We start from the raw sequence: 72,089 nt of genomic DNA, 5'->3' as shown, positions 1-72,089 counted from the left end.
CAATCTGGGTCAAGGCCAGCCCGCAGTCGGCCTGGCGCGATCACCTCGACGGCGTGAACACGCGAGGCGCATCTGTGGCCCACGTGCATTGAGTCAGCGTCGCACGTGACAGCGAGCCGGCGTCCTCATGTCTGGTGGCCTGACGCATCGCGCGGCGAACCCCATTGGAGGAGCCTGCTCTGAAGACCAGCGGCGCTTCTGATTGGACATTTTGCTTGGACCCGGTGTAAATAAAAGAAGCCCTGCGGCGCGTCGCGATCGGCAGTCCTAGAGAGAGGAGTCCCCGTGTCGGAGTGCCGACATGTGTGTGAGTCAGCGGTCTTAGGCGAAAGGCTGACCTATGTGTTAGAGAGAAGAGCTCGGCTCTTCGAGTCTCTGTCGGCCCCAGTGCCGAAATTGTAACGCCTCTGTAAATATGCTGTACATAAACCTTGTTTAACTCACCGTCGTCTCGTCCGCTCGTCTTATCAGCTCTGCGCAGAAGCAGTCGCGAGCTGATAAACATACGCTACCAAACGGCTGGTGACCTTCCCGGCGGAGTTGAAAGCAGTGGCGCCTCCGGGGCCGTGTTGGCGTCGCCGTCTTTCGCAACAGTGGTGGCTTCGGCGGGATCGGTCCGCCGTTTCTCAACAGTGGAGGTCAGCGGCGGGATAGGCCCGGTACGCTACGCAACACTGTATAGGTTTTATATTTGGTCCTCCATGTCCCGCTCGGATTCCTCAGAGGCAGGGAGGGGCACGGAGGCCGGATTGTCCGACGGCGGGGTGGTGGTAGCCACCTTACGACGACGCCGTGGAGCAGTACCCTCACTGCTCACCGAGCAGGAGCGGCAACGCGATGCCTTGGGTTGAAACTGGGTGATTGCCCAGGCTTGAATAGCCTGGGTAACCTCTACTACTATGCGTTGGACCGAGAAGCTGGTGAGGAGGTGATTAATCGAAGCTTCGACGCGCGTGAGGCGTTCCTCTACGCGCGGGGTGCGCTCTTCGCTAGGGAGAGTTTGGTTAGCGGGCAAGATGACCTGAGGTGCCCCAGGAGCCTCAAGAGCTTCTGGAGTAGATGTGGCACCGGTTCCGAGTGCTGGAGTACAAATGGTTGCTTGAACCGGCGGTTTAATGGGAGTGGACTTAGCGCGAGGACTAAGCTTAGACGTAGCTGGCGTAGCCGCCTGGACAGAGGAGGCAATACCGGATGGCCTTGCAGTACACTGTTGTTGGGGTTGAAGTCGCTTATTTAAGAGTTCGAGTTGTTTAGTTAAAAGAGAATTTTGCTTTTGAAGTGCCGCAACTTGCTGGCGAAGGGCCGCAAGTTCGGGAGAAGGAGGATCGACAGAAGGGGGTGAGAGAGGCTTAGAAGCAGCTTTCCCTGCCCAACTGCTCACCTGAGGTACCGCCGCTGGTGCTTCGAGCGGTGGGAATGCTTGAGTATCGGCGTGGAGTGGTGGAGCCGGATGATGCAGGTTGGTGCTGCTGTCTGGCTGTGACGAACATGAGGTGGTCCCTCGAGGAGATGTTGAGGGCTGCTTGCGTTTCCGATATTTTCGATATTTTGCCGTGCAGCCACTGGTTCCAGTCTCATGGGCGCCGTGGCAGAGGAGGCACTTGGGGTGGCAGTCGTGGGCACTGAGACCTGCAGGTGCGGGGGTTCCACAATTGGCACACTGGGTTGGAGCGGCGTGAGGACACTGAGGTGGTCGATGACCGGTGGTACCGCACTTGGTGCATACAGGGACCGTTTTCTTGTAGGCGCGGATGTACGTCGCCACGCAGTGGTAGAAGAGGAAGCGGGGTAACTTCGTGCCCTCGAAAGTCACCACCACCGCCGCGGAATCTCCGAGTTTGCGGACCACAAGGATAGTACCTCGAGGCCAATACAGTTCAGACTTTATCTTCTCCGGGCTTTCAGCAGGGTTTACGTTGATGACGCCCTTGCATGTATCCCCTGGTGCCTTGGCGTGGCCTCGAAAGGGCAGCTGCTGATCCCCCACTTGCAGCTGGAAGTCCCCGAGGAGTCGCTGTGCCATAGGCAAAATGGTGGTGCTACAGACCAAGATGTTCTGTTCCCAGATTAGCCACACTTGAATTTGCGTGGTAGTCCGGTCGCCGAGGTAGCTGCGGATGGCGTCGCCCGCGCGATCGGCCGGGACAAATGTGCGTAGCTCGCAGGGAACGCGAGGTTTCACTACCACGTTGTAGTCGTCGCGAGAGAGGCGAGGAGTTTGACGCGGACGCCACTTGCGTTGCTTCGCTGGCTGCGAGGACGGAGCAGAGGTAGGCACACCACCGGAGGGATGGCGCGCCGGCGTTCCTTGCAAGGCTGGGGAAAGGTGGTCCGCTGTGGCGTCTCGTTGTTGTTGAGACGCAGGCTTCGATTTCGCTTGCTTGCGTTGCCACAGTCTCACCATGTCGGCGAGGTATTCATCTTCTGATGGCGTAGTGTTTTCGGAGGATGAAATCTCCATGAACAGCGTTTGGCTTGAGGCAGGATCATAGCCCGTAACCACGTTAGCGGCCGCCATCGCCGGGCTGAGAGCCCTTAGCGAGGCGGTGCTGTAGCCGGGAGTGAAGGACGTCCCTCAAGTTGTCAAAACTGGACCCACCTGGACGAAAGTGTTGTCTAGGCGAAGCGGAGAACTTGGCGGTGACGATAAATCCAAGTTTCAGGGGTAACAAGGTGGATGTCCGCAGAAATAGCATAAAATCTACGGAGGCGATGCGGAGTGCGTCCGTCACCATCGAGCGCTCGCAGTGCCCCCCCCCCTCCTGACAAAGAAGACGCGAAAGAAAATCACGGATTGTAGCCACAAAGAACAATACCTACTTCCAAAATACCGACTCGTGCCTGACTAAGCAAACATATCAAGACAAGGACAGACCAGCGAGGCGATGGTCACTGTGCCTCCTAGAACAGCCGCTTTCGTTCAGGAAGCCGTAGACTTTACTCACACCACCATGTTCACATGCGGAAGCCTGGTTCAGATAATACGACTGGTTATACCTCGGCGAGTTCTGGCACTACAACGGGAAGCTTCACTGCGTCTGTTTTGCGCTTTATTATGCCGTCACGACGTCTTTATGAGCACAGAGGCCATTCCGACTAGTTGAGATCAATTTTCGCACAGCACCACTAGCTTAGTTCGTATAGATCACAGAAAGCTTCTTGAGAGGTGTGGACAACTCTAGAAGTGGACGTTAGGGACGTTCACGAATGAAATGGCCCACGCTGAGCCAGCTATACTTTGGGAAAATTTGATTCCACACTTATGATTACACTGCAGCACCCACGTGTTCAGGAACTTGCGCCGCGCCTTACCAAGATTGTCAATAAACTTGGTTCAGTGATCGCGGCAATAAATATCTCACCGGTAATTACAATGCTGCCTAATACAAATTCTGAACGCCATCTCTTGTTGAGGCAGCATCATCTGTGTAGAAAATGTCGGCTTTCCACAAAATATCGACTACACCATTATTCATTGTGTGTCATTACTGTCCAAGTGTGTCATTACTGGTCTCTCTCGGAAAAAGCGATGTATCGGATAACATCCGGAAGGTATCATGATTTGTTGAAAGTGGGTGAAACTTGAGACAACGAAGTACTTCAGCTCATCCATCTACCTGCAGTTTGTTGGTATTATTAAGACACAATTTTGCGCGGTGAGGAAGGTGTGCTGACTGTTTTTTAGTTTACTCTTCCTTTAAAGAATAACACACAGCTCAATGGGATTACTTGGTGGACGTGTCACCAGTATAGGGCTCATGCTGACCACGCTATACTTGAGGAAAGATCATTCCACACTTATGCATACACTGAAGCACCACAGTGGCCATGAACTTGCGCAGCCTTCAACAAAAAAAGTTTCAAACACTAGCGTAACTGCGTCGCTCAGTACTCTGTAGTAGGACTGAAAGGTGGAGGAGTGAAAACTTATTCATCATTGGGTAGAAAAAAAAGTCACTGTGAACTTTACATCTTCTTCGGCAACTGCAGGAGCGACACAGCGAGTGTTGTCATAGGAGATGAGCTGCGTAGGCTGCTTTTTGAATAGCAACAAGTGCAAGCTGACATAGATATTGTCCGCGTGGTAGTTCGCGATACTGCCCCGCCGCGGTGATCTAGTGGCTAAGGTACTCGGCTGCTGACCCGCAGGTCGCGGTATCGAATCCCGGCGGCGGCGGCTGCATTTTCGATGGAGGCGGAAATGTTGTAGGCCCATGTGCTCAGATTTCGGTGCACGTTAAAGAACCCCAAGTGGTAGAATTTTCTGGAGCCCTTCACTACGGCGTCTCTCATAATCTTATGGTGATTTTGGGATGTTAAACCACACATATCAATTGATCAATTCGCGATACTCATGACTTGGCTGAACCACGCCATCATTAGCTCGAAACAACGACCTACACCAGTGCATTCTCTTTTATATGCGAATAACAGAACGTTTCTGCGTTAGCGCGGTGGCTAGCGTTCACTTTAGTATAAGGTCGACAACTTGTGTCTTGTGCGGAATCTGGCCAGAATAGTCTAATACAATCAAGCTTGCAACTTTAAACTTCCAGACGGTCCCCATGCAATGCGGCGCGGGACGCGTCATACATCGAGCGCAGGTTACGTAGGTTGGCGTAACGGCGGCAAAACGGCGCATAGCATGACAACCTGCGCCCTACTGAGTCCGGAGAACTCTTTATCGTCTTGTTCTTCGAGCGCCTTAATAATAATATTGTCACAAATGGGTGACAGCAGCCAAAAGACACAAGACTGGGAAGCTAGTAATAATAGACGGGAACACGTTTATTTGGCAAACTTGAGCCACTAGGAGAAACTGTACACCTCGGCGTCGGGAGCGGCCAACAAGTGCTGGGCGGCCGTCGGAGGTAGGAGAAAAAAAAGACATCGTCGGCCATTCGAGATCCGCCCCCCCCCCCGATGCGTTTGCGTACGCTGGACAGTGGTCATGCCGGATAAATCGCTCCACGTCCCGTATCACAAAGAAATGAAGCTGTGGGCTGACATGCCCTGAAAAGACATGTAATTGCTTGTTGCTGATATTAGGTGCGGATATGCGCTCTCGTATTTTGTCATCTCATGGCTTAGTGCTCGCAATACCTTGTATCAAAACAAAAAAACGAAAGAAAGGGAGCAATAGAGACCTGACAAAAAGAAAAAAAAAACAGGAACTAAGAAGGTTGCCCAGCTCCGCACTCCTTCAAATTCGGGATAATTAGTTCAAGTGGCTTTTTTGTGAGCTAAGTTGGATCATTCGAAAATAAAGAAACAAGCATACGTGATAACAAATCATATTTTCTATATCGGGCTCCGTTGATACGCTTACGGTAGATCGGATACCCAGATTATGCCTATTCTTCTAAGCTCCATGGCATTTTTCTTTGCTTTGCGCGTGTAAGCAATACATCCAGATGGTTTGTTGGCGAGGTAAGGAAGCTCTGTATTTGAAAACCATTTTATAAAAGGGGCTTTTATTGAAAGGAGTTTCCCCCAGCTGTGTGGTTCTGTGGCGGAGTACTAGACGTTCAAAGCCTATTTTCAAATGCTGATCAAACCTCCTTGTGGGCAATGAATCACTTTATTTTCTAATGATGTAGAGGGCTTCTCTTACATTCAGAAGGAAGTCATAAGTATGATGTGTGCGTAACATCAATTATAAGGCACTGAAAATTCTCAAAACATACTACGCACGAGAAACGCCGCAGACACGAAGTTTCAAACGTGGTAAAAAACCACGATAAAAAAACAGTTCATGTCGTGAAATGCCATATCACAAGTACGTATGCGTACAGCCATGATGCAAAAAGAAGCTAAAAATTGTGCCAATGTCACGATGCTGTGAAGAACTTTGATGTAAGCGAATATTTACGTATTCATATCAGTCACTGTGGTGGTTTCGTAAGGGCTTTCACTGAAAAAGTAATAAATAAAATAAATACTATAAGGTGAAATGACAACATTGTATCTAAAAACTGGAGCTATTACCAAGGCCTAGTGAAAAGTAAACTTCATTCCTCTGCCTCAATGTGACGCGTATACTATTATATGAGCTTCTCAGACGATAAGGCGCTCTGACCACTACAGATATTTTTTCTGTTGATATTTATTTATTTCGACATACTGCCAATCCCATCAGGGATTTTAGCAGGAAGGGCGTGAACATAAAAATTCGAATAGGTACACAATAAAGACATACATCGCGATAAAGTACAGAATGAAACTAACAGAATCGGATCATTTAACAATTTCAGATCAAAGAAGGCATAAAACATTAGTGTAAAGAGAAGTTGTCAGAAGAAAATAAATGCAGCGACTTGGTTGACACATTGGTTGACATATTGGCATATGCATCAAGAAACACAACAAGAAATCACAGCAATAAGAAACTACCCTACAATATGGCAAAGTATTTCAAGGAAGGGCAAATTTATACACACTGAAAAACAGAAACATGTTCAAGAATCAACAGGGCGATTTCTCTTCACCTGGATTCAGTACTAAAAATTGCTTAAAGAAAAAAAAATGATGACATGATACTTCGCTCGTACATTGTTCACACGAACATCCATATTAAAATCAACCAGGTGATTCCGTTTGCATAATACAAAGTTCATTTTCGACAAGGGTTAGAAATTTTGCTAATTCGGTAGTGCTGGAGATACTCGGATCCAGTTTATTCCATTCATTAGTGGCTAACGGAAAGAATGAGTACCTAAAGCAGTTTGTGTTGAAGGAGTATTCGTTAAGTCTCATTGGGTGTTTCTGGCGTGTTTTTCTAGTTTGATCAAACGTAAGATAGGCGGATACATCAATGTTTAAATGACCATGTATTAATTCATGTATGAATTTTGCACGTGCTAACCTTGTTCTATTCATTAGAGTAAGTAATCCAGCTTTTTTCATTAGTTCAGTCGGAGAATCTGTATGTCTGTACTTGTTGTAGATGAACCTCAAAGCTTTCCTTTGTATTCCTTCCAGTTTCGTGATTTGCTGTTTTGTGAATGGTGACCAAATAATATTACCGTATTCCAGTAATGATCGCACAAGGGAAGTGTATGCAATCAGTTTAGAGAAGGCGGGGCCTGGCGAAGCCGGTATCTGAGTGTAAACAAGCGGCGTAGTGCAGCCACTACAGTGTCACTACAACCACAAGAACACGAAAATTGTGTATGTTTAACTCGCCGTCAGCTTACGAAAAACATCACACCAAGCCACGTATATTGGACACCAAGTTCGATTGGTTGTAAATTTAAATATGGTGAGTTTATGGTGACGTTTTGACCAAGCCTTACCTTTAAATTACATCTATTATTTTTCCCCGTGTCATCCTGTGTAATCATTCCTAAACTAGCACCCAGACACCAAACAATATATTTATAATGTTTAATACTTCGAAAAGAAGTTTTTTCGCTCGTTATACACAGCTACTCGTGTCACTTGAATGGCCAACGCTAACTATTCAAAACTTTTGACATCTAAATAATAAAAGATTGCCTAACTTCGTTTCGCAGCGCCAAAATTAGTTCCACAGATGTCTGCAAGAACAAGTCCAATAACCTCACTTCATTGTCGTCGACTTCAAGCTCCCTCATGCAGCATTGATATAGTGAAAAAACGTATACAAATGCATTGCGTGCTATTTCGCTATTGGAGAGAACATGCATATTAAGTAACAGCATTATGTGATAATTCCGTAACTGCACTGGGAGCTCTGACAAACGCTGGGCCTTGCTGTTTTGTATTTAGTACAAAAAGATTGTCTATTTCTCTGGGCGGGGTGTTATCGTTAGCGAAAACTCACTTTTCAAGTAATAAGTTAAATATGTTCGAAACATAAGACATAAAAATATGACAGCTGCTGCTATAACAGGTAATGCATAAGACAAAACCAAATATGCGATCGCGGCTGGTGTCGTCTTTTTCAGCTTTCAACGTCTTGCTTTCTTTCCGCTTTGCGGAGAACTGGGGAGAATGTTGACAAATAGCTATTTCCTGTGTTTCAGCCTATGTATTATTCAGATAGCGTAGAGAGCTCGTTTCGGTGAAATTTTGGCTTCAGCGTTGGCGTCCGTCGTCGTGAATGAAAAATTATCAATTTATGCAACGTGAAAAGTTGAGAACAGTGGAAAGAGAATAAACAATCAATCATCAAGCAGTTGTTTTAGCACACGGGTGCGCATCTGGTTGAGAATACAGTGAAAAGAACTTCCACTGCCTAGAAATATTGTGAAGGCAGCTATCACGATTTACAAATGCACGCGTTCTGTATACATACTTCGCAATGCAACATAAAATACTGCAGTAATAATGCCTGGTACGAGCACTCATTGCTAGTGTGCGGGAAAACACATGATTACCCAAATGTTATCGTGATTTTAAAAGTGGTTACCCACTACAAAAAAGACGCACACGGTACTGCGCCTATTCAGTTAAGACCACTGAGTGGTGTAAATGCTTAGCGCATAGCATAGCTTAGTGCATAGCAAGTCCGAAAAGGCTTTTTACGCTAGGTATTTTATGTGCCTGCTAGGATCAGGTTATCGTTGTCGCGTTCAACTCCTAAAGGCGAAGCTTCTTGGTCCCAAAGCTTTATAAAACACCTGAGACACCTCATTCCATTTCTTAGTCAATTATGTGAGAATTGGCCGCAAAATTTTTCGTGTCCTTCTACGACACCAGGATCGAAGAGCCTACCATGTGAACAGTTACAAAAACAAATCGGTACATGTCGGAGATATTAAAAACTATCATCTTCATAAATGGGTATAAGCCAAAACAATTGCTTGAACTATGCCACTCACCCCTGTTCCACTATAAATGAAGGCAACGGTGAGCCCGACACGAAAGGTTGCGACGAGACGGCGGAGAGCAGGAGATACTGAGTACGTACAATGAAAGAATGGGCAGTAAAGAGAACGGCGACGGCCGCTGCAATAGTACGCCGTAGTGATGGAATACCCACCTGAACGACTACGTGGCCCAAGATCTGGGAGTTTTTAAGCGCTTTTTTTTTTTCAGAGCGAGTTTGTGTCTCTGGAGCATAGACGAGCTTGTTGTGTCTATGAATGTGTTTAAACCAACACCACTTTGCGCTGAGAATCAATGCTGAAACAAGCCAACAACCACTAGAAGCAACCTGGAAACAACCTATATCAACCAGAACAGGCCAAGAAGATATCTATAGAGGCTACCAGAATAGTCTTCAGAATCAGCCAGTTTCGCTGTCTTACACTCTGAAAAGTGTTGTGGAGTCACTGCGCAGTCACCCTCGAAAATGGCTCTTTGTTCGTCCTGAAGACGGAATGCGGGCACTCTCCTCCTTGTGGAGTAACCGCAGGATTGTTTGCCCCGTGTGCAAACGACCCATCGGTGCCTACACAACTGTGTTGCCTTTCAGACGGTGTCGTAGCGTGGTGTGGTGTAGTGGTTAGTGTACACGCGTGCTGTCTGTTTGGTCATGAGTTTGAATCCCGTGTGCTCTCCTCAAGCTTTTGAACTTTTTACCTGAATGTGACGCGTGCGCATCCATTGTGCATCTAATAAAATGCCAGCACGCACTTCGAAAGGCTGGTTAAGCCAACCAAATCCTGAATTTTCTTTTGCTATAGCTGCTGCTTTTTTGAGCAATCGCAAGAGCGGGGTTGCTCTATCTCAGTTTCTCCCAGAATGGTGCAATGGTGTGGCAAATTAGTAACTCCTCTAACGAAGCACCCTCAATGCCTATTTTCTTCCTTTACTTCTTAAAATGTAAGGCTAGCGTGAATTGTTGCAACCTTCCCAATTTCGCGTGCGTGTGTCCTTCGCATAAATTGGAAAATCTTTCGGAGCTCGCTCAGGCTCACTCATGAATTATATTTTGAAAACTGAAGTCATTCGGACTGACACGCACCAAAAATTCATTTGGCTGAACTCACTCAGACTCGCACTCTCGAAAAATGTTGCCATCCAGAGTTACTCAAAATGATTTCAAAATATTACTCACCGGCGCTTCCTTAGAATCACACGCACAGCTCGTTCTGAGTTTGAGCGAGTCAGAGTGAGTCGACTCAAGAGCGAGTTCACCAACCTATGACTAGAACGCTCGATCACAAAGGTATGAGAAAGCCACCCCTTCGCCGGTGAACAGAGTATCGGTGGCCGATAGCTGCTTCCGCCAATTTTCGTGCACACGTATATGTAGCTAGAGCTGAGAATTTCCATGCGTAAGCTATACCCATAAATATTGTCTTCTTTAGTATTGTAACTCTAGCTTTTTTTTCCGTCACTATCATATCACATCTGGTGCCCCACCGCGGTGGTCTAGTGGCTAACGTACTCGGCTGCAGACTCGCAGGTCTAGCGATCGAATCCCGGAAGCAATGACTGCATTTTCGATGAAGGCGAAAATGGTGTAGGCCCGTGTGCGGATATTTGGGTACAAGTGAAAGAAGCCCGGGTGGTCGCAATTTCGGGAGTCATCCACTACGGCGTTTTTCATAACAATATGGGCGTTCTGGGACGTTAAACTCCACATATCAATTTCAAGAAAAAGAAGTGAAGGAAAAGAACAAATCGACGAATTTAGAGTGATAACATGTGGTCAAAAATGTATTAACTTGCAATGTTTTCCGAGAACAACTCGTTCGACCAGCTAATTAAGATGTATAACCGAAAATGTCGCCTTTATAAATCGGTAAATCATGGTGCGAAGAAGAAAAAAACAATACCTCAACTGCTTGGTTAGAGATATTTCTGCAAATAATAACGTATTAAGCACTCTGCCTGTTGTATGATATGAATTTTTGACCAGGATGATCTTATACTGCGATGCCTTTCAGCTTCAACTTTTTATAGCATGTTTCGAAGGACTTTGGCATGCACATATTCAAGTTATAATTTCGAGAGGCGACATGAAAGTCCGGTGACAAACCACTCGATTAACCCTTTATGAATATTAAAACCATGTTTAAGGGTGCTTTCAACAGTCAGTTCGCGATTTCTTAGATAGTGTGTTTATGAAAACGGCCACTCTTCTCATCATTGTTATTGCATCGTTATAAAAAGGAAACATGAATATTGAAGGTGAAAAAAACAAATGAAAGGCATTGAACGGAACTGATATCGCTCACGCATGGTGTACACGTTTTTCACCATCCTGTGATGAGTTCAGTAGAAGTGAGATGTTCAGTAGAAGAAGTGAGATGTTCAGTAGAAGCACAAGACAGATTACGAGACTATACCTCTCACTCTTGCAGATTTTGTGCCAGGCACTGCTTTCCGGGCAGCCCCTGCCATTCCCTCTAAAATAATGAGCGCCTGAGCCATTTATTATAGCACACTGAAACGAAACTTCAGAGCATAAATATGTAACCACGTCGAACGTAAAATAGTGCCACCGATATAGAGACTATACTGATGTTATCTATTGGAAGATTTTTAAAAAAACGAAAGCTGCGATTCTGTAATCGGTGAGCTTATGACTGCCAACTAAAAGAGAAATACTTCAAAGATTCGCTAAGACACGTTGCCGGGCTAGTTGGTTGCAGTTCATCATTTATATGGGTATAGCGCACCTTTGACTTGGGATTGCGTGTACATTGGCCAATCTGGAAGTTGTGTGAATGAAAGACTTAAGGAACACAAATACCACGTAGAAAACGCTTTGTCTGATCATTTGGCCCTTCACTGGCAGATGTGCGGTGTTTTCTTTTTGTTTCAAAACACCCGCATTCTCTTTAGGGCCCGTGATAGAACTACCCATGAAATTATTGAAGCCTTTGAAAATCACAAAATGAAAAAGAAATGTGTGAGTGTGGCTTCGATAGCTTTGACAGCTAAAGAAAAGAAGCATCTGGAATATTCACTTTGACGTTGGCGAGTTCAGATTGTCACGATCGATGATGACGCATGCATGAGGCGTGCTGTATTTTAACATGATATGTTCCAGGTTTTATCGATCCACTGTTGCTGTATATATAACATGTGTGATCGCAAATAAATTAATAGTTGCAAGTTAGCGCTGTGTGTGTGTGCATCTCTATTTTTGTGTCCTTGTCGTTGTGTGCTATAGCCTTATGAAAGATGAACTTCAAAGATGCGGGGAATGATTGTGATTGTAGTTGCAAGTCAGTTGCGAAATTTATTAGGCGACAAACAAGTCATACTGCTTACAATTAGCATGACACGTAGTACCGTGTAGATATCGCCTTAAATATAAAGTGTAAAGTAAACGCTGTTGGACACTTAAAAATACTGTGATTTCTCTTCGGCACCCTATCGCGAAAGACAGTGGCACTGGCCCAGCGCCATACCTGTTTATTGGACCACTGTCCAGTGTGGCGCTGACGCTGAGACAGTGCCACGCTGCACGATGCACGCTGGCGCTACACACTGGGACACCTGTTATTGGCTAAAATCTGGCTTTTAAATTGTGTTTACAACTTGTGGTGATGCGCACATAGTGATTAGGGCTAAAATACGCGCGCAGTGAAAAAGAACGAAAAAATTGGAAAAAAACTTGAGTGAGCAGGAATCGAACCTATTACCTTAAGACATCACATATTTTTAGCCAGACACGTTGACCACTGCGGCGCACCTAAATTTTTAGCACGGTATCTAATAAAGTATTGGCGCAATAAAGACAAAATCAAGCGAACAAAAGTACAATCAAATCGCGAAAATAAGCGCTCAAGCGTTACTCATAAACACTCAATGACTAACTCAGCGTGAGTTCCTCACATGGAGAGTTCTTCACATCGTGTTATGCAAACAAAAAAGGGGTGAGGTCAAACAATTCTCTAAGAAGGACTACGAGTCCGGTCTAAAGTCCAGCTCGTCGTAAATGTTTTTGAGGTGGATAGCCATTTAAACGATGTGTGTGCTTGAAGAGGTGGTGGGCTCTGCATTGCGGTCTTGCATTCGTGTCTTGCACAAGCTGTGACACGAGAATGAGCTTATTTTTTTTTTGCATCTTAAAAGTAATTTAGTTCTCCAATATTTTGAATATGTTGTATGCATACACAGTGTTTTGTCTCATCGTGCTCGCGCCAAACTTGCAATTGTTACCTCATTTTTTCTGAATTGCCTTGGATCACATCCATCTGGCAAGTTTTGCCGCAAAGCTTGTTAGCGTAGCAGCAGATGTGTTACGGCAATCGTAGTGACTCGCTATGTGGTTAGTCATACCTACGTACAAAACAGCGTTCACCTGAACTGCTCAGTGAGCACTGTATTTTCGCCCCTCGATAGTTTGGAAGTATTTTCTGTCCTCCTTGTTTACATTCCGTAAACGACAGCCGCAGCAGTTCACTCTAGCCGAAATGACCACTCAGCATAGGGTCGTACTTCTTGTTCCACGGTTGCTGTGAAGATCGTAGACATTCAGTTAGGAAGAGTCTAATAATTGTTACAATGCAGTTTTGATGTTAACTGACCTATGAATGGTCATATTTTCACATTCGATTACACAAATTGGGAGTTAAAAACACCAATATTGGGCATTGCAGTGGATAACTGCTGCTGGGGACTTGCGGCTTTCTACGGTACGAGCCGCAACGACTCACTGCTAGAGTAGGTTGGCCTTGATTATCAGACTGATACGATTGACATTTTGTGTTGCGAATCATCAGTTCTATCGATGCCGTTTATGAAATACATTGACCAAACACAATCAAAGTTGAAGGAAAGCGCACCCACGCAAAGAGGGGCAGCTATGGGTGCGCTAGAACCTTTTTTCCCGAAATTCTTGCATGCTCCCTTTCCCCCCACCCCCACCCCAAAGAGCAAGCATAGGTAAAACACGACGCATAAGTCCTGTGCTCCCTGCCCTCCAGCAGGAACAAAGTTCTCGTTTGTCCCCCTCAGCAAAATACTGGCAGCTCCCCTGCCCCGCGCGATCAACATATGAATGATTTTACAGCGCACTTGCATTCATTGCCTAAGTAAACTTAAGCAATATATGTATTACATAGATGAGAATACCAACATATTCGGTAAATTTTACGCTCGACATGTCGCGAGTCAATGTGAAGTCTAACAGAAAGTGTACCGATCGCGCCTAGTTTCTGCCAACGTACAGCTAATATTATCAGTGTGCTGTAGAGAGTGTACAGCGTCACCAGTGCATACCAGCGCGCTTTAAGATGCTGGGCTACGCTGCACAGTGTGGCCCAGTGCGTTTCAGCGCACTGGACGACACTGGCCACGCCCTACAGTGTGTACCAGTGCCTCGCAGCGCCCTGTAGTACACTGGGACACACTGTACAGTGTTTTCAGCGTCACCCAGTGTGCTGAAACACACTGGTAGCTACTAGAAACGCTGTTTTTTTTTCGACAGGGCTTTCTCTTATTGGAACAGCAGTTAGTAAAGCAGCTATAAACTTGCAGTGCACACCTCAAGCAGAAAACACACAAGAAATAAGCACCGACACGATGAGCTCGGAGTCACAGCTGTCACAGCTTGGCACTTAAAACGTGCTGTTCAAAGAGAAAGAAAGACTCACGAAACGAGCGCACACGTGTACAAAATACAAGCGCGAACAACTCTCACATTTTCTACTTCGATGGATGGATGGATGGATGGATGGATGGATGGATGGATGGATGGATGGATGGATGGATGGATGGATGGATGGATGGATGGATGGATGGATGGATGGATGGATGGATGGATGGATGGATGGACGGATGGATGGATGGATGGATGGATGGATGGATGGATGGATGGATGGATGGATGGATGGATGGATGGATGGATGGATGGATGGATGGATGGATGGATGGATGGATGGATGGATATGGCTGTACTTTTTAGATCTGACGGTGGCTAGCGCCACCAAGCCGTAATACCTAATGAACGAAAAACTAGATTTATTTTTTCCCTTTATTAGTGAGGTTGAGGATTCGTAGTTTGCAGCGAAGGGTTCCATTTTCACTCTTGCCTTGATTATAGCCACCAATCAGATAATCTCCTTCCAGTTAATTCTACCCGCTTAAAGTCTATTTTGCCCTCTGTGGATCACAGAGTGCTAGTGCAATGACCATCTGTTCTGCTTTTTAAGAAGAAGGGGTTCGAACCAACGCCGAGGATAAAATCTGGCCCTTAGTATCTACGGACACTATCGCAAAACGAGCGGAAACGCCATGCTGGGCGGCATCAACAAAGCATGAAACAGACGAGTGTTTGTGAGCTTGAGCTAAAAGGGAGGAGGCTCGAGCGACACACCTGCCCGCGTTGTACTGTGGATGCGTATTTCGTGGAAGGGGGCATACTTTGATGCGAGAGCGTATATGATCATCGAGTGGCATATTTTGCACTTCGAGCGTCAGGGGGTTGACTCCAGTGTCAACCAGAATCTTTCTCCCTGCTGGTGTGATCGAAAGCCTGGCAACCTGTGCCGTTTGTTGAGCCTCGATAACTTCTTCAAGCGTGTTGTGGACTCCAAGCTTCATAAGGTTCTCAGTGCTTGTGCGCATAGGAATGTCAAGAACATTCTTGATGCTTTTTCTTATGAGGATATTCAATTTATTTCTTTCATGAAGCTGCCACCTGTGCATAGATGCGACATAGCTTATGTGGCTCATCAAGAATGCACGGAATAGTCTGAGGAGGTTGTGCTCTCGAAGACCACCCCGACTGTTGGAAATGCGTGAGATTAGTCGGATGACCACTTCCACCTTAGAAGTCAGACAGTCAATCGTGCGGCCGTTCTGTCCAGTAGCCTCGATAATCATGCCCAGAACGCGTATGAAGTCCACCCTAGGAATACACTGCCCCGATGCCGTGTGCAGCCTAATGTCGATTTCAGCCAGTGGTTGCCAGTTTTTGGGTTTGGGTCCCCGTCTCGTGGGTCGATATAAGAGAAGTTCGGACTTTGCTGGCGAGAGCTTGAGGCCCATTTCATTTATGTAGACTTCACTACAGTCTACGGCCTCTTGAAGAGAGCTCTCCACAGAGCCCTCCGAGCCACCGACACTCTATATGGTGATGTCGTCCGCGTAGATGGCGAACTTGATACCCTCTTGGTTTGAGAGCTTTGCAGCAAGGCCGCACATTGATTGTTAAAAAGCAGTGGGGAGACGACTGAGCCCTGCGGGGTGCCGAAGGAACCGAGATTTTAGGGCTCAGACTTGAGATCCCCAAGCTGTATAGTGGAGTTTCTATTCTTGAGGAACGAGCTGGTGAACTTGTGAATGTTGGCTCCTAGGTTGAGAGAAGAGATGGAGGCAAGTATGTGGGAGTGCAGGACATTGTCAAAGGCATTTTCAAGATCCAGACCGAGAATAGCTCCAACGTCTTTTGTCTCCTGATCTATGATGTGATGCTTCAGCATTTTCATGACGTCCTGAGTAGATAGGTGTGGTCTAAAACCTACCATGTCGTACGGAAACAGGCTAGTCTTCTTTATGTGCTTTGATATTCGATCGTTGATGACATGCTCGGCAACCTTGCCTATACATGACGCCAGTGAAATGGGTCGTAAGTTGCTAAAACTGGGACTCCGGCCAGGTTTAGGTATGAGAATAACCGACGCCCTTTTCCATTGCTCAGGAAAAGGCCCCGTCTCCCAAATGCGATTGATTTCTTTGGTGAGGTAGGTGACAGAGTCATTGTCTAAATTGCGTAGTTTCTTGTTTTTAATGTCATTCGGGCCTGGCCTGGAGTTCCCATTAAGATTGTTTAAAATGGTGCGGACCTCTGCTTCCTGGAAGGGCTTGTCCAAGTCGAAGGCTGGTGATCCCGCGTAATGCGCGTAGCCAGAAAGAGGCCGGGTTGTCCAAAGGGAGGTATCTCTGTGCCAGACACTTCATTATTTCCGTGTCGGATTTAACCTTCCTTTCTGAATGCAGTATTCGGTCTACCAAGCGCGTCTGGTTGGATTTAAATTTGGTCTACTGCAGCAGGTGTTTGAGGAGGTTTCATTTTCCCCCAACTTTCATCTGACCATCCACCTTGTTGCAAATCTCGTCCAAATGCTGTTTTTCCATTGTCTGACAGTCTGCCAGTAAGTTGTTATTTCTTGGTTAAGACTTGTGATGCGTTTTCGCAGTCTTCGATTCATACGGTGTGCTTTCCACCTGGCTAGGAGGGCGCTTTTAGCCTCAAGAAGATGAGCAAGCCTACTATCCAATATATTGACCGGTAGATCATTCTCTATCGTTTCGGTGGCCGACTTGACGTCTTCGACCAGCTGAGACAGCCACTTGTTGAAATTCGGTGAGTCATTAATCTCTTCTGCGCTCTTCGCTCGAATCTTACGAAAGAGGTCCCAATCTGCAAATTTGAAAGCGTTAAGGGGCTTTGCTTGAATTTGTAATGTCGTACTCAAAATATAATGGTCACTCCCCAAGTTTTCTCCTAAGTTTAACTATGATACCACCCCCGTGGTTGTAACAAAGGTGAAGTCTGGGGTAGTATACCTAGAGCGAGAATTCCCAGTGCGGGTAGGAAACGTGGGGTCAGTGACCAAAGTAAGATTCAGATCCGATACAGCTTGCCAGAGCTCGGCTCCCTTGGCAGTGGTGCGAGGGTAGCCCCAAGCTTGATGGGGTGCGTTGAAATCTCCCGCTATAACTATGGGTGCGTCCACTTTCCTAGTGATCGTAATGGCTTTTGATAACAATGAGGTGAAGCTGCCTTTTGGAGAGCTATATATGTGGAGTATGAAAATGCTATTTTTAAGGTTGCTGCCAGGTATAATTTCTAAAAGAGAGTGTTAAATCTCTCTATTTGCCATGTGCACATTGTGCTCAATGTAAGTGTACTTCTTGGACACAAACGTGCAGATACCGCGGCCATCTGGAGTTTTCGTGATGTGATGGGTGTAGCCTGGCAGGCTCATTGTTTCCGTAAACGTCTCCTGTAGCATAATAACATGTGGTCGAATCGGCTGGGATTTAATATACTGCTGAAGAGCTGCCTTCTTTGATTGGAAGCCCCAGCAGTTCCACTGCCAAATTATGAAACTTTTAAGGTGTCCCGCTATTGTTGGGACCCTCAAAAGCTCTCTCCTGAGAGACGCTACGGGTTGCCACCTTCTGCACGATCCTGACCTTAGGTATTACTTGGGCCGGAGTAGCCTCGGCTGATTGTAAAGCTTTACCTTGGTCAGCCTCGATCTTTCTGACTCTGCTGTCCAATACCGCAATCGACTCGACCACCGCCCTGAGAGCATTTTTGATATCATTCAAGGTTTCCTTGACCTCTGTTTTGAAATCTTTGTCCTCGTTATTGGCAGGTTGTGCTAGCGCTCTCCTTTGTGTTGGTTTGCCCCTGGATGGACCTCCATGGGTACCTCATCGTGACTCGCATCCGATGTGACCTCTGTACAGGGAACTCTGTTTGAAAGAGACGGAGTCTAAACCTGCTGTGATTTCCTTAAGTCGAATATTTCAGCCCTGAGTTGCTCGACAATGGCCGCTGATGTTAGCATTTTCCCTTTGCATCTGCGCATATATATCTGAGTGTTGCTCTGGATTGGTACCCCTCTTTACCCGTGGTTGGGAGCCCTTGATCTTGGATGCCACGGTCTGGTGCTGATTTCCTTGCTGCACACCATTGCGGACGGTAGGCACCCGTGAGTTAGAACGGCCCTTGGATCTAGATTGTCCTCTGGATCTCGAACGGCCCCTTACTCTGCCTCTGGAACGGGATCGCCCTCGCGGTGGTTGTAGCTGTTGGCTGACGTGGCGCGGGCGCCAGCTGCTGCTCGGGCGCTCAGTCGCAGCGCGGCCGCCTGCAGCGGCTGGTAGCGATAGGAAGTCTCCTCCACTATCTGTGAAGTTCATGTCGTCGGCGTCTTGTTCCGCGAATTCCATCGTATATTGCATCCGCCGCTCTCGTCTTCGTCGATGGACTATGTAGGGCACTTGAAAACGATGCTTACACGTCTTGTCTGCCGTGAGATGTGGACCCCCACACAACTTACATTCTGGAGTGCAGACGTGATCCTCCGAGGGAGATGACATACCACACCCTCTACAGACGGCCTCCTCTGGATGGGGACAAACATCGGCTCGATGACCTAGCTTTCCACAGGCATAACAGACATCCGTCTGTCGACGATACAGGGTGCAGCGAACCAAAATACTTCCACATATGACGTAATTTGGCACTTTTAGTCCGTCAAAGAGGATGATCACCGTGGCGGAATTCTTGATTCTTTTCACTTTTAGTGCAGTCGGGTTCCTTGGGTGTACAATAAGTGAATAAAGTTGTTCTTGACCGATGTCTACGTCAACACCTCTGATGATACCTTTGCAGGTGTCGTCGGGGGCAGCTCGGTAGGCACTAACATCAAAACTGGCGGTACCGAGAGTAATGGCGGTGATCTTGGAATACGCTCTGGCGTTCTTCTCCGCTGGAGTGCTTATAACTGCAATGTTCGGCATCATATTCGGGCATACCACGTCTTCCGTGACTTCTTCCTCACTCAGCGCTGCAGCCACTGCGAGTGCCTTCGCGAACTTAATTTGACTCACAGTTCTCATCTCCATGCCATTTCTAGGTCTCACGATGACTCGACGGTGATCTCTTGGAAGGTAAGGAAGCCTAGAAGCAGCGATAAGACGCTTCTTCACTGCAGCCCGGGAGCGCTGAGGCGACCACGCGTCGCCGTGCGTGGAGACGCTCCTTGGGTCTCGGTCCTGGGGTATGCGTCCCACAAAGTTTACGTTTAGTGGTAGCCGTAGACCATCCAGAATCTTGAAGATCATCGGCAGTGATATCCTCCCATCGACAGAGACTTGCATAGACATTCCGCGCGTAGAGTGCTGAAACACCCTTCCGAGAAGGGCTGGCGGCCGCTCCGCCGTAGCCTCAGCCTAGCGCGCTCAGCTGAGCAGAGGGGCAAACAGAAGAGTCTCGAAAAAGGGTCAAAAAGCTCAACCGCAGTGAAACACTTGGTATCGATGTAGTCCGTGCGGTTTTATGCGTCGACTGGCACCAAAAGGCCTTCACGACATGAACTGTTTTTTATCATGGTTTTACCACATTTGAAACTTTGTGTCTGTGGCATTTTTCGTGCGTAGTATGTTTTGAGAATTTTCAGGGTGTTGTATTTATATGCTACCGACTCATACTTATGGTTTCTTTTGAATGTAACATAATCCCTCTATATAAAGAGAAAATACAGTGACTCATTGCCCACAAGGAGAATAGAGCAGCATTAGAAAATAGGCTTCGAACGTCTAGTACTCCGCCACAGAACCACACAGCTGCGGGAAATTTCTTTGATTGATGGCCCCTTTTAAAAAAGAGTTTCAAAAAACAGAGCTTCCTTTCCTCGCCAACAAGCCATCTGGAGGTGTTGCTTACACGTGCAAAGCAACAAAAAATGCCCTTGAGCATAGGAGAATAGGCAGCCCCTTCGCGGTGGTCTAGTGGCTAAGGGTCCCGGATGCTGACACGCAGGTCGTGGGATCGAATCCCGGCTTCAGCGGCAGCATTTCCGTTGGAGGCAAAAAGAGGTGAAAACGTTGTAGGCCCGTGTGCTCAGATTTGGGTGCACGTTGAAGAACCCCAGGTGGTCGAAATTTCCGGAGCCCTCCACTACGGCGTCTCTCAAAATCATATGGCAGTTTTGGGACGTTAAACCCGACATATCAATCAATCATAGAAGAATACGCATTATCTGGGTATCCGATTTACCATAAGCGTATCAACGGAGACCGATGTCGCAAATATGATTTGTTATCACGTAAACTTGTTTCTTTCTATTCGCACGACCCAACTTCCCTCACAATAAAAAAGACTTGTACTAATTGGCCCGAGTTTGAAGGAGTGCAAGCTGGGCAACCTTCTTAGTTCCTGTTTCGTTTTTTTTCTTTTTCTCTCGTCTGTATTGCTCGCTTCTTTCCGTCTTTTTTGTTTTGCTACATGGTATTGCGAGCACTAAACCATGAGATGACAAAATACGAGAGCGCATATCCGCACCTAATATCACCAACAAGCATTTGCATGTCTTTTCGGTGCATGTCAGCCCACAGCCTTGTCTTTTTGTGATACGGGACGTGGCGCGATTTATCCGGCAGAACAACTGTCCATCGTATGCAAACGGATCGGGTGGCGTATCTCGAATGGTCGACGATGTCTTATTTTTCCCTACCTCCGACGGCCGCCCAGCACTTGTTGGCCGCCCCTGACGCCGAGGTGTACAGTTTCTCTTAGTGGCGCAAGCTTGCCAAATAGGCGTGTTCCCGTTTACTATTACTAGATTCCCAGTCTTCTGCCGTTTGGCTGCTGTCACCAATTATTGACAATATCATTATTAAGGCGCTCGAAAAACAAGACGATAAAGAGTTCTCAAGACTCAGTAGGGCGCAGGGTGTTATGCTATGCGTTATTTTGCCTCCGTTACGCAAACCTGCATAACATGCGCTCGATGTATAACGCGTCCGACGCTGCAGTGCATGGGGATTTTGTTGAAGTTTAAAGTTGCAAGCTTGATTGTATTAGACTATTCTGACCGGATTCCGCACATGACAGAACTTTTCGAGTTTATACTAGAGCGAACGCTAGCCAACGCGCTAACGCAGAAACTTTCTATTATTAACATATAAAAGAGAATGCACCGGTGTAGCTCGTTGTTGCGATCTGATGATGACGTGATTCGGCCAAGTCATCAGTATCAAGAACTACCGCGCGAACAATGTCAATGCAAGCTTGCACGCGTTGCTATTCAGAAAACAGTCTTCGCAGCTCATCTCGCATGACAACACTGACCGTCTCGCTCCTGCAGTCACTGCAGAAAGCTTAATGTTCAGAGTGACTTTTTTTCCACTCAATAAAGAATAAGTTCCCACTCCTCCGCCTTTTAGTTCTACTACAGAGTATTGTGCCAAGCAGTCACGCTAGTGATCGATACTTATTAGTTGAATGCTGCGCAGCTTCCTGAACACTGTGGTGCTTCGGTGGATGCATAAGTGTGGACTCATCTTTTCCTCAAGTATAGCGGGGTAAGCATCAGCCCTATGCAGGTGTCATGTCCACCAAGGATTCACGTTGAGCTCTGTAATATATAGTAGAAGAAAAAATAAACTAACAGTAAGCACGCCTTCCTCTTTGTGGAAGAATTGTGTCTTTTATAGTACCACCAAACTGCAAGGTGCTGAGCTAAATGTCTTCATTCTTATAGGTTTCATCCGCATTCAACAAACCAAAATATTTAACGGATGCTTACTCCATACATCGCTTTTTCTGAGAGACATTTGTGTTGACACAATTGGTGCTATTCTTATATACAAAGACAATAATAAAGGCGTAGTCTATATATTGCAGAAAGCAGACTCTTTCAACACAGTTGGTGCTGCCCCAACACGAGGCCACCTTCAAAATATGTATTAGGCAGCGTCGTAAAAGGAAGCAACAAAAAGGAGAAGACAGGGAGGTTAACCAGAAAGACATCCGGTTGGATACCTTACACTGGGAGATTAGGCAAGGGGACGAGAAAGACGAGAAAGAGGGAAGAGAGGGAAAAGAAAAAAAAATGGGTTAGGGAGAGACTGACAGTAATTTCACTGCAGCGTGTAGAACTCTTCCGCATTTCAGAGGCGTTCACACAAGCCTGTCTTTCTCAGGAAACACAGCAGGGCTTTCACTGCCTTGTGGGCTGTCGAGGCATGTGGACATTGCTGTAATAGCCCCTGCACAGAAAGAGGCTGATCATCCAGTCGCTGCATTGCGTTGGCAAGTACTTGTCTCTCTGAGGCAAATCGAGGACAATGGCACAGCAGGTGTTCAATATTTTCGTCGGTGCCGCAAACATCGCACGCCGCAATGTCAGTAATTTCGATTAACGTGGTATAAGCTTTCGTGAAAGAACTTAACTCCCAGACAAAGGCGATGGAGAAGCGAAGCTGCACGTCGATGTAGGCTGGGTGTCGCAATTATTGTTTAATATTTATGGCCACGACCACTGAACCAAGTTCATTCACATTCCTGGTAAGGCGTGGCGCAAGTTCCTGAACACTTTGGTGCTTCAGTGTATTCATCAGTGTGAAATTGTCTTTTCCCCATGTATAGCTGGGTCAGCACGGGCCATTTCTTTGGTGAACGTCCCTAACTTCCAGTTCTAGAGTTGTGCTCACCTTTCAAAAAGCTTTCTGCAATCTATACGAACTAAGCTAGTGGTTCTGTGCAAAAATAGATCCCAAGTAGTCGGAGTTGCCTTTGTATTCATAAAGAGGTCGTGACGGCAAAAATAAAGAGAAAAACAGACGCAGTGAAGCTTCCCGTTGTAGTCCCAGAATTTTCATAGGGCTAGCCAGTCGAACTCTCCCAACCAGGTTTCCGTATGTGAACAAGGTGGTGTGCGTAAAGTCAACGGCCCCCAGGGCTGAACGGAAGCGACTGTTGTAGGAGGCACAGTGACCATCGCCTTGCTGGTCTGTCCTTGTCTTGACATCTTTACTTAGTCAGGCACTAGTCTGTAGTTTGGAGGTGGGTATTGTTCCTTGTGGCTTGAATCTTTGAAGTTCCTTAGCGTCTTCTTCGTCATGACTTTGCACAGGTATCGGATTTACGCGTGAACTTTTAAAGTATTTAGAAAGCAGCACTACCACTAGAATTATCTTTTTTCCACCAGATGTCTATTGTTATTATTGCAAAGAAGGCTGCACTCTCGATTGAAGCCAAAAAACGTTGTGCTAACTTTCACAAGAAAACAAAAGAACTCAGGAAAAATTTGTTATGTGTGGTACATCGATAGTGGTATGTGCAACCATCGGTCGTCGCTGATGATCATTAAAAGAATGGGTCGTCTTTTATAAAAAATTGTAAGGAAATCAACCCATTGTAACTTTTGCGGGTTACGTTAGCAACATACTAAACTGCAGGATACTCGTGTTATTCATGCAGTCTCGTCAAAACAGTCCAACAAGAACTGAAACCTTTTACCTGAAGTGGTGCGGCACACGCAGTGCTCTGGTAAAAAACTCTTTTGGGCGAAGCCAGATCAGCTAAACATATAGAAATAGGTATGTTCCGCACAATACTCTTCATGCTTTTTTCGCTAGCACTGTATCATTTGTACCCAATTTATTGCACGGAGTGTGCGCTTGTGGCTGTTCTAAAAATCCGAATAGAGTAATTTTCCGAAGAAGTTCCGAAGCGCTGGCGTTTCGAGGCGCCAGTGTATGCTGAGCGGTAAGCAGGACAGGTGTGCGTTAGATTGTATATTGAATACACCTTGGGTATATTGTGCCTGTGTCACTATATATCTCACAAGGCGTGTATCATTATGTATATGTTTGATGCCTAAAATATAGTATCAAATACCCTATTCTACAAGACACGGTCACCTCAGTGCCAATGTTAGAAAAATCAAGGGTTTTATGTGCTCTGTTTCTCAACACGATTTTATTGCCTCAAATTCATTGGATGGAAACTAATGACGATGTCATTATCTTTCTAAATAACCCATAGAAAATTTCTATCTAGTGACACTATAATATAACAAATCCCACTCAGTGTCCACTCACAGACGGAAGGACTGGCCATAACTTGGCTTAGGAAATTGAGATTCTCAAATACTGTCATCAAGATTTATAGGTCATGGTCTGCTAGTCAGTCCACTAGGGTCATAGCTATTTCACTGGTATGTATGTGTCCGAGGCTCATGTCCGAGAATGCAATACCGAATGAACAATCCCACAAAATGAGGGCCTTATTCCGAAAGCCACCACACACCGCGTAGGTGAAATGACTGTACTTGTTAGTCGTTAACCTTGTAAGTAAACCTTGTAACTCGTCATCAACGGCACGAGCACAGGTTAGGAGTCAGTGAAGACAAACTTGGCTGCCTCACGAATAGTTAAGGAGTGAGATCAATCATGAGAAACGCTGCGGCTGTGAACCCTCTTGTGTTATTCTGCGCACTGATCAAAATGCCCGAGAAGAAAAATGGGGATCGCTTCAATGAAACTAGCCACCCTAGAAAAGACTCAGCAGGTGCAACAGTAAAATAAAGTGAAACTTCAAGGCCTAAATGTTTAGACGTTTTGAACGTACCATATCGACGAAAATTGAAGGTAGGACGAGTAACGTTACTCATTCTAAGCTCTTCAGAAGTAAATGAATAATGCAGTGGTCTGAGGAACAGGTTGGCATGTCAAGATTTTATAAATATCCAACAGTCACTTTAAAAACAGTGTACACAGTTCGTGAACTAGTTATAGTGCGGTTGTGACACTTTGGCTGACGAGAATAGTAGAAAAACATTTTACATAATAATACTCATATGCATGCCACAAAGCTGTTGGTAATTCAAAGGTAGGTTTATAACTCATCAAACGCAAAACATTTCATTTATAAGCACTAAAGACTGTGTCAAAAGATAAAATGGTTTAAAAATAACCAAGGAAAAGTGCTCGCTCTTAGTACCATAATTTAAATAATCATAACACTACACTCGTCACGCGCAAAAAAAAAAGATTTATTCTCACCACCTCCTCCACTTGCTGTTATCTCTTCGGCAGCAATGACGGCTGCCAGGAGTGCTGCATGTATCCCAGATGAAACATAACAGGTATTACAGTGACAACAAAGTGCAACAATGGCAGCAACGATTGTAAGACATTCGGATTCATCAGACATAACTTACACTTCGCCAAATCTGATACTAAACTTTTAGCTTACAATCCACTAGTCTGCTCTGAGCTTGACTATACTTCCCAAAAATGGAACCCTCACCAGGCTTACCTCATATGTAAAATAGAGTCTCTTCAAACAAAAGTGCCCAGTTCATAACAAAGATATACTCTCTAAATTCTAGCATAAAGGAAATTAAAAAGTCTCTAAAGTTGCCGTCTCTGCAGTCACGCAGACTGTTCTCCCTTCTTCCCCTTTTTCTAAATCTCTTCCATAACCATTCGCAACAGTTTGCACTAATTGAAACTGCTCATAGAATATCTGCTCCTCAAAACCAGGAATCCTAATTAGAACCTTCTTTTGCCCGAACAAACCTGTTTTTAGTATCACCATTACTTCTTGCTGTTAATCACTGAAATAAACTGTTCAACGATATTGTCTGTATAAAAAAACACGAAGAATTTACTCACAAATTAAATCTTCACCTTGGTGTTTGAATGACCTAGTACAACCGACCGAGATGTACATGTTCCTATATAATGTTTTTAGCACGCGGTATAACTCTCTTACGTTACTAATAGCCGCATTGTTTATCATACAATGTTCAGTCTCACTTGTTCATGTGTTACGCCTTTCTTTTTAGTGTAGTTTTGTCGTTATATTTATTTGTCTGTGATTCTGTGCATTATTTATGCGTTATCGTTTATTTTTCATACCTTTTATTACTTCATTGTTCGTGTTAGTTTTTATGTATGTATACTCTAACCACCTCCTTATGTAATACCCTCCGGCCTTTAGGATACATGAAGAAATTCAAATGATATTGATGATGAAAAACAAAAGTTATGCCAACCATCAGTAAAATTACTCCCACTTAACTATCCAAAGCCCTATGCAATTTCTGAATAGAGCTTATAACATGTATCTTTTATTAAGCAAATACATTAGGACACGTATGTCACAGCACCTTCCTGTCAGCCATATTGGTTGTCTTCTTGTGGCCAACTAATCAACAGGGCCAATCCTTTGTAAAGTAATCAAGCATTAATTCTCATGTTGAGGACAACCTTACACTCTTTTTAACAAGCGATAACATGATAGCGAAGAGTAATACTTGCTATGCTTTCTTCATCCGGAGAGTTCATTGGCATTCCAGAATGTAATAGAAGCTTCAGGGAATGATTCAATAGCCGTTTTCAGCGAAAACAAAATTGAGTAGTTTGAACTAATGGTTATTTAAGAATATTTAGGGGCTAACACTGAAGTCACCAAACCACACTTTTCATAATTCCACAGAGCTTCCACGAGTTTATTTCAAGAGTGATGTACAGAACTTTTTCTATAAAGGGGATCAGATGGTTACACGTACCTACTGCCAAGGCTACAATCAAGATCGCTGGGGTAAACTTCATCTTAAATGTATTTTAGTGTTGGTCCTGCATAAAGAATGGAATCGCAGCCCAATTTAAACACATCAAGCACATCACAAAGAGCTCCAATTATCCAATCTCACTTCACCGAAGCCTCAATATTCAAATAAAGGAGGTTGTGACTAGGACATTAGTTTAAGGAATCATTGTTTTATGGAGAATGTTTGTTTTCTTCTGGTGGTCTCAGCGAATATTATAAAGAGAATTGTCTGTATAATTGACAATATTAAAGACGGCTAATCTTCTTAACGCAAGTACCATAGTGTCCGCATCAAATATATGCGTATTGAAGATGGCATCACATTGTACGAACATTGAAATATATGGCGTATGGTATAGGCGGTCATTTGATTACATAAGCTTTCTCAACTTTTTGCCTATGGCGTTGTTATACTGAAGCATACTAACCCCATTCTTTGCACTTATGTACGTGAAATCTCTGGAAACAAAGTGGTTAAAGCAGCTTCAGGATCACATGCATGAAAATGTTCCTTTAATGGGTACAAAATCTACCACCAAACAGACTAAGGGCACGTAAATTATTTTTCCCGTTTGATTGTAACTGCAATAAGTTTCACCATGGGAATTGAAGTAAAAAAACTTACCTTAATTGAACAAAGTCGTCAATGTGGTCCTTACAGAGCAATAGTTTGGATAATGAAAGAAAGTTTGCAGTGAGCCTTTAAATACCTTTTTCGACAGAAAGTATGGGCAAACGTGCGACAGTATACCTACGTGTCAGCTGTGAAGGAAGTTGACGTTAACAGGCTGGTGTCTTGCTATCAGATAATTAAAGCAGTAAAGTGAAAGTTCAAACCAATAAAGGTGGCTTGAAGAGGATGTGACGAATGTGCCAAGCGAATACAATGGTTCTAACAATGGCTAGTAGCACATATTTGTTCCATGGGTAGAATTTTATCAAACTTACTTTCAAACACTTGGCTCTGTGTGTGTTATTTGACATGTGTCGTTCGCAAATATTTTATGACTGCACGTGTCCTGGAATAAATCACAGTTAGTGTTTCCGCAAAACCATGAAATGCTGCCTGGGAACGAAGCAATACAAAATACGCCATTTTATGCGACAAAAGAATTCACTGTGTGTTTTCGTAGGTTTAAATGACAAGCATTTCTGAGAGAACCAAAGACGCAATGAAGGTTTCTATCTTTCTATCTATCCATCTATCTATCTATCTATCTATCTATCTATCTACCTACCTACCTATTTATCTATCTATCTATCCGGTTAGTCTTGGTAGCATAGGGGTCTGTTTTATGACTTATTAATGCCAGTTATTAGCACAAGAGGGCATGAAGTTAGGAAGAATATGAAGTTTCGTAATATATAAACTAGATGAAAATGCTGTTGTTTATGTCATCAGATGCTTTCCTCCAGTTCGGCGCGGTAGATACACGTATACGATATAGGGCGTATTATGCGGGGATGCAGGACAGGAGATAAAACAGATTATAGCTACTCTGGAACAGTGACAAGAGGCAATGGTAAAACAAGAGCGTTGAGAAAATCAGGCGTCAGCATTGTTGATGTGACGAATCCTAGAACAAATATCAGGGTCTCAGTAGCAAACAAAGTTCTTCATTCTGCGTGGCAGCGATGTATTCCGTCACAATGCCACGTAGTTGTTGTGACTACTTTGCAAGAAATTTTGTAGATTACATGCCTTGTGGAAATAAGTTTTACGCAAAGATACTGGCGAGTGAATGTCGATGCTGCACTTTTTCTGCGGGGGAGGTGCTTTTAGTCAAGTGGTACGAGGTGGTTTCACGTGTTTTTGTTGGTGTAGCAGTTTTGTGCACGTTGTCGGTTTGTCTAAATAAAATCCTATGAAACTTTCCGGAACGTTTTTCGCCAGTGAATAGCAATGCGTGATTATTGCTTGCTAAATCATAAGAATAAAAACGTAGTGTTGACTAGACTGCTATAAAATCGGAGACAGCACTGAAGCGCTATTAGCGTTACCTCGGAGAATACACGTACACCATATGGGGCGTGGTAAGCCGTGATGTAGCACAGGAGATTGACAGTTTATATCGACTCAGGAGCATTGAGAAGCAACAGTTGAACACAAGAGGGTAAAGAAAAGCAGGTGTCGACTTTGTTTGTGTGACCACTGCCAAAACAAATACCTGGGTCTCTGTAGCAAATAACTTCATGCATTCTGCGCTGCAGCGACGTATTCCATCACAATGTCAGGCAGTTTTTGTAACTGCCTTGTAAAAAATTCAGTAGATTACGTGCCTTGTGGGAATAAGTTTTACAGAAAGATATTGACGAGGGAATGTCGATGCTCATTTTTTTTTGCGGGGGATTTGCTTAGACTCAAGCAGTACAAGGTGAGTTCACGCTTTTTTTCTAGGTGTAACAGTTCCGTGGACGTTGTAAGTTTATCAGGCGAATAAAGTGTACTCTACGATGCGATGATGGGAATATCCCACGAAACTTTCCAGAACTTGTTCCGCCAGGGAAGAGCAATGCGTGATTATCGCTTGCTGAATCAAAAGAATAAAAACGCAGTGTTGATTAAACTGCTAGAAAGAAGGAGACACCACTGGAATGGTAATTAGCGTTAACTCGGAGTATGTTCACAGGAGTAGTTTTGCAATGTTACTTGCCTGGTCACAAAGTACGACAGCCAGCACTGCTACCACAATTGGCGTTGAACCGACAGTACGCCTTCAAAACGTAATTTGTACAGCAAATGTTCTATGCCGGGGTCCGCAACGGCTCCACTGACGTATTTGCGTCACGGATATGACGCTGCAAAATATATACTAATAGGTTTTGAAAAAAAAACAAGAAGAGAAAATTCTGTAATGTGGTGTAGAACCAGCGACATCTTGGTTCGACGCTAGCGGCGCTAACCACAGTGCCACACAGCCAATGTTATCAAGGATGATAACAGCAAGCTATTCAAATGCATCGTACACCGTTTGGGTACTCGGAGCGTTGGAATTTATCAGCGCCTTTATTTTATCAGTAGCGAGATGGGCCGACGGGCTTGCGTTGACCACGCTGTCTTCCATTAACGTGGTCTCTCCTGTGCGCCGCGTTCATCAGACTTGTAATTAGGGAGTGGACGAATGTCACCGCTCTCGCTGTTGTGGCCTGGTTTACGAAAAGAGGGCGCTGCTCATGCATGACGCTGCTCATGCATGACCTCACCCAAAAGACATATCGGACCAAATACGAAGGGGTAGACACGGTATGCAGTGCGTGTGGAGAGGAAGAAGAAACTGCCGATGTAAATTCATCTTTGACTACCCCTCCGAGTCGGTCTCCTTCTCGTAACAGTATTAAGAAAAGCCCCGCCGAGGTGGTCCAGTGACTAAGGTACTCGGCTGCTGGCCCACAGGTCGCGGGATGGAATTCCGGCTGCGGCGGCTGAATTTTAGATGGAGGCGGAAACATTGTAGGCCCATGTGCTCAGATTTGGGTGCACGTTAAAGAAGCCCAGGTGGTCGAAATTTCCAGAGCCCTCCACTACGGCGTCTTTCATAACGATAAGGGGATTTTGGAACGCTAAACTTCACATATCAATCAATTATTCAAATTTCTAGTACGACTTTAGCTATATCTCGAGCAAGGTATATAAGTCTTGTGCGTTTAGAGCACATATGAAGAAATGCCACACTGAGGTGGTTTAGTGGCTAAGGTAATCGGAGGCTGACGCGCAGGTCGCACGATCGAATCCCCACTGCAACGGTTGCATTTCCGATGGAGGCAGAAATGCCGTAAATTCGCGTGCTCAGATTTAGGCGCACGTTAAAGAAACCCAGGTGGTAGAAATTTCCGCTGCCCGCCTCTACGGCGTCTCTCATAATCATATGGTGTTTTGGGATGCTAAACCCCACATATTAACATCAAGAAAAAGAAGTGAAAAATAAGAACAAAGCGACGAGTGTAGATCGAGAGCACGTTGTCAAAAATTTATTAACTTGCAATGTTTACTATATATTGTTCAACTACCTAATTAGGATGTAGAACCGAGAATGTCGCCTTTATAAGTCTGTTAATCATGGTGTGAAGATAAAAGATGACAATAAGGGTTATTTTGCGCTCCGGAGGCAAGAAGTTGATTTCGCAGTAGATGCTTCAAATGCTTAGTTACAGATATTTCTGCGAATACAAACGTAATCAGCAATCTGCCTTTCGTATCATATGTATTGTCGGCGAGGATGATCTTATACTTCGATACATTTCAGCTTCAACCTCTTACAGCGTATTGTGAAGGACTTCGACCTGCACATATTCAAGGTCAAATTATGGCGCGCGAAACGGAAATCCGGTGACTATTCACTCGATAACCACTATATTATAATTAAACCAGATTTAAGAGTGCTTTCTGCAGTCAGTTCGTGATATCTTAGAGAACGCATATATGAACACGGTCACATTTTTCATAAATGTTATTGCGTCGTTATAAAAAAGAAATATTAACTTTGAAGCTAAAAAAAGAATATGCTGTTTTGAACAAAACCGCATGCTCTCACCTGTATTGCACACGTTTCTTGTCATCCAGTGATGAATTCTCCGGATTGTTACAAACGAGTACAAAAGTGTAATAGAGGCGAGAGGCGGACTTTAAGGCTATAACTCTTAGCCTTGCAAAATTTGAGCCAGGCACTGCTTTCCAGGCTGCCACTGCCAGTCCCTGCAGAACATTGAGCCTCTTAGCCATTCAATGTGAGATACTGAAACGAAACTTTAGTGCATAAATATTTAACCACGTCGAACGTAAAATAGAGCAACCAATACAGAGACTACGCTGGCGTTGTCTATTGGAAGAACGTTGCAAAGATGAAAGCTGTTATTCTCTAATAGGCGAGCTTATGACAACAAGCTGTAAGTGAAATACTTCAAAGATGCGGAAAATGATTGTGAATGTAGCGGTAAGTCACCAATCAGTTGCCGAATTTCTTAAGCCACAAACAATTCATACTCCTTACAATTAGCATGGTACTGAGTTACGTGTATATATCGCCTTTAATATAAAGTGTAGAGCAAAGACTGTTGGAAGCTTGAAAATACTGTAATTTCTACTCGGCTTTCTTTCATCTGACGAGAATTTATAAAGCAGCTGCAAACTTGCAAACCAAACCTCAAGCAGAAATTACGTACGAAATTAGCACCCACTTGAGAAGTGCAGACTAACAGGTGTCACATCTCGGCACTTAAAACGCTCTGTTCAAAAAGAAAGAAAGAAGCATGCAATGAGCGTAGACATATACACAAGACACGTGTGAACAACTGTCACATTTCTCACTTCGTCATGTGTGAGTGGCGCCCTCCTTTCGTGAACCAGGCCACTACAGGGAGAGCGGTGACCTTCGTTTACTCGCAAATCACGAGTCTGATGAACGTGGGGCACAGGAGAGACCACGCTCAGGGGAGGAGAAAACCTATAGAGCGCGGGCAATGCAAGCCCGTCCGGCCTTATTGTTATTGATAAAGAAAACACAATATGGTTCCCACACTCCGAGTACCCAAACGGTGTGTGGTGTATATGAATAGCTTACCGTTATCATACTTGACAACGTTGGCTCTGTGGCATTGTGGTTAGCACCACTAGCATCGAACCAAGATGTTGCTGAATATACGCCACGTTACAGAATCTTCCCTTCTCGTTTTTAAAGACGAAAGTCTTGCTTGGGGATCTTCCACGTAAACATTTTGGTCTGTCTGTCTGTCTATGTGTCTGTCTGTCTGTCTGTCTGTCTGTCTGTCTGTCTGTCTGTCTGTCTGTCTGTCTGTCTGTCTGTCTGTCTGTCTGTCTGTCTGTGCATTTGTCTGTTTGTCCACTCCGAACGACACCGAGTACTTGAAACAACTGACCCTATCCGCAGTGCCCACCAACGTTGCACAAAATTTAGCGTTCATACTTTTGAAATTGTCAATTAATAAGCAATTATTGCGCATGTCTGGGGTACCATAACAAGACGTATATGTTCTGCATGAGCGTTTTTAAAAGAAAAAGCAAATATAAGTAATTTTAAGGACCATAGCGCTTATCACGCTGCGCTGACCATGCAACGCTCACGAAAAGGCGAGTGTTTCCACCGCTTTGCTAAGACGAGACGGTGGTGGCACCTACCCGTCACCTTGCATTCCACACCTTATCACCTCTGAGAAGGGCGCGCACACCCGTCTCGGAGCCACGCGCTTCTTTTACCAAGAAAACGGCCAGATGGCGCTCATGTCTCACGTGTGAGGTAACTTGATGCGCTTGCTGCCTACACTCTAACGAAGCGCCTCCAGAGTACCGCTCACCGATAGCGCAGAACATCAAAAAAGGCTTTGTTCACTCTCTCCACACGGAAGACTATCGTCTTGCGACAACATTTGCAGTATAACATGCATATACGGGGCCAATGTTTTTGTAACCTGTTAGTATATATTTTTCTACGTTGTATTCGTGACGAATATACGTCAGCAGAGCTGTGGCGCACCTCGACATAAAACGATTTGCGGTAAAAATTACGTTCTACAGGCGTACTTTCAGTACAGCGCCATTTGTGGTAGCCGTGGTGGCTGTCGTACTTTGTAATCAAGCAAGTAACATCGCACAACTACTCCTATGAACATACTCCGAGTTAACGAAAATTACGCTTCAGTGCTGTCTCCGCTTTTATAGCAGTCTAATCAACGCTATGTTTTCATTCTTCTGATTCAGCGAGTGATAATAACGCGTTGCTCTTCCCCGGCGGAACAAGAAGCAAAGTTTCGTGGGATATTCCCATCACCGCACTGTAGAGTGTGCTTTGTTTACCTGATAAACTTACAACGTGCACAGAGCTGCTATATCAACAAAAACACGCGAAACCACCCCATACCACTTGACTTAAACCACCTCCCTCGCAAAAAAAGTTCATCATCGACATTCACTCGTCAATATCTTTCCGTAAAACATATTCCAGCAAGGCATGTAATCTACTGATTTTTTTTTTACAAAGCAGTCACAAAAACTGCGTGACATTGTGATGGAATACATCGCTGCCACGCAGAATGCATAACTTTGTTTGCTACTGAGACCCTCGTTGTTTTCTGATATTCGTCACATCAACAATACCGAATATGCTTTTCTTAACCCTTCTGTGTTACAACTGTCACTTCTCAGTGCTCCTGAGTAGATATAATCTGTTAATCTTCTGTGCTGCATTCCGCTTACCACGCCCCTTATGGTGTACGTGTATCTGCCACGCAAAACTGGAGGAAAACTTCTCATGACATAAACAAAATTTTTCATTCAATTTATATAATTACAAAACTTCATATTCTTCATACCTTCACGCCCTCTTGTGCTAATATCTGTCAATAACAAGTCATGAAAGAGACCCCTACGCTACCCAGACTAACCGGATAGATAGATAGATAGATAGATAGATAGATAGATAGATAGATAGATAGATAGATAGATAGATAGATAGATAGATAGATAGATAGATAGATAGATAGATAGATAGATAGATAGATAGATAGATAGATAGATAGATAGATAGATAGATAGATAGATAGATAGATAGATAGATAGATAGATAGATAGATAGATAGATAGATAGATAGATAGATAGATAGATAGATAGATAGATAGATAGATAGATAGAAACCTCCATTGCGTCTTTCGTTCTCCTAGAAATACTTGGCGTTTAAAACTAAGAAAACACGCAGAGAATTCACTTGTCACATAAAAAGGCGTATTTGGTATTGCTTCATTCCCAGCTACATTTCATGGTTGTACGCAAATACTATGATTTATTCCAGGACACGTGCAGTCATAAAATCTTTTTGAACAACGCATGTCAAATAACACACGAAGCCAAGTTTCTGAAACAGAGGTTGATAAATTTCTACCCAGCAAAAGAAATATGTGGTACTAGTCATTCTCTAAAACGGTTGTACCCACCTGAAACATTCGTCACATTCTCTTCAAGCCACCTTTATTGGCTATATTTTCACTGTACTGCTTCAATTATCTGATAGCAAGACACCGGCAGTTAACGTCAACATCTCTTGACAGCTGACATGTAGGTATACTCTCACACATGTGTCCATACTTTCTGTTGAATGAGATATATAAAGGCTCACTGTACACCTAATTTGATCATCCTAACTGTTGCTCTGTGAGGACGACATTGACGAGTTTGTTCAATTAAGGTAAGTTTTTTGACTTCCATTCCCTTGGTGAAACTTACAGCAGTTAAAATCATACGGGAAAAATCATTTGCGTCCCCTTAGTCTGTTTGGCGATATATTCTGTACCGAATAAAGCAATATTTTCATGTATGTGATCCTGAAGCTGCTTTATCCAATGTTTTCAGAGATTTCAGGTAGATAACGGTGAAGAATCAGGTTAGTATGATTTACATTTAACGAACCCGAAGGCACAAATTGATAAAGTTCAGGAAATAAATAACCGCCTATATCATGCACTATGTGCTTCAGTAATCATACAATAAAATTCCACCTTCAATACGCTTATATTCGTTGCGGACGCTCTGATACTTCGGATAAACAGATTAGCCATGTTCAATATTATCAGTTATACAGACTATTCTTTTTGTAGTATTCGTCGGGACTAGCCAAAAAAAACAAGTATTGTCCATACAACATGATTCTTTAAACTAAAGTCCTAGTCACAACCTGCTTCGTCTGCATGCTAGTCATTTTGAATATTGAGGCTTCCGAGAAGTGAGATGGGAGGATATACACTCTTTGTGATGTGCTTGATGCATCTACTTAGGCCTGCGCTTCTCTTTCTTTATGCAGAACCAACGCTGCAATACTTTCAAAATGAAGTTTTCCTTGGCAATCTTGATTGTAGCCTTGGCAGCAGGTACGAGTAACCATCATCGCCTTTATGAAAAAAGTGCTGGACATCGCGCTTCAATATGAGCATGTGGAATCTTTGTAGAATGATGAATATAGTGGTTTTTCGAAACATTCCTAAATAACCATTAGTTCAAATGACTCAATTATATTTTCACTGAAAACGGCTACATGAAATCGTACTGCGAGGATTTTATTATATACCGGAATACCAAGAAACATTCAGGGTGAAGAAAGCACAGACAAGTATTTTTCCTGCTAACATGTTAGCGTTTGTCACAATGACTGTAAGGTTGTCTTTACCATGAGAAATATTCCTGGATTGTCTTACAAAGAAGTGGCCCTGTTGATTAGTTGGCCACAAGAAGACAACCGTTAGAGTTGGCAGGAAGGTGGTGTGACATATGTGTCTTATTTTAATTGCCTAATAGAAAATACTTGTTATCAAGTTTGATTCAGCAATTGCATAGGGCTTTGGATAGTTAAGGGGGGGTAGTTTCACTGATGGTTGCCACAACTTTTTTTCATCATCAAAGTCACTTGAATTATGCACTTTGTTGTCGCTTTACCAACGTTAATGTTTCATCTGGGGTACCTGCAGCACTCCTGGCGGCCGTCATTGCTGCCGAAGAGATAACTGTTGGAAGTGGAGGAGGTGGTGAACATACAATCTTTTTTTTTTCTGCTCATCACGAGTGGAGTGTTATGATTATTGAATGCCTGGTACTTATAGCGAGCACTCCTTATTTGACTTCTATAAACGACCTTCCCTAATGACACAGTGTTTAGTGCTTATAAATAAATTGTTTTACTTTTGATGAGTTGTAAACCTACCTTCGAATTACCAACAGGTTCTTAGAATACATACGGGTATTATTATGAATTATTTTTTCTAATTATTCTCGTCAGCCAAAGTGCCCCAGCGCCACTATGGCTAGTTCGCAAACTGTGTACAATGTTTTTAAATAGACTGTTGAATAGTTTTACGTTCGAGATGTGTCAACCTGCTTATCAGACCACTGCATCATTATTTACTCCTGAATAACCTAAAATGAGTAACATTCATCACCTTGCCTACAATTTTAGTAGTTGCAGTACGTTAGGTCTGAATGATCATTTTATTGCACTGTAATTAAAGCCCTCGAAAACTCTGTGCACATTTTTTTAGGAACTGGCAGTGGATGCCCGGACACCTCAGCGTGCACCAAAAGCTGGGCAAGAAACAGGGCTACAGCGTTGGAATCTGCCTTGAGCCTCTGCTTACCGTTTGTGCGTGCTTGTAATATTGAGCCAATTCGATCATTAAGTGGCAATAAAGTTTACCACATTTACCATACGCTGAGGTCTTGCTAAATGCTCGTCATTTTTTCGTTCAGCACTCTAGTAGGTATTTGCACAATTTATCTACCCTTGTCACCTGCTGAGGTTTTTCAGGGGTGGCTAAGTTTATTGAAACCAACTAAATTACTTGCTCTGGGCATTTCGACCAGTGTGCAGAGTTACACGAGAGGGTTTGCAGCCGCAGGGTTTCTCCTGATCAACGTCACTCCTTAACTATACGAGAGGCCGCCCAGTTTGTTTTCACTGACTCCTAGCCTGTGCTCGTACCGTTTATGACGACTTGCAAGGTCCTCAACAACGACAAGCCTTTCACCTGCGTGGTGTGTAATGGCTTTCCTGGTAATGCCCTCGTTTTGTGGGGTTGTTCGATTGGTATTGCATTGTTCGACATGAGCTTCGGACACATACTTACCAGCGATAGAGCTGTTGTCCTAGAGGGCTAACTAGCGGACCATGACCTATCATTCTTATCTTGATGGTACTATTCTAACATCTTAATCTTCTTGGCCAGGTGATGGCTAGTCCTTCCGTCTTTAAGAGGACAATGATTGGGGTTTGTTCTATTTTAGTGTAACTAGATACAAAGTTCTAATGGCTTATTTAGAAAAATTCTGACACTGTCATTAGTTTTCTTCAAATAGAACTTGAGGTAACAGTATCGTGTTGAGAGACGGAGCTCAGAAAACACTTGATGTTTGGCACAGTGGCATTGAAATGACTGTGTTTTGTAGAATAAAACATCGAATACGCTATTTTATCCATCAAACAGACACCTTATGATACGCACCTTGCGAGATATATTGCAATACTGGTGCACAACATCCAAATACTATTCAAGATAGTATCAAAGGTTCATGAGCGCCGGATACTGCTCAGCATACACTGGGGCCCAGAATTGTCAGCGCTTCGAATCTCCTTGTGAAAGTAACTCTATTTGAATTCACAAAACAGCAAGAAGCGCACATTCTGTGCAATGAAATTTATACATATGATCCAGTGGCCGCTAAAAAAGCATGAAGAGTATTGTGCGGGACAGACCTTTTTCTACATGTTTAGATGATCTGGCTTCGCCAAAAAGAGCCTTTTAGCAGAGCACTGCGCATGCCGTACCACTTCAGGTCGAATATTTTTCATTTTTATTGGACTGTGCTGACAAGACTGCACGAGAGTCACGAGTATCCTGCAGTTTAGGATGTTGATAACGTAACCCGCAAAAGTTACAATGGGTGAAAATTCTTACAACTTTTATAAAAGACGACCCATTCCTTTATCGATCATCAGCGATGACCGATGGTTGCGCACACCGTCATTGATGTACCACACATAATAGTTTTACCCTGAGTTCTTTTGTTTGCTTGAAAAAGTTAGGACAATGTCTTGTAGCTACTATCGAGAGTCCAGCCTTCTTTGCAGTCATAACAATAGACATCTGGTAGAAAAAAGAGAATTCTGGTAGAAAAGCCGCTTTTTACATGTGGTTAGAAGTCCCCGTGTAAATCCGTTACATCTGCAAAGTCATGACGAAGAAGACGCTAAGGAACATCAAGCATTCTAGCTACAGGGAACAATATACCTACTTCCGAAATACGGAATAATGCCTGACCACGCAAAGATATCAAGACAAGGACAGACCAGCAAAGCGATGGCCACTGTGCCTCCTACAGATGTCGCTTTCGTTCAGGGAGCCATAGACTTTACGCACACCACCAAGTTAACATGTGGAAGCCTGGTTCAAGAAATACGACTGGTTAGCCCTAAGCCAAATCCAGGACTACAATGGGAAGCTTCACTGCGTATGTTTTGCTCTTTATTGTGCCGTCAGGACCTCTTTCTGAACACAGAAACCACTCCCACAAGTTAGGATCTCTTTTCGCACAGCACTACTAGCTTAGTTCGTATAGATTGCAGAAAGCCTTCTGAGATATGTGGACAACTGTAGAACTGGAAGTTAGGGACGTTCACCAATGAAGTGGCCTATGCTAAGCCAGCTATACTTCGGGAAAAGATTATTCCACGCTGATGAATAAACTTAAGCACCAACGTGTTCAGGAACATGCGCCGCGCCTTACCAGGATTGTCAATGAACTTGGTGCAGTGGTCCCGGCCATAAATATTGACTGATAATTACGACGCTGCCTAATACAAGTTTTGAACGCAGTCTCTATTTGGGGCAGCACCAAATGTGTTGAAAGTGTCTGCTTTCCGCAATATATTGACTACGCCTTTAATCATTGTCTTTGTACTGTAGAACAGCACCGATTGTGTCATTACAAATCTCTCTCAGAAAAAGTGATGTATGGACTAAGCATCTGAAAACGATTTTGGTTTGTTGAAAGCGGATGAAACCTAAGACAATGAAGAAATTTAGCTCAGCACCTTGCAGTTTGGTGGTAATATAAAAGACACAATTCTTGCACAATGAGGAAGGCTTGCTTACTGTTAGTTTACTCTTTTTCTGCGGTATCATACAGGGCTTAACGTCAACCCTTGGTGGACAAGACACCTGTACAGGGCTGATGCTCACCCAGCTATACTTGAGGAACAGATGATTCCACATTTATGCATACACTGAAGCACCACAGTGTTCAGGAAGCTGCGCAGCATTCAACTAATAGGTTTTGAACACTAGCGTCCCTTCTTGGCACAATACTCTGTAGTAGGACTGAAAGGTGAAGGAGAGGGAACTTATTCTTCGTTGCGTAGAAAAAAAAGTCGCTCTGGACGTTAAGTCTTCTGCAGCGACTGCAGGAGCGAGACGGTCCGTGTTGTGATACGAGATGAACTGCGTAGACTGTTTTCTGAATAGCATCACGTGCAAGCTGACATTGACATTGTCCGCGTGGTAGTTCGCGCTACTCATGACTTGGCCGAACCACGTCATCATCAGCTTGAGACAATGACATACACCGGTGCATTCTCTTTTATATGTGAACAGTAGAAAGTTTCTGCGTTAGACCGAGGTGACTAGCGTTCGCTCTAGTATCAGCTCGAAAACTTGTGTCATGTGCGGAATCTGGTCAGAATAGTCTAATAGAATCAAGCTTGCAACTTTTAACTTCCAGAAGGTCCCCATGCACTGCGGCGCGGGACGCGTCATACATCGAGCGCAGGATATGTAGGTTGGCGTAACAGAGGCAAAACGGCTCATAGCATACCAGCTTTAGTGCGGAGAACTCTTTATCGTCTTGTTCTTCGAGTGCCTTAATAATGATATTGTCACGGATGGGTGACAGCAGCCAAAAGACAGAAGACTGGAAAGCTTGTATACATGAACGGGAACACGTTTATTTGGCAAACTTGCGCCACTAAGAGAAACTGTACACCTCTGCGTCGGGGGCAGCCAACAAGTGCTGGGCGGCCATTGGAGGTCGGGAAAAAAAAGACATGGTCGACCATTCCAGATACGCCCACCAATGCGTTTGCATACGCTTGACAGTTGTCATGCCGGTTAAATTGCTCCACGTTGCGTATCAAAAAGAGATAAGGCTGTGGGCTGACATGCACCGATTGAGATGAAAATGCTTGTTGGTGATATTAGGTGCGGATATGCGCTCTCGTATTATGTCTTCTCATGGCTTAATGCTCACAATACCTTCTAATAAAACAAAAAAGACAGAAGTAAGCGAGCAATACAGACGAGAGAAAAAGAAACAAAAAAACAAACCAGGAACTAAGAAGGTGTCCCAGCTCCGCACTTCTTCAAACTCGGGCCAATTAGTGCAAGTGTTGTTTTTTTTTTGTGAGTGAAGTTGGATCATGCGAAAATCAAGAAACAAGTTTACGTGATAACAAATTATATTTGCGATATCGGGATCCGTTGATACGCTTACGGTAAATCGGATACCCAGATTATGCCTATTCTTCTATGATTGATTAATATGTGGGGTTTAACGTCCCTAAACTACCATATGATTATGAGAGACGCCATAGTGGAGGGCTCTGGAAATTTTGACCACCTAGGGTTCTTCAACGCACACCCAAATCTGAGCACACGGGCCTACAACGTTTTCGCCTCCAATTAAATGCAGCCGCCGAAGCAGAGATTCGATCCCGTGACCTGCGAGTCAGCAGCCGAGACCCTTAGCCGCTAGACCACCACAACGGGGCTGCCTGTTCTCCTATGCTCCAGGGCATTTTCCGTTGCTTTGCACGTGTAAGCAACACCTCCAGAAGGCTTGTTGGCGAGGAAAGGAAGCTCTGTATTTTGAAACTCTTTTGTAAAAGGGGCCTTTGATCAAAGGAGTTTCCCGCAGCTGTATGGTTCTGTGGTGGAGTACTAAACGTTCGAAGCCTATTTTTAAATGCTGCTCAATCCTCCTTGTGGGCGATGAATCGCTTTATTTTCTCTTTATATAGAGGGATTCATTCACATTTAGAAGGAAGCCATAAGTATGAGTCGGCAGCATATAATTATAACACCCTGAAAATTCTCAAAACATACTACGCAAGAAAAATGCCACAGACACAAAATTTCTAACGTGGTAAAAAAACCATGATAAAAAAACAGTTCATGTCGTGAAATACCATATCACAAGTATGTATGCGTACAGCCATGATGCAAAAAGAAGCTAAATAACTGTGCCAATGTCACGGTGCTGTGAAGAACTTTGATGTAGGCGAATATTTACGTATACAAATCAGTCGCTGTGGTGGTTCCTTAGGAGCTTTCACTGAAAAAGTAATAAAAAATAAAATCTATAAGGTTGAAGGATTACATTGTTTTTAAAAACTGGAGCTATTACCAAGGCTTAGAAAAAAGTGAATTTCATTCCACTGCCTCAATGTGACGTGTATGCTATATGAGTTTCTCAGGTGATATAGCGTTCTGACAGGTACAGATAATTTTTCTGTTGATTTAGTATCACTACAACCACAACAACACTAAAATTATGTATGCTTAACTCGCCGTCAGTATACGAAAAAAATAACACCGAGCCACGTATATCGGACATCAAGTTCCATTGGTTGCAAATTTATATATGGTGAGTTTACAGTGACGTTTCGACCAAGCCTTAGCTTTAAATTACTTCTATTATTTGTTACCCTGTTATCCCGTGTAATCATTCCTAAAGCACCCAGACACCAAACAATAGAATTACAATGTTTAAAACTGCAAAACCAAGTATTTCCGCTAGCTATGCAAAGCTACGTGTATCACTTGAATGGTCATCGCTAACTATTCAACATTTTTAACATCGTACATAAAACATTTGCCTACTTCCGCTTCGCAACGCCAAAATTAGTTCCACAGATGTCTGCAAGGACATGTACATTGAACCTCACTTCATGGTCGTCGACTTCAAGCTCCCTCACGCAGCATTGATATAGTGAAAAAACGAATACAAATGCATTACGTGCCATTTCGCTATTGGAGAGAACATGCACATTAACTAACAGCATTATGTGACAATTCTGTAACTGCACTGGGAGCTCTGACAAACACTGGGCCTTGCTGTCCTAAACTTACGATACGAAGAATGTCTATTTTTCCGGGTGAGTTGTTAGAGTGTTAGCGAAAACTCACTTTTCAAGTAATAAGTTAGATATGTTAGAAACATATAACATAAAAATATGACAGCTGCAGCTATGACACGTAATACATAAGACAAAAGCAAATATGTGGTCGCGGCTGGTGTCGTCTTTTTCAACTTTCGACGTCTTGCTTTCCGCTTCGCTGAGAATTGGTGAAGATGTTGACAAATAGCTATGCCCTGTGTTTCAGCCTCTGTATTATTCAGATAGCGTAGAGATCTCGTGTCACTGAAATATCGGCGTCAGCTTCAGCGTCGGTCGTCGTGAACGAAAAATGATCAATTCATTCAACACGAAAAATCAAGAGAAAAGGAAAGAAAATAAACAATCAATCATCCTGGGTCCGAATGGGGACCAAACCAGGGTTGTTTTGGTGCGAGCGGGGACCGAACCCGGGGCGTTTGCCTGGCAAGCGGAAGTTTTAGCAACCGGGTGCGCGTCTGTTTGAGAATACAGTGAAAAGAACTTCCACTGCTTAGAAAAATTGTGAAAGCCGCTTTCACGCTTCACAAACGCACGCGTTCTGTATACATACTTCACAATGATACGTAGAATATTGCAGTAATAATGCCTTGTACAAGCACTCATTGCCAGCGTGCGGCAAAACACATCAATATCAACATGCTATCGTGATATTGAAACACGTCACCCACTACAAAAAAAGACACACATTCTACTGCGCCTATTTCGTTAAGACCACTTATAGACTTAACGCTTAGTGCTTAGCGCTGCTCAGTACATAGCAACTTCGAAGACGTTTCATGCACTAAGTGTTTGATGTACCTTTTAGGAACAGGTTATCGCTGTCGCGTTCAACTCCTAAAGGCAAAGCTTCATGGTCCCAAAGCTTTATAGAAAACCTGAGAACCCTTTTTCCATGTCTTAGTAAGTTCTGTCAGAATTGGCAGAAAACTTTTTTCGTGTCTTTGCAGGACACCAGTATAGAAAAGCTTAACATTTGCACGGCTAAAAAATCGGTCCCTGTCGGAGGAACCACTGAATATCATCTTTATAAATGAGCGTATGCCAAAGAAATAAGGTGTAGAACGCAAGGCGATTGGGTAGGTGCCACCACAGTGTCGTCTTAGCAAAGCGTTGGAAACACTGGCCTTTTCGTGCAAGCATTGCATTGTCAGCGCAGCATTCCTTATTTATGCCTTTTATAGTGAAATATACGCATAAATAATATTGACGTGTGTTTACGGTGCCTCGGATATGCGCGATAATTGGTTTCTAATTGACAATCGCCCAAGTATGAACGCTGAACCTTGAGCAAACTTGGTGAGCGGTGCGGATGGGGTCGGCCCACGGTCATTTGGGATATATCCTGGTGGCATTTAGAGTGTCTGGTACCGTTAATGATAACCAAACAGAGACATGAGTATACGTACGTAGATAGATAGATAGATAGATAGATAGATAGATAGATAGATAGATAGATAGATAGATAGATAGATAGATAGATAGATAGATAGATAGATAGATAGATAGATAGATAGATAGATAGATAGATAGATAGATAGATAGATAGATAGATAGATAGATATATAGATAGATAGATAGATAGATAGATAGATAGATAGATAGATAGATAGATAGATAGATAGATAGATAGATAGATAGATAGATAGATAGATAGATAGATAGATAGATAGATAGATAGATAGATAGATAGATAGATAGATAGATAAAAACCTTCATTGCGTCTTTAGTTCTCTTCTGAGAAAAGTGAATTCACTTTTCGCATAAGAAGGTGTATTTGGTATTGTTTCGTTCCCAAGCAACCTTTCATGATTGTACGGAGATACTAGCTATGATTTATTCCAGGACACGTGCAGTCATAAAATCTTTTCGAACAAAATAACACACACAGAGCCAAGTTTCTGAAAATAAGGTCGATAAAACTCTACCCATGGAACAAATATGTGCTACTAGTCATTTTCAGAAATGTTGTGCCCGCTTGGCACATTCGTCACATCCTTTTCAAGCCACCTTTATTGGTTTGAACTTTCACTGTACTGCTTTAATTATCTGATAGCAAGACACCGGCCTGTTAACGTCAACTTCCTTCACAGCTGACACGTAGGTATACTCTCGCACGTGGTGTGTCGATACTTCCTGTCGAATGAGGTATTTAAAGGCTCACTGTAAATTTGCTTTCATAATCTAAACTGTTGCTCTGTAAGGACCGCATTGACGACTTTGTTCAATCAAGGTGAGTTTTTCTACTTTCATTTCCATGTTGAAACTTACGACAGTTGAAATCAATCGGGAAAAATCATTTGCGTCGCCTTAGTATGTTTGGCAATATATGTTGTACCGAATAAAGCAACGTTTTCATGTTTGTGATCCTGAAGCTGCTTTTACCACTATGTTTTCAGAGATTGCACGTAGATAACGGTGAATAATCGGGTTATTATGCTTTATATAAACGAATCCGAAGGCACAAATTGATAAAGTTCAGGTAATGAAATAACCGCCCATAGCATGCGCTATGTACTTCCATGTTCGTACAATGGAATGCCACCTTCAACACGCCTATATTTATTGCGGACGCTATGATACTTCAGATAAACAGATTAGCCGTGTTCAATATGATCAGTTTTACAGACAACTTTCTTTGTAATATTCGGTGAGACCACCCAAAGAAAACAAGCATTGTCCATACAACATGTTTTTTTAAGGTAAAGGCCTAGTCACAATCTGCTTTGTCAGCATGCTAGTCATTTTGAAAATTGAAGCTTCCGTGAAGTGAGATTGGATGATATGAACTCTTTGTGATGTGCTTGATGTGTCTGAAGAGGCCTGCGCTTCTCTTTCTATATGCAGGACCAACGCTACAGTATCTTCAAGATGAAGTTTACCTCGGCAATCTTGATTGTAGCCTTGGCAGCAGGTACGAGTAACCATCATCGCCCTTACGGAAAAAGTGCTGCACATCGCGCTTCAACTTAAGCACGTGGAAGCTCTGTAGAATGGTGAAGATTTTGGTTTTGTGAATTCAGTGGTAGTCCGAAAATATTCCTAAATAACCATTTGTTCAAACGAATCAAATAGATTTTCACTGAAAACGGCTACAAGGAATCATACTGTGAAGTCTCTACTATATTTTGTAATACCAAGAAACATTCAGGGCGAAGAAAGCACAGACAAGTATTATTCCTTGCTATCGTGTAAGCCTTTGTTACAAGTCTGTAAGGTTGTCTTAAACATAATATATAATCCTAGATTTTCTTATGAAGAAGTGGCCCTGTTGATTAGTTGGCCACGAGAAGACAACTTTTAGGGTTGGCAGGAAGGTGGTGTGACATATCTGTTTCAATGTAATTGCCTAATAGAAAATACGTGTTATCAAATTTGATTAAGCAATTGCGTAGGGCTTTTGATAGTTAAATGGGGTGATTTCACTGATGGTTGGCACAAATTCTTTTTTTCATCACCAAAGTCACTTGAAATATGCACTTTGTTGTCGCTGTAATACCTTTCATGTTTCCTCTGGGGTACCTGCAGCACTCCTGGCGGCCGTAATTGCTGCCGAAGAGATAACTGTTGGAAGTGGAGGAGGTGGTGAGCATAAAATCTTTTTTGTTTTTGCTAGTCACGAGTAAAGTGTTTTGAATAGTTGATTCCTGGTACTAAGAGAGAGCACTCCTCATTTGACCTTTTTAAACCTCCTTCCGTTTTGACACAGGATTTAGTGCTTATAAATAAAAAGTTTTGCCTTTGATGAGGTATGAATCTGCTTTCGAATCACCAATAGCTTCTTAGCATACATATGAGTATTAATATGAATAATTTTTTGCGACTATTCTCGTCAGCCAAAGTGCCACAGTGCCCCTATGGCTAGTTCGCAAACTGTGTACCCTGTTTTTAAAGTGACTGTTGAATAGTTATAAAATCTAGATATTTCTACATGTTTCTCAGACCACTGCATCATTTATTTACATTTGAGGAGCTTAGAAACAGTAACTTTTCTTGTCTTACTTTAAAATTCTGTCATTATGGTACGTTGGAAGCTTCTTTACATTTAGGCTCCGAAGTTTCACTTTATTTTAGTGTATTGAACGCCCTCAAAAACTCTATGTGCATTATTTTGTAGGAACTGGCAGCGGATGCCCGGACTCCACAGCATGCACCAAAAGCTGTAAGAAACAGGGCTACAGCGTTGGAATCTGTCTAGAGCCTCTTCTTACCGTCTGTGCGTGCTTGTAATACTGAGCTGATCAGACCGTTGAGTTAATAAATGTTTGCTGCGTTGACGACGCACTGCGGTCTTGTTAAATTTTTGTCCTCGTTTTCGTTAAACACTCTAGTAGCTTTACGATTTATCTTTCGTTGTCACCCGCTGACCCTTTCCTTTGTTGATTGGATTTATTGAAGCGAACTACATTACTTGCTCTGGGGCATTTCAACCAGTGCGTTGATTTACACAAGAGGATTTACAGCCGCAGGGTTTCTGTTGATCGATCTCAATCCTTAACTATACGAGAGGCAGCCCAGTTTGTTTTCACTGACTCCTTATCGGTGCTCGTACCGTTGATGACGACTTGCCAGGAAAGTACACGACTTTCACCTGCGTGGTGTGTGGCGGCTTTCCGCATAATGCCGTCGATTTGTGGGGTTCTTCGTTTGGTATTGCATTCTCGGACATGAGCCTTGGACACATACTTACCATTGAAAGAGCTGTTACTCTAGAGGGCTGACTAGGGGACCATGACCTATGATTCTTATCTTGATAGTAGTATTTAACATCTTAATTTTCTTGGCCAGGTGATGGCGAGTCCTTCCGTCTTTAAGGAGACAATGAGTGGGGTTTGTTTTATTTTAGTGTCACTAGATAAAAATTTTAGCTGGGGTATTTGGAAACATTTTGGCACTGTCATTAGTTTTCTTCAAATGAATTTCAGGTAACAGTATCTTGTTGAGAGTCGGAGCTCAGAAAACACTTGGTTTTAGGTACAGTGGCATTAAAGACCGTGTTTTGTACAATAAAACATTGCATACGCTATTTTATGCATAAAACAGACACCTTATGATACGCGCCTTGCAAGATATATTGCGATACTGGTGCACAACAACCAAAAAGTATTCGAGATAGTTACAAAAGTACACGATCCCTGGATACTGCTCACCATACACTGGGGCCCAAAAACGTCAGCGCTTCGAATCTTCTTGTGAAAATCTCTGTATACGAATTCTCAAAACAGCTACAAGCGCACATTCTGAACAATGGAATTCATACAAATGATCCAGTGGCAGCTAAAAAAGCATGAAGGGTATTGTGCGGAGCAGACCTATTTCTACATATTTAGATGATGTGGCTTCGCCCAAAAGAGCCTTGTATCAGAGCACTGCGCATGCCCTACCACTTCAGGTCGAACATTTTGCTCATTTTTATTCGGCTGTGCTGACAAGACTGCACAAATTACACGAGTATCCTGCAGTTTAGGATGTTGCTAACGTAACCCGAAAAAGTTACAAAGGGGGTTGAATTCCTTAAAAATTTTTATAAAAGAGGACCCATTCTTTTAATAATCATTGGCGACGACCGATGGTTTCGCACACTGCTATCGATGTACCACATATAATAGTTTTACCCTGATTTCTTTCATTTTCTTGTGAAAGTTAAGACAATGTATTGTGGCTACTACCGAGAGGGAAGCCTTTTTCGTAACGATTACAATAGACATTTGGTGAAAAAAAAATCTCGTGGAAGTGCTGCTTTGTAAATACTTTAGAAGTTCCCGCGTAAATTCGATATATGTGCAGAGTCATGACGAAGAATACGCTAAGGAACATCAAATATTCCAGCCACAAGGAACAATATCCACCTCCAAACTACGGACTAGTGCCTGACTAAGTAAAGATGTCAAGACAAAGACAGACCAGCAAGGCGATGGTCACTGTGCCTCCTACAACAGTTACTTTCGTTCAGCCCTGGGAGCCGTTGACCTTACGCACACCACCTTGTTCACATACGGAAACCTGGTTGGGAGAATTCGACTGGCTAGCCCTATGAAAATTCTGGGACTACAACGGGAAGTTTCTCTGCGTCTGTTTTTCTCTTGATTTTGCCTTCACGACCTCTTTATGAACACAGAGGCCACTCCGAATACTTAGGATCGATTTTTGCACAGCACCACTAGCTTAGTTCGTATAGATTGCAGCAAGCTTTTTGAGAGGTGTGGACAACTCTAGAACTGGAAGTTAGGGACGTTCACCAATGAAATGGCCCATGCTGACCCAGCTATACTTGGGGAAAAAACGATTTCACACGAATGAATACACTGAAGCACCAACGTGTTCAGGAACCGATAATTACGACGCTTCCTAACACAAATTTTGAAAGTGAGCTCGTGTTGGGGCAGCACCAACTGTGTTGAAAGTGTCTGCTTTCCGCAATATATGAACTACGCCTTTATCACTGTCTTTGTATAGTAGAAGAGCACCAATTGTCTCATTACAAATCTCTTTCAGAAAAAGCGATGTATACAGTAAGCATTCGTTAACTAATTTGGTTTGTTGAATGCGGATGAAACCTATAACAATGAAGACATTTAGCTCAGCACCTTGCAGTTTGGTGGTACGATAAAAGACACAATTCTTGCGCAGTGAGGAAGGCGTGCTTACTGTTAGTTTACTAATCTTCTGCTATATAATACAGAGCTCAAGATCAATCCTTGGTGGACATAACACCTGCATAGGGCTGATGCTCAACCCGCTATACTTGGGGAAAAGATGATTCCACAATTATGCATACACTCAAGCACCACAGTGTTCAGGAAGCTGCGCAGCATTCGACAAATAATTTCGAACACTAGCGTGACTGCTTGGCACAATACTCTGTAGTAGGACTGAAAGGTGGAGGAATGAAAACTTATTCTTCGTTGGGTAGAAAACAAAGTCAATCTGAAAATTAAGGCTTGTGCAGCGATTGCAGAAGCGACAAGGTCCATGTTGTCATACGATATGAGCTGCGTAGACTGCTTTCCGAATAGCAACTCATGCAAGCTGACATTGACATTGTCCGCGTGGTAGTTCGCGATACTCATGACTTGGTCGAACCACGTCTTCATCAGCTCGAGACAACGACATACACTGGTGCATTCTCCTTATATGTGAATAATAGAAAGTTCCTGCGTTAGCGCGGTGGCTAGCGTTCACTCTAGTATAAGGACGAAAAATTATGTGCGGAATCTGGTCAGAATAGTCTAATACAATCAAGCTTGCAACTTTAAACTTCCAGAAGGTCTCCATGCACTGCGGCGCGAGACGCGTCATTCATCGAGCGCAGGTTATGTAGGCTGGCGTTACGGAGGCAAAACGACGCATACCATAACAACATGCACCCTACTGAGTCCAGACAACTCTTTATCATCTTGTTCCTCGAGCGCCTTAATAATGATATTGTCACAAATGGGTGACAGCAGCCAAAGGACAGAAGACTGGGAAGTTACTAATAATAAACGGGAACACGTTTATTTGGCAAGTTTGCGCTAATAAAAGAAACTGTAAACCTCGGCGTCGGGGGCAGCCAACAAGTGCGGGGCGGCCGTCGAAGGTAGGAGAAGAAAATAGACATTGTCGACCATGCGAGGTACGCCCCTTCGATACGTTTGCCTACGCTGGACAGTGGTAATGCCGGATGAATCGCTTCACGTCCCGTATCACAAAAAGGTAAGGCTGTGGGCTGATATGCACCAAAAAGACATGTAAATGCTTGTTGGTGATTTTGGGCGCGGATATGCGCTCTCGTATTTTGTCATCTTATGGCTTAATGCTCGCAATACTATGTAGCAAAACAAAAAAGACAAAAAGAAGCGAGCAATACAGACGAGAGAAAATGAAACAAAAAAATGCCGCCATATCCACGAAGTGAATGATGATGAGTGGGCGAAGCTCTGGAGGTACACCTGGTAAACCATGAATCCTCCGTACATTTTGCCCACTCGATTTTATTGCAACGCTCCCCCTAGCGTACGTCACCGCACTATATCGAACGATGATACGCGCCATATATGGCATCATTCCTATTTTATAACACCTCGCATCTTTCATAATCAACTACACGTACCGCCGTCTAGTTTATAACATCTTGCATCTTTTCGACGGACGGACGGACGGATGGACGGACGGACGGACGGATGGACGGACGGATGGATGGACGGATGGATGGATGGACGGATGGATGGATGGACGGACGAACGGACGGACGGACGGACGGATGGACGGACGGATGGACGGATGGACGGATGGACGGATGGACGGACGGACGGACGGATGGATGGATGGATGGATGGATGGATGGATGGATGGATGGATGGATGGATGGATGGATGGATGGATGGATGGATGGATGGATGGATTGACGGACGGACGGATGGACGGATGGATATGGCTGTACTCTTTAGATCGGGCGGTGGCTAGCGTAATACTTAGAACTGAACGAGAGGTGGCTATATACAGGGGACGCACAGCTCATGCCTTAAGGAGCTTCGCTCCTAAAAAACGAAACAGGACCTAAGAAGGTTGCCCAGCTCCGCCTTCCTTCAAAAATAGTGCAAGTGTCTTTTTTGTGAGTGAAGTTGGGTCATGCGGAAAGAAAGAAACAAGTTTACGTGATAACAAATCATATTTGTGATATCAAGCTCCGTTGATACGCTTACGGTAAATCGGATACCCAGATTATGCTTATTCTTCTATGATTCATTGATATGTGGGATTTAACGTTCCAAAACTACCATATGATTATGAGAGACGCTGTAGGGGAGGGCTCCGGAACTTTCGACCACCTGGTGTTCTTCAACGTGCACCCAAATCTGAGCACACGCGCCTACAACATATCCGCCTACTTCGGAAATGCTGCCCCGCGACCTGCGGGTCAGCAGCCGAGACCCTTAGCCACTAGACCATTACGACGGGGCTGCCTATTCTCCTATGCTCCAGGGCATTTTCCGTTGCTTTGCACGTGTAAGCAACACCTCCAGAAGGCTTGTTGGGGAGGAAAAGAAGCTCTGTATTTTGAAACTCTTTTGTAAAAGGGGTGTTTATTCAAAGGAGTTTCCCGTAGCTGTGTGGTTCTGTGGCGGAGTACTAGACGTTCAAAGCCTATTTTTAAATGCTGCTCAATCCTCCTTGTGGGCAATGAATCACTTTATTTTCTCATTATGTAGAGGGCTTCTCTTACACTCAGAAGGAAGTCATAAGTATGAGTTGTAGCATATAATTATAACACCCTGAAAATTCTCAAAACATACTACGCATGAAAAATGCCACAGACACAAAGTTTCAAACGTGATAAAAAACCATGATAAAAAAAGCAGTTCATGTCGTGAACTACCATATCACAAGTATGTATGTGTACAGCCATGATGCAAAAAGAAGCTAAAAAATTGTGCCAATGTCACGGTGCTGTGAATAACTTTCATGTAGGCAAATATTTACGTATTCAAATCAGTCGCTGTGGTGGTTTCATATCAGCTTTCACTGAAAAAGCAATAAATAAAATAAAAACTCTAAAGTGGAAGGACAATATTCTATCTAAAAACTGGAGCTATTACCAAGGCTTAGTACATACTAAGTTTCATTCCACTACCTCAATGTTTTGTATATACTAGTATATGAGCTTCTCAGACGATAAAGCGTTCTGACCGGTACAGATATTTTTTCTGTTGATATAGTATCACTACAACCACAAGAACACGAAAATTATGTATGTTTAACTCGCCGTCAGTATACGAAAAAAATCACACCAAGGCACGTATATTGGACACCCAGTTCGATTGGTTGTAAATTTAAAGATGGTGAGTTTACGGTGACGTTTCGATCAAGCCTTACCTTTAAATTGCTTCTATTATTTTTTACCCTGTTATACCTTGTAATCGTTCCTAAACTAGCACCTTGACACCAATCAATATATTTACGATGTTCAAAACTGCCAAAAGCAAGCATTCCTGCTTGTGACACAGAGCTACTCGTATCCCTTGAATGGTCATTGCTAACTATTCAACACTTTTAACATCCTACATAATTAAAGATTGCCTAATTCCGCTTCGCAGCTCCAAAATTAGTTTCACAAATGTCTGAAAGGACAAGTCCATTGAACCTCGATTCATGGTCGTAAACTTCAAGCTCCCTCACGCAGAATTGATATGGTGCAAAAACGAATACAAATGCATTACGTGTCATTTCGCTATTTGAAGGAACATGCATATTAACTAACAGCTATTTGTGACAATTTCGCAACTGCACAGCGAGCTCTGACAAACACTGGGCCTTGCTGTCCTGTATTTAGGACACAATGATTGTCTATTTCTCGGGGCGGGTGGTATTTTTAGCGAAAACTCACTTTTCAAGTAATAAGTTAATAATATGTTAGAAACATATGACATAAAATTATGACAGCTACCGATATAACAGGTAATGCATAAGACAAAACCAAATATGCGATCGTGGCTGGTGTCGTCAGTCAGTCAGTCAGTCAGTCAGTCAGTCAGTCAGTCAGTCAGTCAGTCAGTCAGTCAGTCAGTCAGTCAGTCAGTCAGTCAGTCAGTCAAAGAACTTTATTTGGTCCTGAGAAGACGAGAATGCCCCCGTCAGAGCGTACCACCTGGGGGCCCCGCCCACGATAGCACCGGGAGGTTAAAGCTCTCGGCGACTTTGCGGGCTCTCTGGACAGCCCTTAGCTGCTGGTCCTTTGCGGAGCTGATGATAAGCTGGAGCCAGTCTTCCTCAGTGTAGCGAGACCCTGAGCCCCCGTGCAAATCATGACACTGCCACAGCAAGTTCTGGAGGGTGTACCTCGGATGACTACAGCGCGGACAGCGTGGGTCTAATCCGTCTACGAATTTTGACCAAATAAACAGACATGGATACGTGTTTGCTTGTAACAATCGCAGGGTGATTGCCTGTGGTCTGTTTAGATGCGGGTGTGGAAGCGGAAACTTCCAACGCCCTAGCTGATAGTGCTTATAGACCTCGTTAAAAGTAAGAAGAGGGTCCCTCTGCCACTGCCCTCCCTCAGCCTCCGAGTGCCCACTTCCGGCGCGGTGTGTGAGACTTCGCGCCTGGGAGTGTGCATGTTCGTTGGCGTTTGGGATGGTTTCGTGAGCATCACTGCCCACATGACCAGGGAACCAAATTATATGCTTTTTGCCTGTCCAAGATGCAGCAGAGAGAACGCGCGCCTTCTTTGCACACCGAGCCTTTCATAATGGTGGCGGCTCGCGAGTCCGTGTATTTAGTAGAACGGTTTGTTGTGGCTATGGCGATGGCCATTGCCACCTGTTCGGCTTTGTCAGCATCCGAATTTTTGAGCGTAAGTGATGTCAGCAGCTCTCCCCGTAACGAAGTAGCTGCTGAAAAAAAGTGATTGGAAGCTGTGTATTGCGCTGCGTCAACGAAGGTGACATTGTCCTCAATCGTGGTCGCTGTTTGAAGAAGGGCTCAGACCCTTGCGTTGCCTCTGCCGCAGTTGTATTGGGGGTGCATGTTTCTAGTTACCTGAGATACTGTATACATTTCCCTGACTTTGATAGAGAGCGCGCACTCCCTCTGTCTGGCAATGGGAGACCGTATACCAACATGCGCTAGTTACTGTCTGCCAGCCTCCGTGGAAGCCAGTCTTGCAACTTGGGCGACCTGTTGTGCCTCTACTATTTCGCTGTAGGTGTTGTGGACACCCAGCGCCAATAGATGTTCTGTACTGGTGCTCTGTGGGAGATCCACTACCTTTTTTATGTTCTTGCGAAATATTGATTCTAATCGGGCTTCATCTCTCCTGCTCCACTTGTGGGCCAGGGCGATGTAGTTGATGTGGCTCATTAGGAAGGCGTGAAAGAGTCTACGAAGGTTCTCCTCGGATAACCCCCTTCGTTTGTTGGCCACCCTCGGGATTAATTTTGTCATGGAATTGGCTTTGGCTGCGATGCTTTTCTAACGTGTAGGCGTTACTGCCATCCTCCTCTAGGAACATACCGAGGATTCTAACTTTCTTCACGATCGGAATAATAGAGCCGTTTGTTGTGGTGATCAGGATATCGGGGAAACTTCCTTTCTTTGCACCGATTGTTGGCCGGTAAAGGAGCAGTTCCGATTTATTAGCCGACAAGCAGAGTCCTGCCTTGTGAAGAAAATCTTCGACAACCCTGATCGCTGTTTGTAATCGCTCTTTAATTTGCCCATCACTGCCTCCCTCGCACCAGACGGTGATGTTGTCAGCCTAGAATGCGTGACCAAGTCTTTAAATCTTGGCCAGACTGTGGGAAAGTGCTCTTTGCGATAAGTTGAATAGAAATGGAGATAGCACTGTTCCTTGTGGAGTGCCTCTGGGTCCAAGATCAAACGTCTTCGAGCCGAGAGATCCTAGGCGAATGGTAGCTTTTCTGTTCTTAAGAAATGAGCTGATGTAGTTGTAAAAATGTTCTCCTAGACCCGCTTCTTTAATGGAATGAAGTATGTGAGAGTGCTTGACCTTGTCGAAGGCCTTTTCCAGGTCAAGTGCCAGAACAGCCCTGGTGTCTCTGGAGACCCTGCCAATGATCTTGTGTTTTAAAAGCAACATTACATCCAGCGTTGACATGGATGGCCTGAATCCAATTAGAATAAATGGGAAGAGATTCCTTTCCTCAGCAAATTTATTGGCCCGCTTGAAGATAACGTGCTCGGCGACCTTCCCTACACATGAAGTGAGAGATATCGGCCGGAGCTAGACAAGCTCCAGGGGTTTCCCCGGCTTCGGAATGAGGACGACGGTCACGTCGCGCCACTCTATTGGAACCTCGCCCTATTGGAATCTACTCGGAGATTGTTTATCTCCCAGTAGATGTTTGAGGAGGTTCCACTTCGCACCACTCCTCATTTGCCCGTCAACGGCATTGCATACTTCGTCCCATTGCTGTCGAGCTAGCGTCTTACTATGCTCATCTATCTGCCTGATAGGTTCAGCAATTCTTTTGCGTAGGCGTCGGTTCAGTTTCTGCGTTTTCTTTTGAGCCTGCACCGCGTTTTTAGCCTCCAAAAGGTGGGCTAATTGACTGTCTATGCTCTCTATCACTCTTTCTGTCTTCACTTCCTTTGTAGAAGCAGCAACGTCTTCTTTGAGGTGAGCGATTAATTCGTTTAACGATTTGTATTTATTCTCGTCTTGCTTTATGATAGCTCTAAAAAGGTCCCAATCTGTGGTGTGAAATTTTCTGAGCGGTGGTGACGAGATTCTTATCGCGAGGCTGGTAATGTAGTGATCACTACTAAGATTCTCTTGTAAGTTAGTCCATATGGGTTCCTCTGCATTCCTAAGCATGGTCAAATCTGGTGTGGTATCCCTGCTGACCGAATTGCCTATTCTGGTGGGGTATCGTGGATCGGTGACCAATTTGAGACCACGAGCTATGATCTGTGCTGCGAGGGCTTTGCCTTTTGCGGTATCCTTGATATAGCCCCAATCTTGATGATGTGCGTTGAAGTCCCCTGCTATGATGAGCGTTCGATCACCTGCAATTTTACACGCTTTGTGGGAAAGAGCATGAAACGTCTTTTTTCTGTCGGCTGGTAAGCTGTAAACGTTTAAAATAAAAACCGATTGCTTAAGTTTAGCGTTCGGGATGAGCTCAATCATGATGTGTTCAATTTTTAAGTCCAGCCTAACGTCATGACGTAAATAGGCGAGATGCTTGGAGACGAGTGTCGCACCCCTCTTGCCTTCCTTGAAATACGCTTCTGCACGATAGTGACGAAGAGCGATGACATCGATGAGCGTTTCCTAAAGGAGGATTACTGATGGCCTTTTGGTAGCAAAGCTAAGAAAGTGTTACAGTACTGCCTTTCTTTTGTGGAAGCTGACGCAATTCCATTGCCAGATTACTAGATTGCTTGCATTATCCATTTTACTGACTCAAAGGGGGTGTACCAAGCAGTGCGTGCTGCCTGTATGATTCTAAAATTTGAAGCCTCGTGGTGTGCACGGTCAGTTGGAGCCTGATAGGAGCAATTTCAGCAATAACGTCATTTCTTAGCTTTTCAAACAGTGTTTCGATGCTTGAGACATTAAGCACCTCCTCGTCCATGGGCTCATGGCCTGCCCTGCGTTTCGCGCCTCTGTTGACGGACGCTGTGGCTGCGGTAGCTTGATCGCTAGACGGGCGCTCTCGCTGCTGCATTTCTTGCAAGATTGACTTAATATCAGCTAATTCCTGTCGAAGAGACGCATTCTCGCGCTCTAGTGATTGTATTTTGTCTCGCGTTTGCTTTAACAGTTGCCCTGGTTGCGCGGGGGCATGGGCCTCACCTGTTCCGGCTACCTTGTCCGCCCAGGTAGGTTGCGAGTTGAAGCCACCCCGGGAACTCCGAGAGCGTTCCGTGGCGGCGTTCCTTGGATCAGCCGCAGCTGGTGTCTTGGTAGGAGCGGCGATTTCCCGGTCTCCGGCGTTGCTCGTAGCGTTCTTCGTCTTGTGACCACCTTTCCTTCTTTTTCTACGTCGCCTTCTTACAACGTAGGGAACTTGGTATCTGTTTTTGCAGGTACGGTCACCGGTGAGATGAGCGTCTCTGCATAGCGCGCACTTCGGTTGCACACATTCGTGTCTGTTTGCGATGATCGAAGTCCCGCACTTTTCACACACTTTTTCAGTCGGTCTAGGGCAGACATCGTGCCTGTGGCCGATTCAGCCGCAGTTACGGCAAGTGTCAATTTGCCTCTTGTACAGTGTACAGCGTAGCATGTTGGGGCCGCAGTGAACATAGTTGGGCACTTTCATGCCGTTGAAGAGTACAATGACGGTAGGAGTCTCTTTATGCGCCGGACTCGGAGCATCATCGGGTTTCTGGGTGTGACAAAAAGGCTTTGCAGCACAGGTTCGGACAGATCAGTGTCGATGCCTCTGACCACACCTCTACAGGTATTTCCCGGAGGTGCAATGTAAGCCGAGATAGAGTGCTTTTTATCTGCCTAGAATATTTGCTGCACTTTGCAGTATGCATTCGCATTCGATTCGGAGGGTGCGCTTATAGCGAAGATATTCTGCATGGCGTTCGCGCAAAAGATATCCTCTTCGGCTGCCACTGGGGGCAGCCTGGAAGCCATTATAATGGCTTGCGTGACCTTTAACTGACTGCATGTTCGCACGTCCTGCCCTCCCTCCGGGCGGACGACCACTCGAAAGTGCGATGTGGGCAGGCGCGGTAGCCTGGAGGCTGCGGCAACCTTTCTCAGCTGGCTGGCTTTAGCGGCGCCAACGTGGGCTCCAGTTTGCCTAGCCTAGTGCTGCGTCTCGTGCTTGAAGTGGGTTTTATCCGCATTCCGCTTTCTGTGGGCGGTCATCCAGCCGTTGGCCTCGGTTTCCTCTTTGGAGGTTTGCTCTCCTTCTACCATAGCCTCATGAGGCATGGCCTCCTTGGGGGTTGGCCGAACAAGCGGCCGCGCGTTCCGCCTTTCCGCGCTGTGGCACCCGATGCCGTGTATAAGCACAAATAGGCCTAACACTTGGTGTCGGAGAAAGGACCCACAAAAGAGGTTCCAGTGGACCTACCGTGATTGATGGGGTATCCAGGTGTTCCTTGAAACTTAACGAAGTTGCTACAGTACAAATCTCGGAAGGAAAGCATATCAGACTCATTTGAACAACGTCAGTTGGCGGAGCCGATGCAGACGCGTCCGCAAGCCACTCAACCACCTAGCGTCCCGGCTGGTGTCGTCTTTTTCACAATATGACGTCTTGCTTTCTTTCCGCTTTGCAGAGAACTGGGAAAAATGTTGACAAATAGCTATTTCCTGTGTTTCAGCCTATGTATTATTCAGATAGCGTAGAGAGCTCGTTTCGGTGAAATTCCGCCTTCAGCATCGGCGTCCGTCGTCGTGAATGAAAAATTGTAAATTCATGCGACATTAGAAATTGAGAACAATGGAAAGAGAATAAACGATCAATCATCCTGGGTTCGAGTGGGGACCGAACCCGGGTCCTTTCCCTGGCAAGCGGATGTTTTAGCACACGGGTGCGCAACTGCTTGAGAATACAATGAAAAGAACTTCTATTGATTACACAAATTGCGAAAAGCAGTTTCATGATTTACATTCACAGGCGTTCTATATACATACTTCACAAAAATACATGAAATATTGCAGTATATATGCCTCGTACAAGCACTCATTGCCAGCCTTCGTCGAAACATGTGATAATCCAATGCTATCGCGATTTTAAACCCCTCACCCACTACAAAAACACACACATGCTACTGCACATATTTTGTTAGGACCACATATAGACTTACCGCTTAGTGCGTAGCACTGCTTAGTAAATAGGAAGCTTGAAAATGTTTCATGCGCTAAGTGTTCAATGTACGTGCTAGGAACAGGTTATCCTTGTCCCGTTCCACTCCTAAAGGCAAAGATTCATGGCGCAAAGATTTATAGAATTCCTGAGAACCCTCTTTTCATTTCTTAGCAAGTTCTGTCAGAATTGGCAACAAACTTTCTTCGTGCCCTTTTAAGGCACCAGGATCGAAAAGCTTAACTGTTCAACGGCTAAAAAATCGGTCCCTGTCGTAGGAACCAAAAACTATCATCCTCTTAAGTGGGTGGGTGCCAAAAAAAACAAGGTGTAGAACGCGAGGCGACGGGTAGGTGCCACCACCGTGTCGTCTTAGGAAAGCGTTGGAAACACTGGCTTTTTTGTGCAAGCATTGCATGGTCAGTGCAGCGTGATAAAGACTACGGTCCTTAGATTTTCTTATGTATGCCTTCACTAGTAAAAAAATACACATACAGAATATTGAAGCGTTGTTATGGTGCCTCAGATATGCGCGATAATTGCTTTCTAATTGACAATCGCCCAAGTATGAACGCTGAACCTTGAGCAACGTTGGTGGGCGCTGCGGATTGGGTCAGCCATTTGGGAAATGTGCTTGTGCCGTTTAATGTGCCTGGTACCGTTAAGCGCTGACAAACAGAAAAATGAGCATACATACCAACAGACAGTTAGACAGACAGACAGACAAACCAAATATTTTCCGTTGAAGGTGCAATAGAAAGACTAATGTCGTTAACATTGCTTGAACTCTACCACTCACCCCTGTTCCATCATTAATGTAGGCAACAACGAACCCATGACGAAAGGTTGCGACGTGACGGCGGAAAGCCGGAGATACCGAGCACGTACAACGACAGAATGGGAAGTAACAGGGAAGGTTACGGTTGCTGCAATAATACCCCTTAGAGACGAAATAGCTACGTGAACGACTACGTGACCGAAGATCTGTGAGTTTTGCAAGCGCTCGTTTTCAGAGCGATTTTCTGTCTCTGGAGTATAGTAGAGCTCGTCGCGCCTATGTTTGTCTGCGTTTCAACCCGCACCACTCTGCGCTGAAAATCAACGCTGAAACGAGCGAACAAACCATATTTTAAGTCTGGCAACGTCCTCGAAGCAAGCTTGAAACAACCCGTATCAGCCAGAAGAGGCCGAGAATCAACCTATAGAGGAAACCGGAATAGTCTTCCGAATCTGCAGTTTCGCTGTATTACACTCTAAAAAGTTTTATGGAGTCACTGCGCAGAAATGGCTCTTTGTTCCTCCTAAGGACGAAATGCGGCTACATTCCTCTTTGTGGAGTAGAGCGCCTGCTTTTGAAGTAACTGCAGGAATGTTTGCCCCGTGTGCAAACGACCCATTGGTGCCTACACAAACCTGTTGCCTTTCAGACGGCGCCGTAGCTTGGTGTGGTGTAGTGATTAGTGTACGCGCATGCTGACTGATTGCTCATGAGTTCGAAACCCGTGTGTTTGCTGTGAATTTTGCGAAACTTATTTCTGAATGTGACGTTTGCGCATCCATTGAACATTAATTAAAATGCCAGCACGCACTTTGAAAGGCTGGTTAACAGCACCAAAACCTGATTTTTCTTTTGCTAGTTGTTTCTACTCTGAGCAACCGCAAGACCGGACTACTCTATCACAGTTACTGCCAAAATGGTGCAATAGGTGTGGCAAGTTGGTTACTTCTCTAAAGGAGCACCCGCGATACCCATTTTCCTCCTTTATTTCTCATAATGTAAGGCAAAGGTGAATTAGTGCAACGTTCCCAATTTTGCGCGTGTGTGTCCTTTGCATAAATCGGAAAATTTTACGGAGCCCACTCAGACTCACTCATGCATTATATTTTGCACATTTAAGGCATTCGAACTAACACGAACAGAAAATTTCTTTGGCCTTAACTCACTCAGACACGCACTCACTAAAAATGTTTCCATAAAGAGTAACTCAAGATTATTTCTAAATATTACTCACCAGCGCTCATTCAGAATAACACACACAGCTCGTTCTTAGTCTGACCGAATATAGCCAGTTCACTCAAAAGTGAGTTCACCAACTTATAACTAGAACAACCGACCACAAGGGTATAAAAACCACTCCTTCGCCTGTGAACAGAGTATCGGTGGCCGATAGCTGTTTCCGCCACTTTTTGTGCACACGTATATGTAGCCTGAGCTAAGAATTTTCATGCGCAAGCTGGACCTATAAAGATTGTTTTCTTTACTATTGTTACTCTAGCTTTTTCACCGTCGCTATCACGTCACATCAGGTGCCCCACCGCGGTGGTCTATTGGCTAAGGTACTCCGCTGCAGACTCGCAGGCCTGGCGATCGAATCCCAGAAGCAGCGACTGAATTTTCGATGAAGGCGAAATTGGTGTAGGCCCGTGTGCTGATATTTGGGGGCAAATGAAAGAAGCCCAGGTGGTTCAAATTTCGGGAGTCATTCACTACGGCGTTTTTTATAATGATATGGTGGTTTTGGGACGTTAAAGTCCACATATTTTTATCAAGAAACAAAAAGTGAAGGAAAAGAACAAATTGACAAATTTAGAGTGATAGCATGTGGTCAAATATATGAACTTGAAATGTTTTCTGAGAACATCTCGTTCAACCACCTAATTAAGATGTATAACCGTGAATGTCGCCTTTATAAATCTGTGAATCATGGTGTGAAGATGAAAAATGAGAATACGGGTTATTTTGCAGTCTGGAGGCAAGAGGATTACGCAGTAGATACCTCAGCTGCTTAGTTAGAGATGTTTCTGCAAATAATAACGTATTTAGCACTCTGCATGTTGCATCATGTGAATCGTTGGCCAGGATGATTTACTACTGCGATGCCTTTCAGCTTCAACTTTTGATAGCGTGCTTGGAAGGACTTTCGAATGCACATATTGAAGTTATAATTTCGAGGGGTGAAATAAACATTCGGTGACAAACCACTCAATAACCCCTTTATTAATAATGAAACCAGTTGTAAGGGTGCTTTCAACAGTCAGTTCGCGATTTCGTAGAGAGTGCATTTAGGGACATGACCACGCTTCTCATTATTGGTATTGCATCGTTATAAAAAAGAAACATGAATGTTGAAGGTGAAAAAATGAATGGATTGCGTTGAACAAAACTGCATTCGCTCACGCACGCGGAACACGTTTTTTGTCATTCAGTGATGAATTCTCCTGAATGTTAGAAACGTGTACAGATAGATGTTCGGTAGAGGCACAAGACAGGTTCCGAGGCTATACTTCTCACTCTTGCAGATTTTGTGCCAGGCACTGCTTTCCGAGCAGCCGCTGCCAGTCCCTGTAAAAGAATGAGCCTTTGAGTCATTCAATATAGGATACGGAAACGAAACTTCGGAGCACAAATATGTAACCACGTCAAACGTAAAATAGTGCAGCCTATATAGAGACTACACTGATAATATCTATTGGAAGAGCCTTAAAAAATGAAAGCTGCGATTCTCAAGTAGGCGAGCTTATGACTACAAGCTGTAAGAAAAATACTTCAAAGCTGGGAGAATGTTTGTTAATGTAGTTGCAAGACACCAATAAGTTGCGATATTTCTTAAGCGACAAACAAGTAATACTGCTTACAATTAGCATAACACTGAGTAACGTGTAAATATTGCCTCAAATATAAAGTGTGGAGCAAATGCTGTTGAAAACTCAGAAGTACCGTAATTTCTATTTGGCTTGCTTTTATCGGAACAGCAGTCAGTAAAGCAGCTGTAAATTTGCAGTGCACACCTCAAGCAGAAAACACGCAAGACAACAGCATACACAGGATGAGATCGGAGTAGAAGCTGTCACAGCTCGGCACTTAGAACGTGCTTTTCTATGAGAAAGAAAGACTCACGAATTGAGCGCTCACGTATATTACAAGTGCGAACAACTGTCACAATTCCTACTTCTTCATGTGTGAACAGTGCCCTTTTTTGTAAACCAGGCCACAACAGCCAGAGCTGTGACATTCGTCCACTCCCTAATCACAAGTCTGATGAACGCGGGGCACAGGAGAAACCACAATCAGTTGAGGCGAAAATCTATAGAGCGCGGCCAACGCAAGCCCGTCGGGCCATCTCGCTACTGATAAAGAAAATGCGCTATGGTTCTGACGCTCCGAGTACCCATACGGTGTGTGCAGTATATGAGTAGCTTGCCGTTATCGTCCTTGACAACGTTGGCTCTGTGACATTGTGGTTAGCACCGCTAGCATCGAACCAAGATGTCGCTGGTTTATCGCCACATTACACAATCTTCCCTTCTCGTTTTTTTTTCGAAACCTGTTACTATATATTTTGCAACGTCATATCCATGACGCAAATACGTTAGTGGAACCGTGGCGGACCCCTGCATAGAAAGATTTGCTGTAAAAATTACGTTCTGCAGGCGTACTGTCGGTTCAACGCCAATTGTGGAAGCAGTGCTGGCTGTCGTACTTTGTGACCAGGCAAGTAACATAGCAAAACTACTCCTATGAACATACACCGATTTGACGCTAATGATGCTTCAGTGCTGTCTCCGCCTTTAATAGCAGTCTAATACAGACTACGTTTTTATTCTTATGATTTAGCAAGCAATTATCACGCATTGCTTTTCACTGGCGAAAAAAGTTCTGGAAAGTTTCATGGGATTTTATTTAGATAAACCCACAACGTGCACAGAACTGCTACACCAACAAAAACACGTGAAACCACCTCGTACCACTTGACTCAAAGCACCTCCCCCGCAAAAAAAGTGCAGCATCGACATTCACTCGCCAGTATCTTTGCGTAAAACTTATTTCCACAAGGCATGTAATCTACCAAATTTCTTGCAAAGCAGTCACAAGAACTACGTGGCATTGTGACGAAATACATCGCTGCCACGCAGAATGCAGAACTTTGTTTGCTACTGAGACCCTGATATTTGTTCTGGGATTCGTCACATCAACAATGCCGACGCGTGATTTTCTCAACGCTCTTGTTTTACCATTGCCTCTTCTCACTGTTCCTGAGTAGATATAATCTGTTAATCTCCTGTCCTGCATCCCCGCATAATACGCCCTATATCGTATACGTGTATCTGCCGCGCGCAACTGGAGAAGAACATCTCATCACATAAACAACAGGATTTTTTATCCAATTTATACAATTACAAAACTTCATACTCTTAATACCTTCATGCCCTCTTGCGCTAATAGATAGATAGATAGATAGATAGATAGATAGATAGATAGATAGATAGATAGATAGATAGATAGATAGATAGATAGATAGATAGATAGATATATAGATAGATAGATAGATAGATAGATAGATAGATAGATAGATAGATAGATAGATAGATAGATAGATAGATAGATAGATAGATAGATAGATAGATAGATAGATAGATAGATAGATAGATAGATAGATAGATAGATAGATAGATAGATAGATAGATAGATAGATAGATAGATAGATAGATAGATAGATAGATAGATAGATAGATAGATAGATAGATAGATAGATAGATAGATAGATAGATAGATAGAAACCTTCATTGCATCTGTCGTTCTCTCAAAACTGCGTGACTCTTAAAACTACGAAAACACGCCGCGAACTCACTTGTCACATAAAAAAACGTGTTTGATATTGCTTCATTCGCAGGCAACATTTCATTGTTGTACTTTAACAGTAACTATGAAGTATTCCAGGACACGTGCAGTCATAAAATATTTCTGAACGACGCATGTCAAACAACCTACGCAAAGCTAAGTTTCTGAAACTACGGTTGATAAATCTCTACTCATGAGACAAATATATGCTACTTGTCATTCTCCTAAGCCCTTGTACCCGCTTGTCATATTCGCCACATCCTCTGCAGGCCACCTTTATTGGTTAGAACTTTCAATGTACTGCTTTAATTATCTGATAGCAAGACACCGGCCTGTTAACGTCAACATTCCTTGACAGCTGACACGTAGGTACAATCTCGCACGTGTGACCTTACTTCCTGTCGAAAGAGGTATTTAAATGCCCACAGTAAACTTGCTTTCATTATCCGAACCATCGCTCTGTAAGGACCACATTGACGACTTTGTTCCACAAAGGTAACTTTTTTTTACTTCCATTCCCATGGTGAAACTTACTGTAGTTACAATCATACGAGAAAAAAATTTACGACTCCTAAGTCTTTTTCGCGGTAGATATTGTACCCATTAAAGCAACATTTTCATGTATGTGATCCTGAAGGTGCTTTAATCACTTTGTTTCCAGAGATTTCACGTAGATATCTGCAAAAATTGGGGTTAGTACGCTATAATTTAACAAAGCCATAGGCACGAAGTTGACAAAGTTCATGTAATCAAATAACCGCCATACCGTGCGCTATGTATTTCAATGTTCGTACAATGGAGTGACACCTTCAATACGGCTGTATTTATTTCGGACGCTTTGATACTTGCCATAAGAAGCTTAGCCGTGTTCAATATTGTCAGTTACACAGACACTTCTCTTTGTAATATTCGGTGAGACCACCCGAAGAAAACAAGCATTGCCCATAAAATAATGATTCCTTAAGGTAATGTCCTTGTCACAACCTGCTTTATCAGCGTGCTAGTGATTTTCCAATATTGAGGCTTCCATGAAGTGAGATTGGATGATTTGAACTCTTTGTGATGTGCTTGATGTGTCCAAATAGGCCGGCGCCTCTCTTTGTTTATGCAGGACCAACGCTACGATACTTTTAGGATGAAGTTTACCCCGACGATCTTGATTGTAGCCCTGGCAGCAGGTACGTGTAACCATCTGATCTGCTTCAGAAAAAACGTGCTGCACATCACTCCTCCAATAAAACTCGTGCAAGCTGCGTAGAATTATCAAAAGCGTGGTTTTTTTACTTCAGTGGTAGCCCCTAAATATTCCTAAATAGCCTTTCGTTCAAGCTACTCAATTAAGTTTTAGCAGAAAACGGCTACAATGAATCATTCCCCGAAGTTTCTATTCCATTCTGGAATACCAAGGAACATTCCGGGCGAAGAAAGCATAGACAAGTATTCTTCCCAGCTATCATGTTAGCGTTTGTTACAAAAACTGTAAGGTTGTCTTCAACATCAGAAATATTTCTCGATTATTTTACAAAGGAGTGGCCCTGTTGATTAGTTGGCCACAAGAAGACAACCATTAAGGTTGGCAGGAAGGTGCTGTGAGCTGTGTGTCTTATTATAATTGCCTAATAGAAGATAGATATTATCAAGCTTTCTCCAGCAATTAAATAAAAATTTGGATAGCTACGGCGGGGGGGGGGGGGGGGGTTGTTTCACTGATGGTCGGCACTTTTTTTTTCGTCGTCATTGTCACTTGTATTATGCACCTTCTTGTCGCTGTAATACCTGTCATGTTCCATCTGGGATGCCTGCAGCACTCCTGGCAGCCGTCATTGCTGCTGAAGAGATAACAGCAAGTGGAGCAGGTGGTGAGCATAAAATCTTTTTTTTTTTTTGCGTGTAACGAACGTAGTGTTATTATTAGATAATCCTGGTACGAAAAGCGAGCGATCCTCCTTGGACCTTTATAAACTACCTTCCTTTTTTACGCAGTCCTTAGTGCTTTTAAATAAAATGTTTTGCCTTTGATGAGTTACAAAGCTACGTTTGAATTACCAACATCTTAGTAGTATACATATGGGAATTATTATGAAAAATGTTTTCCTACTATTCTCATCAGCCAAAGTGTCACAGCCACACTATAACTAGTTCGCAAACTGTGTACACTGATTTTAAAATGACTGTTGGATAGTTATAAAATCGGGACATGTCAACCTGTTTCTCGTACCGCTGCATCATTTATTTACTTCTGAAGAGCTTGGAATGAATAACGTTGCTCGTCCTACCTTCAATTTGTGTCAATATGGTACGTTCAAAGCGTCTAAACTTTTACGCCCTGAAGTTTCCCTTTATCGTACTGTATTTAACGCCCTTAAAACTCTACTCATATTTTTTGTAGGAACTGGAAGTGGATGCCCGGACACCACAGCATGCACCAAAAGCTGCAAGAAACAGGGCTTCAGCGTTGGAATATGCCTTGAGCCACTACTTACCGTCTGTGCGTGCTTGTAATACTGAGCCGATCAGATAATTGAGTGGCAATAAATGTTTACCGCGTTCATGATGTTCTGCAGTATTGTTAATTGTTCGTGCTTTTATTTTGGAGAACGCCCTAGGTAGCATTACGATTAATCTTCCGTTGTCACCAGCTGAAATTTTCCTGGGGTGGCTAGATTTCTTGAAGTGAAACCAAATACTTGCTCTGGGGTATTTTGACCAGTGCGCTGAGTAACACAAGAGAGTTTACAGCCGAAGGGTTTTCCTTGGTCAATTTTACTCCTTAACTATACGGGAGGCAGCCAAGTTTCTTTTCACTCACACTTAACCTTTACGCTTTCCGTTGATGACGACTTGCAAAGAAAGTACAGGCCTTTCACCTGCGCGGTGTGTGGTGGCTTTCGAAATAGAGCCCTCATTTTGTGGGATGGTCCGTTGGGTATTGCATACTCGGACATGAGCCTCGGACAAATATATACCAGTGAAATAGCTGTAACCCTAGTGACTAGCGGACCATGACCTATAAATATTGGTGGCAGTACTCGATATATCAATTTCCTGAGCCACGTTATGGCTAGTCGTTCCGTTTTTAGGTGGACACTAAGTGGGATTGGTTTTATTTTAGTGTCGCAAGATAGAAAATTTAAATGGGTTATTAAGAAAGACAATGGAACTGTCTTAGGTTTTAATCCAATGGATTTGAGGCAATGGTATCGTGTTGAGAAACGGAGCACAGAAAACGCTTGATTTTTCAAACTGTGGCATTCAAGCGACAGTGTTTCGTAGAATAGGATATTTGATATGATATTTTATGCATCAAACATACACCTAATTATACACGCCTTGTGAGATATTATGCGACACAGGCACAATACACATAAGAGTTGTCAAGATACAATCTAAGGTACATCTGTCCTGGATACCGCTCAGCATGCACTGGTGCCTAGAAACGCCAACGCTTCGGAACTTCTTCGGAAAATCTTTCAATTCGGATTTCTAGAACAGCCACGAGTGCATATCCCGTGCAATGAAATTGATACAAATGATACAAAGGCAGCGAAAAAAAAGCTTGAAGAGTATTGTGCGGAGCATACTGTGCGTAGCTGATTTGGCTTCGCCCAAAAGAGCGTTTTACCAGAGGACTGCGCGTGCCGCACCACTTCTGGTCGAACATTTTTAGATTTTATTAAACTGTTCTGACGAGACTGCACGAATTACTCGAGTAGTCCTGCAGTTTAATATGTCGCTAACATAACCCGCAAAAGTTACAAAGGGTTGAATATTTACGATTCACTTATAAAAGATGACCCATTCCTATGATGGTTGTCAGCGACGACCGATGGTTGCGCACCCCGCTATCAATGTACCACACATAGTTGTTCAACCCTGAGTTCTTTCTTCTTGGGAAAGTTAGGACAACGTTTTGTAGCTACTGTCAAGAGTGCCGCCTTTTTCGTAGCCAATACAACAGATATTTAGTGAGAAGAACAGAATTTTGTAGGAAGTGCCATTTGTAAATACTTTATAAGTCCCCGCGTAAATCCGGTACACGTGCAAAGTCCTGACAAAGAAGACGCTAAGGAAAATCGCGGATTGTAGCCACAAAGAACAATACCTACCTCCAAAATACCGACTAGTGCCTGACTAAGCAAAGATATCAAGACAAGCACAGACCAGCGAGGCGATGGTCACTGTGCCTCCTAGAACAGCCGCTTTCGTTCAGGGAGCCGTAGACTTTACTCACACCACCATGTTCACATGCGGAAGCCTGGTTCAGATAATACGACTGGATAGCCCTATGAAAATTCTGGGACTACAACGGGAAGCTTCACTGCGTCTGTTTTGCGCTTTATTATGCCATCACAACCTCTTTATGAACACAGAGGCCATTCTGACTAGTTGAGATCTATTTTCGCACAGCACCACTAGCATAGTTCGTGTAGATTACAGAAAGCTTTTTGGGAGGTGTGGACAACTCTAGAAGTGGACGTTAGGGACGTTCACCAATGAATTGGCCCACGCCGAGCCAGCTATACTTTGGGAAAATTTCATTCCACACTTATGATTACACTGCAGCACCAACGTCTTCAGGAACTTGCGCCGCGCCTTACCAAGATTGTCAATAAACTTCGTTCAGTGATCGCAGCAATAAATATTTCACCGGTAATTACATTGCTGCCTAATACGAATTCTTAACGCCATCTCTTGTTGAGGCAGCATCATCTGTGTAGAAAATGTCGGCTTTCCACAAAATATCGACTACGCCATTATTCATAGTGTGTCATTACTATCCAAGTGTGTCATTACTGGTCTCTCTCGGAAAAAGCGATGTATCGGATAACATCCGGAAGGTATCATGATTTGTTGAAAGTGGGTGAAACTTGAGACAACGAAGTACTTCAGCTCATCCATCTACCTGCAGTTTGTTGGTATTATTAAGACACAATTTTGCGCGGTGAGGAAGGTTTGCTGACTGTTTGTTAGTTTACTCTTCCTTTAAAGAATAACACACAGCTCAACGGGATTACTTGGTGGACGTGTCACCTGTATAGGGCTCATGCTGACCGCGCTATACTTGAGGAAAGATGATTCCACACTTATGCATACACTGAAGCACCACAGTGTTCACGAACTTGCGCAGCCTTCAACAAAAAAGTTTCAAACACTAGCGTAACTGCGTGGCACAAAACTCTGTAGTAGGAATGAAAGGTGGAGGAGTGGAAACTTATCCATCGTTGGGTAGAAAAAATTCACTGTGAACTTTACACCTTTTTCGGCAACTGCAGGAGCGAGACGGTCAGTGTTGTCATAGGAGACGAGCTGCGTAGGCTGCTTTTTGAATAGCAACAATTGCAAGCTGACATTGACATTGTCCGCGTGGTAGTTCGCGATACTGCCCCGCTGCGGTGATCTAGTGGCCAAAGTACTCGGCTGCTGACCCGCAGGTCGCGGTATCGAATCCCGGCGGCGGCGGCTGCATTTCCGATGGAGGCGGAAATGTTGTAGGCCCATGTGCTCAGATTTCGGTGCAAGTTAAAGAACCTCAAGTGGTAGAATTTTCCGGAGCCCTTCACTACGGCATTTCTCATAATCATATGGTGCTTTTTGGGATGTTAAACCCCACATATCAATTGATCAATTCGCGATAAACATGACTTGGCTGAACCACGCCATCATCAGCTCGAAACAACGACCTACACCAGTGCATTCTCTTTTATATACGTATAACAGAACGTTTCTGCATTAGCGAGGTGGCTAGCGTTCACTCTAGTATAAGCTCGACATCTTGTGTTATGTGCGGAATCTGGTCAGAATAGTCTAATACAATGAACCTTGCAACTTTAAACTTCCAGAAGGTCCCCATGCACTGCGGCGCGGGAAGCGTCATACATCGAGCGCAGGTTACGTAGGTTGGCGTAACGGCGGCAAAACGGCGCATAGCATAACAACCTGCGCCCTACTGAGTCCGGATAACTCTTTATCGTCTTGTTCTTCGAGCACCTTAATATTAATATTGTCACAAATGGGTGACAGCAACCAAAAGACAGAAGATTGGGAAGCTAGTAATAATAGACTGGAACACGTTTATTTGGCAAACTAGAGCCACTACGACAAATTGTACACTTCGGCGTCGGGGGCGGCCAACAAGTGCTGGGCGGCCGTCGGAGGTAGGAAAAAAAAAGACATCGTCGGCCATTCGAGATCCGCCCTCCGATCCGTTTGCATACGCTGGACAGTGGTCATGCCGGATAAATCGCTCCACGTCCCGTATCACAAAGAAATGAAGCTGTGGGCTGACATGCACCGAAAAGACATGTAAATGCTTGTTGGTGATATTAGGTGCGGATATGCGCTCTCGTATTTTGTCATCACATGGCTTAATGCTCGCAATACCATGTATCAAAACAAAAAGACGAAAGGAAGCGACTAATAGAGACCAGATAGAAAGAAAAAAAAACAGGAACTAAGAAGGTTGCCCAGCTCCACACTCCTTCAAATTCGGGATAATTAGTTCAAGTGTCTTTTTTGTGAGCTAAGTTGGATCATTCGAAAATAAACAAAACAAGCATACGTGATAACAAATCATTTTTGCTATATCGGGCTCCGTTGATACGCTTATGGTAAATCGGATACCCAGAATATGCCTATTCTTCTAAGCTCCAGGGCATTTTTCTTTGCTTTGCGCGTGTAAGCAATACATCCAGACGGCTTATTGGCGAGGTAAGGAAGCGTTGTATTTGAAAATTATTTTTTATAAGGGGCTATTATTCAAAGGAGTTTCCCGCAGCTGTGTGGTTCTGGGGCAGAGTAATAGACGTTCAAAGCTTATTTTTAAATGCTGCTCAATCCTCCTTGTGGGCAATGAATCAGTTTATTTTCTAATTATGTAGAGGGCTTCTCTTACATTCAGAAGGAAGTCATAAGTATGAGTGCGTAGCATACAATTATAAGGCACTGAAAATTCTCAAAACATACTACGCACGAAAAACGCCGCAGACACAAAGTTTCAAACGTGGTAAAAAACCACGATAAAAAACAGTTCATGTCATGAAATACCATATCGAAAGTACGTATGCGTACAGCCATGATGCAAAAAGAAGCTTAAAAATTGTGCCAATGTCACGGTGCTGTGAAGGACTTTGATGTAAGCGAATATTTACGTACTCAAATCAGTCGATGTGGTGGTTTCATAACAGCTTTCACTGAAAAAGTAATAAATAAAATAAAAACTATAAGGTGGAAGGACAAAATTGTATCTAAAAACTGGAGCTATTACCAAGGCTTAGTAAATAGTAGGTTTCATTCTACTACCTCAATGTTTTCTAATACTATTATATGAGCTTCTCAGATGATAAGGTGTTCTGATCGATACAGATATTTTTTCTGTTGATATAGAATCACTACAACCACAAGAACACGAAAATTATGTATGTTTAACTCGCCGTCAGTATACGAAAAAAATCACACCAAGGCACGTATATCGGACACCCAGTTAGATTGGTTG

General features: G+C 43.8%; 1 long non-coding RNA gene across 1 annotated transcript; it reads left to right on the top strand.

Moving 5' to 3' along the window:
* The first annotated feature begins 44,887 nt into the window (after window positions 1–44,887).
* Window positions 44,888–46,283, top strand: LOC119183237 (uncharacterized). Its single transcript, XR_005111364.2, has 3 exons — window positions 44,888–44,930; window positions 45,545–45,611; window positions 46,226–46,283. It is a non-coding gene; the product is annotated as an uncharacterized LOC119183237 (long non-coding RNA).
* Window positions 46,284–72,089: the final 25,806 nt, after the last annotated feature.

This window comes from Rhipicephalus microplus, chromosome 8, assembly GCF_043290135.1.
Source record: "Rhipicephalus microplus isolate Deutch F79 chromosome 8, USDA_Rmic, whole genome shotgun sequence".
NCBI lineage: Eukaryota > Metazoa > Arthropoda > Arachnida > Ixodida > Ixodidae > Rhipicephalus > Rhipicephalus microplus.
Note: the sequence above shows the minus strand (reverse complement) of the source record. Positions and strands in the feature narration are given on the sequence as shown.